This window comes from Hevea brasiliensis, chromosome 8 (assembly GCF_030052815.1).
Source record: "Hevea brasiliensis isolate MT/VB/25A 57/8 chromosome 8, ASM3005281v1, whole genome shotgun sequence".
NCBI lineage: Eukaryota > Viridiplantae > Streptophyta > Magnoliopsida > Malpighiales > Euphorbiaceae > Hevea > Hevea brasiliensis.
In genome coordinates, this window is record NC_079500.1 from 1594325 (window position 1) to 1666413 (window position 72089).

The 72089-nt window shown below is 31.5% G+C and overlaps 2 protein-coding genes, 1 long non-coding RNA gene, 1 other non-coding gene and 1 pseudogene across 4 annotated transcripts; 2 read left to right on the forward strand and 3 right to left on the reverse strand.

The window, feature by feature from the left end:
• Positions 1 to 13780: 13780 nt before the first annotated feature.
• Positions 13781 to 17328, reverse strand: LOC110650469 (beta-glucosidase 24). The gene is made up of 13 exons (XM_021805435.2): positions 17114 to 17328; positions 16802 to 16871; positions 16661 to 16719; positions 16490 to 16565; positions 16284 to 16361; positions 15862 to 15949; positions 15516 to 15771; positions 15311 to 15426; positions 15004 to 15221; positions 14681 to 14715; positions 14480 to 14582; positions 14276 to 14384; positions 13781 to 14189 (listed from the first exon to the last, which is right to left on the reverse strand). Exons 1-13 carry the CDS (start codon positions 17288 to 17290, stop codon positions 13946 to 13948), a joined length of 1629 nt encoding a protein of 542 aa, XP_021661127.2. The 5' UTR covers positions 17291 to 17328; the 3' UTR covers positions 13781 to 13945.
• An 11239-nt stretch (positions 17329 to 28567) lies between these two features.
• LOC131182203 (cyanogenic beta-glucosidase-like) lies at positions 28568 to 31592 on the reverse strand. Its single transcript, XM_058150909.1, has 13 exons — positions 31494 to 31592; positions 31221 to 31290; positions 31087 to 31145; positions 30916 to 30991; positions 30712 to 30789; positions 30492 to 30579; positions 30113 to 30368; positions 29913 to 30028; positions 29599 to 29816; positions 29440 to 29474; positions 29243 to 29345; positions 29019 to 29142; positions 28568 to 28936 (listed from the first exon to the last, which is right to left on the reverse strand). Exons 1-13 carry the CDS (start codon positions 31575 to 31577, stop codon positions 28693 to 28695), a joined length of 1551 nt encoding a protein of 516 aa, XP_058006892.1. The 5' UTR covers positions 31578 to 31592; the 3' UTR covers positions 28568 to 28692.
• A 5434-nt stretch (positions 31593 to 37026) lies between these two features.
• Positions 37027 to 44238, reverse strand: LOC131168963 (beta-glucosidase 24-like; annotated as a pseudogene).
• A 2610-nt stretch (positions 44239 to 46848) lies between these two features.
• LOC110635713 (uncharacterized) lies at positions 46849 to 47651 on the forward strand. The gene is made up of 2 exons (XR_002491200.2): positions 46849 to 47076; positions 47169 to 47651. It is a non-coding gene; the product is annotated as an uncharacterized LOC110635713 (long non-coding RNA).
• An 11718-nt stretch (positions 47652 to 59369) lies between these two features.
• On the forward strand, positions 59370 to 59476 carry LOC131182580 (small nucleolar RNA R71). Its single transcript, XR_009150844.1, has one exon. It is a non-coding gene; the product is annotated as a small nucleolar RNA R71 (small nucleolar RNA).
• The last annotated feature ends 12613 nt before the right edge of the window (positions 59477 to 72089 follow it).

Genomic DNA, 72089 nt, shown 5'->3' on the forward strand with positions numbered 1-72089 from the left:
GCATTAGACTACCAAATTCAACTTACCACAACAAATCCAAGAAGAAGGCTTTGGAGAAGAAGGATGAACATATATATGCATGCATGATAGAGATTCAAGAAAAAAAATATTTTCCTTTAAGAGTTGATTTGAAGCACATAATTCAAATGGGATCCACATATCATGTGACTGACTGAAACTGTTCAGTTCCTAATCCCAAGAAAATAAACAACTCTAGTTATCCAAATTGATTATCACATAATAATGTCGAACGTCTCCTTGAGGGGGACATAATAAGAACGTACATATATCATGCCAGAATCATTGCTAATTGCAAAGAAGAGACAGGATGGTATAATTATAGTATGTGAAACATGACGATCTACTGGGAGAAGATCATTATGTCTAGAATATTAAAAATTGATTATTTTATATAATAGCTCATCTTTTAATCTTTTAAGCTGATAATTTTTAAGCCAGAAGCTTCATTGTGTTAAAAATATAAAATTATTTTTGCATAAAATTTTTTTTGAGACTCTCACCTATTTACTTAAATTTCTGAATTGAATAGTTTCACATGCGAATATATATTAGAGATATAAAACAATTTTTGAATTTTCCACCTATAAGTTTAAGCTTTTCAAATTAAGTGATTTCTTAATACCTTAAATTATTTTTGTCTCAAAAAATTAATGATTTATTTTTTCAATGATGAATTGTTTTCTTGAGTCCAAGTTGAATTAGAATTAGGAGATTAAATAAAATAAAAAGTTTAATAGAATTTAAATGATGAAATTTAATAATTTGAAGTTCCAAAAAGATTACATTTTAGTGGCCTATATAAATGAGTAGTTGGTTGGCCATTATAGTGTAGAGAGCTCACGAAATAGAGAGGTATACCGAATTTCATGAGTTTTGTTTAAGTGATACTAAAGATAAAAAAAATAATTAGTGTTTATATAATTATTTTTTTTAATTAGAGGATTTGTTGATGGGTAGGATTATACAAAAACATGCTAAATTTTGTGTTCTTTAATTTGTGTAAGTGTGATTTATACAATATTTTTTATAAATTTTTTTTCAGAGATTAAAAAGAAAAAAAAAATTCATTAAGCAGAAGAAACTGAAAAAGTTTGAACATCTGACATAGCTAATAACAGCAAAAGCGGTGGAGCATACTCCAACCATATCCTCTCCTTTACGCACCAAATAGAAAGTTCCTTTTCCCAACATGTGAAGCAGATCGAATACATACTCTTTTCTTTTGTTTGATCTGGTCCCCAATGTATGGATCTCTTTACTTTTTACATGACTTTATTGATGAATTATTTTAATTAGTGGAATGCTTTAATTGATAATGCTTTTCAAAAGGTATAAGTGGGGTGGAACTTTATTAATCATTAGGGAAGGAGGGAGGGGGAATTTTCAAAATAAAAAACTTTATAATATCTGAGATTTAAAAATTTTTGTTACTAACTTATTTAATGGCCTTCCCAAAATGATTTTAATATATGCTTTTTAAGAAAAAAAAATAATTAACATTATGTAACCAAATTATTAAAAAGTCTAATTTGATTTGATCCGATGTATATTACTCATCTCATTTGATAAGTATCAGGTTTTAGTTTTCTTATAAAAAATAAAATTATAAAAAAATAATTTTTAATAAAAAATTAAAATTTTAATTAAAAAAATTTAATCTTAGATGCAGTTGCTGAATTTATAAATTTATGGGTATTCATCTTTCATTTGAACTTATTTTTTATGAATTATTTTAAATTAAATTATATAAATCATTAGAGTGATTCTATTTTATGAATTATTTAGATTTTAATTATTTTAAATTTAATATAAAATTTAAATGAATGATAAATCATTCCATGCTAACGACAAATTAGAAATTACCACATCCGCGACAATCATCCACCTGGACCACGTCATTCCCAATTTCTTGACAAAATCTTTTCATCATTCATCAATCATCATATAGCTGATGGTTGTTATCAATAATACGTATGATAGCTAATTGTTATTGGTATATAAAACGATTAATAAGAATATATTATTTATTTTATTATTAAAATAGTTATGTAATTATTAATTTATTATATAATATATATATATAAGAACTAAAAATATAGTTTTTTAAAAATATAATTAATTTTTTTATATATATACATTTTTTTATTTTATAAGAATAAATCAACAAGTTTAATAATTATTCATAATATTTTTATATTATTTTTACAATTTTAAATAATTTACTAATATAAAAAATTTATTTCAAGACAATTTTATAGTATATAAATTTTAAAAAAATAATATATTTTAAATAAAAAATAAAATCAAATCAACTATAAGCTAATATAAAGAGTTTATATAATTAGCCACTTATTTTGACTGGAATCAATTACTAGTAGCTAATTCATAATTAAATTTTAGTTAGCATTATACAAAAAGATTTTTATATAAGTTGCAGATCATTTTAAATTAAAATATTTTTTAAAAAAAATAAAACGTGTTTTGTCGATGTGGGATTTGCCTAGGGTGTTACAATCAGAGCCGCTCCGTGTGCAACCTTGAACGATGGTGGGGCAAACCTCAGCGAGGACGCTGAGTCCCATAAGGGGGGTGGATTGTAACACCCTAGGCAAATCCCACATCGACAAAACACGGGAGAGATGCTGGGTTCATAAGTTGACAGTTCGTAACTCATAGTGACGCGTTGTAAAACCGTGAGGGCTTCGGTGTTACACTGATACCACAAATGTAATGGCCCGGCCCACTAGTGATATTGTCCGCTCTGAGGCCGAAGCCCTCACGGTTTTAAAACGCGTCACTAGGGGTTACGAACCACCAACTTATAAACCCAGCATCTCTCCCGTGTTTTGTTGATGTGGGATTTGCCTAGGGTGTTACACATTATCAAAGGTACATTTCCTAATTATAATACCTTTAAGTATGTATTGATAGACCCTAACTATATTCACCCTTATATATACATTGTATCTCCTGTTAAAAAGAGGATACCAAGAGATGGGTTAGAAGATGACATGCTTGTCACCAACCCTTTAAACCATAAGGTTATGGTAGATTATCAACCGAAAAGGATCGTATCAAAGATAATAGATGGAAATGAGAAGGAGGCTGTATATGAGATGAAAGAAGATGAGTACAGAACTGGTTGAGGAAAAAAAAAAGAGTTAGTCTATTAGGATATACCTTGGTAACTATGCAATGCTCTTGATGTTTGTACTGTAAGCTGCAGATTATAGTACTGACTTAGGACTATTGTGTAGAGCTATGTATTTCCAATAGTAAATCGAGATAAGGATAAGATTGTAGAACTAGGATTAATAAGACAGACTAAAGAAAAAGTAAAGTATTATAACACAAAAAGGCAAAAAGACAAGGAGATAGCGATCCCTTGATTATTTACACTGTGTAAATTTCGAGGACGAAATTTTATTTAGAGGGGAAGAATTAAAGGTCCCTTAGGCAAATCCCACATTGGCAAAGCACGGAGATGGTCTTGGGTTCAAAAAGTAATGATATATAAAATGGGGAACTAATCACTAGAGGCGCCTTTTGGTGGAATGGCCTGGAGAGTTAGAAGAACTTCAGGGTTAAGCGTGCTCGCTTGAGAGAAATCCTAGGATGGTTGACCTCCTGGGAAGTTCTCCATTCCACCTATGGGACAAAATCGTGAGGTTTATGGCCAAAGCAGACAATTCCTCTAGTGGTTGAAGCCCGACTGTTGTAATTGGTATCAGAGCCGCTCGCTTGTCCTTTTGAGCGATGGTGGGGCAAACCTCAGCGAGGACGCTGAGTCCCGAAAGGGAGGGAGAAAGGTCCCTTAGGCAAATCCCACATCGGCAAAGTACGGAGATGGTCTTGGATTCCAAAAGTAATGATATATAAAATGGGGAACTAGTTATTAGAGGCGCCTTTTGGTGGAATGGCCTGGAGAGTTGAAAAAACTCCAGGGTTAAGCGTGCTCGCTTGAGAGAAATCCTAGGATGGGTGACCTCCTGGAAAGTTCTCCATTCCACCTATGGGACAAAACCGTGAGGCTTATGGCCAAAGCGGACAATTCCTCTAGTGGTTGGAGCCCGACCGTTACAGTGCGCACCAAACAGCTTTCAACCCACATACCCAAGCTGCGAGCCATAGAAATGGCTGCTAATAGTAATTCTTCAACCCCAACACCAAACCCTACACCACCCAATGCTCAACCCGAAACACCCATTTCGTCCCCAAACCCCAAATTCCCAATACGAACCCAATTCTCCACCTTGCCAATCCTCTCATTCCACCCCTAATCCCGACAATGCCACCCAAAACACCACACCTCCCTCCCAAAACACACCAAATTTGCCCCTTCAGCTGTATATGAGACACGAAAAAGAAAGAAACTAGTTTTCCACTCCTCTGTTGCACTGAAATAGCCTAGAGTTGTTTCCCCAGGGCCCGTTAGTGCCAGAACCCGCTTTGCTGCCCAAAATCCTATCTCACCGCAGGTTTCTTCTGCTCCAATTAGGGTCCAATCGTCCCTGTATCATTCACCAACAGTGTCTCAAACTGCTTCAGTTATCCCTCAATTTGGAAATCAGGTAAACTCATCTTACCCATGGACTTTTAGGGACTTTGAAATGAGGAAAAATTATAAGGCTCTGGCTAAAATGAAAATTTTAGTCACCAAGTACATTGATGAACACAGTCTTAGGGAGATAGATAGGGCTTTATGAATCTGTTAGTGAATATTTGGAAAATATAGGTTGGAGTGATTTTGCTAGGATTCAAGGACCTGCTTCTAGGGAATTGACAATTGAGTTTTTAAGCTCATTGCAATTGGACTTCCAGCCTATGCAAAGTAACTATAGGGACACCATTTCCTTTAGGTGTTTGGTTCAGGACAGAGAACTTGACACTGTTCAAGTGAATGCCTTATTTGGTTTTTGAAATGATGGAGCAAAAGTGATAGAGTGGCAAATGACTATTTATGACCCCCCTACATTTTGGAAGTCCATTGCACCATATGGGAAATACTACAACCCTAGTTCTGATAAGGCCTCAACTATTCAAGACCCTGCTCTGAGATACTTGCAAAGATTCATGTCTTACACTATACTAGGTAGAGGGCACAATAATGGGGTTGTAGGAAAGAATGATTTATTCTTTTTATGGTGCATAAAAGAGAAGAAAAAAATAAATGGTTCTTATTTTCTTTGCTCTCATATGGAATACATAGTCTCTAAGCATTCAGCTGGCAGTATAGTTATTGGAGGGATGGTGACTGTAATTGCCAAATCATTTGGTTTTAACCCTGACCAGTATGCTGTGGTGTCTATGGTTGGCCAGTTTTTTTTAGATAGAATTATTATGACTCAAATGAAAATTTGTGTAAAGAGGGGTGATGTTTATGTGTTGGTAAATGGGAGACATGAGGGTACAGAGCAACAGCAACCACAGAGTTTAGGACAGCATACTGATGCTGGTCCTTCTAGCTCACACCCACCTACTGCTGGACAATCAAACTTGTTTTTCTTAAAGATTTGGAAGCAAAAATTGACAGAATGAGTGCAGCACAACAGCCTGTTTCTGATGCAAATTGTGATATTGTGGTTGCTTTAAAAGCTTTAGAAGGTAAGGTTGATACTCTTGGTCAGAAGCAAGCCAAGCTTGAGAAAAAGATTAAAAAGAAGTTTTCTTCATTCAGGAAAAAGCAGAAAATTCATGACAAAGAAATGATTGACATTTACAACAAGCTGGCAGCCTCTTTTAACCAGCTGTACAAATGGGGCCAAGACATTTTTAAAGAGATGAAGGCTATGGTAGAAAACCTGGATACTGCTTCTGAGAAATCCAATGAGCAAGCACCTGCAGCAGCAAATGAGCCAGTGCCATCCACCAATGAAGAAGACCAACCAGCTGTCTAGTTTTAGAATTTTGTTTTTGTTAATTTCAGTTAGTTTCTGAAACTTTAGCTTTTAATTGTGCACATTGGTCAGTTTGCTTTATTTTTCAACTGTTAATTTCCTGGTTATTGGAACTTTTATATGTTTTATCTATTTGTAAATGATTTAATTTTTGTTTCTTTTAATTCTGTTTGTTTCATGAATCTTACGTTGGCTTGTTCATTGTTGCTGGCTGCCTTGGTTTCTTTTGCTGTGATACTTGCACTATCTTTGTTATCCAGATTTCTATTGAATTGATCATTTTCTTTAATTTCAGTTTCTATTGGCTATTGTAATAGCATTACTGATATTGCTTTTTAATAGTCATATAACTGAATTATTGACAATACAGCAGCTGCTCTTCTCTTAGCCTTGACAATTCAGCCTCTAAGGTAACTTCTCGACATTCATCTGCCACATGTTGACACTGCTTCCCTTTGCCATGCCTCATGCTAAGGGTTATGCTCTCCTATGAGCTATTTGCATTCCCTCAAATTTTCAAAATTTTTGAAAACCCACCGAAATTTTCATGGAGCATGACATGCCCCATGTTGATACCCCATATCAGTTCCTTAGCAGTTGGCACAGGGCATGCTAATTTACCTTTACTTCAACACACCTCATGCTTTTTTATTAACATGCCTCATGCTCCCAATACTTATAATTCACATGCCTCATGTACATATTCTGATCATTCACCACTAGGCATGTACATTCTACATGATAACTCTATTCCACTCTTTCTTAGTTTATATCTCTTCAAGTTATCATTTATTGATATTTCTGCCACTTCGATTAAGCCAATGAGGACATTGTCTAATTTGAATTTAGGGGAGGGCAAAATTTTTAATCCTTTTTATTTACATTACTTAAATTGCATTTCATTGCATTTTATTTATACTTAGTTACTTAGTTCACATACACTATACATTTACACCATGTAGATATATATACTTGCATATAGATATCATATAGATTATGTATAGTTTTTATTTCTTTTTTTTATTTAATTTTTAGGAATCATGCATACATAAAAAAATATAAATAAATAAATTTTTACCTAATTCTTAGAAGATTGAGAATCATTTTGAAAAGTAATTGAGCTTACCTCTAGATGGGTTTGATGGATTGAAAGTTCCGGATTGGTATGAGGTTATAAGATTTTTATCTAGGTTTATATCTTCTTAGCCAAGGGCCACCCAATTAATTACATTGAGTTTTGAGTGCTTAAAGAAAACTCTAGAGTAAGAAATAACTAATTGTGTCTCACCAATCCTAGAACAAGCCTTCTAGACCTTTCAAGGCGAAGTTTTAGCATTCACTTGAAAAGAGAGATGATTAAGGCATTCTTTGAATTTTAAACCCACATTTTTAGCCTTAACCAACCTCACTTTAAAAATTTCCCTTTGAAACCAATTTGGGCCTTCATTTATACCTCTTATTTCCTTGGCACCCATAATTTTCCTAGCCATAAACCTAAACACTTACCTACCATTCGTGAGAATAATTTGTTTAAGTGATAGGTATGCTAAAAAAAAAAAGGTATATAACAATCAAGTGGGAGAAGTACTAATGTAAAATTGGCTAGCAATCATATCATATTGCGAAAAAAAAAATATTTACCACCCAAGTATACAAAGAAATGAGTTTGGGGGTGGATTAAAAAGGGACAATTGCAATGCAAAATTCAATGTTATTTATGTAGTCCTAAAAGAGTTGCAAAAATTGTATGCTAGCATTGGTGATTTATTATAAAGTTCTTCCTCCCATTTGATTCTAAAAATAAATAAATAAACAAATAAAATAAAAATTCAAAAAATAAAAATAAAAATAAATAATAAAAGAAAAGTATATCTTAATCTTTTTAACAATTTAATTATTCTCATGTTTTGCTTCCCTTTTGCCTTTTCTTTTTTAGCCACATTATTACCCCTTAACCCCATTACAATAATTAAAAGTCCTTTTGATCTCTTGATTGTGTTTTGCTACATTAGTGGAGATTGGAATAGTTAGTTTGCCTATGGGATTGGCACATTATTCATCCATTTAAACTATTTCCATCATCATTTGAGACGCATTAGTTTATGGATTGTTTTAGAGTCTATTTTAGCATGATTTCTCTATGTAATTGATTGGTTTGGGTTTGATGGAATGAATAATTGACCTAAGGCTAAGCGGTGATAACTTTGGTGAGAATTGAATTTCTTATACCTTGAAGGTGGGTATATGGTTTATTAGTGACTAGAGGTAAGTTTGAAAGCTTAAATGAGTGATTTTCATGAATTTAAGAAAAGGTACCCCAATTGCATACAATTGTTTTTAATTTGCTTGAGCACAAGCAAAGATTTGAGTTTGGGGGAATTTGATAAACTCATTTTATATAAGTATTTTAGAGTAGTTTTGCATCCATTTTTCCTTTTTAGCTTAGTAATTTTATGCTTTTAATGCTTATTTTAGTTAATTTGTTAATTTTAGTTTCATTATATTTGATTTTCGGAATTTTAATGTTTTTGATAGGTTTTAATAAGGTTTAAAGGCAAAAAGGTCCATATAGAAGAAATTCAAAGTGATTTGGAAGCCTAAAGTGGTGTGAAAAATGAAGAAAATTCGCTTAAAAAAGAAGTCCAGCCGAGACTTTCAAGGGCTTCAACATGCCCCGTGTTGAGGGTCGTGTGAAGATAAGAATCAGCCAGTAGGAATCCACATGAGGCATATAAATTCACATTGGGTCGTATAAATAGAGATTTTGGAACAAAACACGCCGAAAGTTTAAAGGGCTTCAACATGCCCTGTGTAGCGCGTCGTGTAAACAGAGATTTCGGAACAAAACACATCGAAAGTTTCAGGGACTCCCACATGCTCCTTGTAGCTAGTCACAGAATCTAAAGGCTCCTCCTCTGAATCAACATGAGGCATGTTGAAAATAACTTGAATCAACATGAGGCATGTGGGATGGCACTGGCAGATTTGCTGACATGGAAAAATTTTATCTTTTCACACATTTTACACCTTTTGTCTTTATCCCTTTAGAGGCCATTTTTAGGGTAAACCTTGAGGGAATATATAAGCATCATATTCTCATCTTTACCATAAGGAGAAAGAGAAAGAAAAATCAAAAGAAAAAAGGAAAGAAGGAACCACGCCATTTTTGGAGGAAGAACACCTGCAGAGTGACGTTTTCCAGCTTCCATTTTCAGAGATTTAGATTCTCTTCTTCTGGGTTCTTTTATTTTTAGTTTTATTTTTATGTTTTCTTGCTCTATTTCATATTTTCTACTTGTAAATACAAGCATGAGTGAGTAGATACTTAAGATTTCATAGTTGGGTGTAATGATTTAAGTTTTATTTGTGAATTTCGACTGGTTTTAACCAGATTTTAGTATATATAAGCTTTGATTCTTATCTTGTGTGCCTATTTACATACCCATTGTTGGTACCCTTTGGGTTTTGTTCTTAATCTTATATTGAAGGACCGAGAGGTGAAAATCTATGATATATAATCAAGATAATGAACTTAATCACTTAGTATTAGAAATAAACTAGTGGGTTAAGAAGAATTTCAAGTTGATTAAAATGCTTAAAGGGTTTTGGGTAATTAAACATCGCATGAGAATGAGGTTTAGTTTCCTTTAAAACACTCTTTAGTTTGCTTGAAAGAGAAATTAAAGAAAATCAGAATCAATTTCCTTCAAGCTTGTATTTTCCTTAATCTTGGTTTTGCCTATCCAAATCTCAATAAAATTTACTTCATGAACCTTAACTCTGGAATCAATTTTGCCATTAATTAATTAAATCCTTAATTACCTATTGAAAATTTTAGTAAATTAGTATAGTGCTTAGAATTTTAATTGCTTCATTTATCATAATTTCTTTATTTTTCCAATTTAATTTGCTACATCTCTTACTCTATTTTTGGTATAAATTATCGATAGCCCAAATAATCGTGACTTTTATAGTTTGGTACTCAAACAACAAATCTCTGTGGAACGATATCTTTTCTTTACTACTTAAACGATCCGTATACTTGCGGAGTACGCAATCATAAAATAAACTCTAAATTTTAACCATAAGTTCAAAACATTCAAATTCAAAAACAGCAAAAATTTTAGCATTAAAATATCTCTACATCATGAGATATCAAATAATCTATCCAATCCTTCAAATTCTGAATTTTTTAGAAATAAATCTTTCTCAAATTATATCTCACAAACCACAAGTCTAAAATTTACCAAATTTTAACACAACAGTCCCAACATTCTGAAGATCATCTCTACCAAATTTCATAATTTTTTTAGTATTTTAACTATTTAATTTCCTCAAATTTCCATAGCCCCAAAATTCAGAATTCCAATCTAGACAGCCTATGTATAATAATTTACTTCTCCAAATCCAACGGTTGAAAAATTACCAAATTTAACCATGACTTCTAGATATATAGAACTTAAACATATCCAAAAAGCAATGATGAAAAATCTACTAAACTCTCCTAAACGAGTGAAAAATCTCTTGCCCTGCTCTTGCTCCACTTTCCTTCTTTCTCTCTCTCATCTTTCCCCCCACTTTCTCTCTTCTCTTCCCTTTTTTCCGGCATCCTCCCTCATCGAAAAGACACAAATTCCCTTTTTTCTTCCTTTCACTTCTTCCCAATTCTTCTTCACTTTTTGCTATTTCTTTTGTTGTGCACCGTGAAAGTGTATAAACTGCAAAGAAATAAAGTAAATACACAAACACCAATATTTATGTAGTTCACCCTCTCAACATAGGGCTACATCCACGGGAATACCATCTTTCACTATTTTCAAATAATAAATTATCAATTAGAAGCTCAAACTATACTACCCATAAACCCAATTACACCCAAGAGAACCCATACTATATCAAACTGCTTATAGTAAATATATTAGTTAGTCCCTCTCAGTCTCCTCTAAAAATAACTCAATATATTTACTATTACAACACTACGTCACAAAGGGTATCTTCAATTATATGGGCAAGAGCCCTCTCACCAATGGACAAGAATCCCTTCCTCTTAAATTCTATGTTCTTACTCCATCTTAGGCCGAAGCCTCTCTCCACTGCAATGGGCAAGTGCCCCCTCATCAGTGAGCGGAGCCAAATCCTCAACAATTAGCAAGACCCCTTTTTACAATGAGCAATAGCCTCACTCCATGAGCTGAAAGCCAAATAACCTTTTCCACCATTTTTCTATTTGTAGTGTTAATTCTCTCAATCCTAATCTGATTAGGAGTTCTACTCGATTTAGGATTAATACTAAAGTAAGAGTTCTATTCTATATAAAAAATATTCCTCTATCCTATTAAGGAGTTTTTCTCCCACTCAATTAGGAAAAGGCCTCTCCAAATCCTACTAGGATTTTGAGTCATAATTTTAATAATCTCCACCTTGACTCAAAATCCATCAACCATTGCATACCTCAAATTCTTGGGTGTCATCAAATTATCAAATCTCAATGCTTGAGCTTGAACCTTTCAAATCATCAATCTCATCAATCTTCATCTTGGGTGTAACTTATTTCTTTCTTCAAAAAATTCTCGCGTCCTCAACCATCTTGATTTCGCATCAAGAGCTCCACCTTAATTTTAACTTTTCACCACCTTGAGCTTACATCACCATGTGTGACTTCTACATGTCACAATAGCTCTACCTTCAATCAAACTTACCAAGATCATCCACATGCTCTGATACCAATTGTTGTGCACCGTAGAAGCATATAAACTACAAAGAAACAAAGCAAATACACAAACACCAATATTTATGTGGTTCACCCTCTCAACAAAGGGCTACATCCACAGGAATGCCATCTTCCATTATTTTCAAATAGTAAATCATTAATTACAAACTCAAACTATACTACCCATAAACCCAATTACACCCAAAAGAACCCATACTATATCAAACTGCTCATAGTAAATATATTAGTTAGTCACTTTCAGTCTCCTTTAGACATAACCAAAAATATTTACTATTATAACACTACATCACAAAGGGTGTCTTCAACTATATGGGTAAGAGGCCTCTTACCAATGGACAAGAATCCCTTCCTCTTGAATTCTATGTCCTTACTATACCTTAGGCCGAAGCCTTTCTCCACTACAATGGGCAAGTGCCCCTCATCAATGGACAAAGCGAAATCCTTAGCAATTGGCTAGGCTCTCCTCTACAATGGGCAACAGCCTCACTCCATGAGCTGAAAGCAAAATAACATTTTCCTTCATTTTCCTATTTATAGTGTTAATTCTTTAAATCCTAATCTAATTAGGAGTCCTACTCAATTTAGGATTAACACTAAAATAAGAGTTCTACTCTATATAGAAAATATTCCTCTATCCTATTAAGAAATTTTTCTCCCACTCAAATTAGGAAAAGGCCTCTCCAAATTCCACTAGGATTTTGAGTCATAATTTTAACATCTTTCTTAAGTTTCCCTCTTTCTCTCTCCTCTTCCCTTTTTCCTGCATCCTCCCTCACCGGAGAGACACAAATTTCTAGCCATCTTCTCCCCCTCCCCTCACCACCCCGCCCGCCCGCCTTCTTCTCTTCTTTCTTCCTTTCACTTCTCCCTATTCTTCTTTACTTTTTGCTATTTCTTTTTTTTGTTTTTATAAGCTATAGCAGAAACTTCACATGGCCAAAATGAAAGGAAGATGAGCTGCCACATGTCTTTTTTATGGAGAATTTTCATTTTCGTCCTTAATTTTTTCAAAAGTCAATTTTCCACCGAAAAGCTTCTAAAACTTTACTTTTAAATTCAACTTGATATTAAATTTTCTCCCCAAAATGTTATAAGTTTAATCTCCAATTTATAATAACATCTATTAGTATTATTTCAAAATTTGGGGTGTTACATGGAAAAATCAAAGTGTGATGAGACCAATTGTATATTGGACTCCTCCTCCACTTCAATCTTTCAAGTGGAACACAAATGGAGCCTCTCAAGGGAATCCGGGAAGGAGTGGCATTTCTGGAATCTTGAGAGATCATCAAGGATGCATTATTTGCCTTTTTTTCTTTCTCTATTGGAAAATCAAACTCAAATGAGGCAAACTCAAAGCAATCTACAAAGCACTGCAATTAAACGAAACATCTCCTTCCTTTCTTTGGTTCAACTTGCCGCTTTATATTTGAATCAGACTCTTCAAATGTTATCTACTGGATGACGGGTTCAAGTGAGGGACCTTGGCATCTTCTCAATCTCTTTAAATCATCTCTGAATCAGAAAGCTATTCTTCCAAATGTCTCCTTTATTAATATAAGGAGAGAAGCAAATCAATTTGTTGTCCCATTGGTTTGGGATAAGAGAATTGAGTTAAATATAAGACTTGGATAAACCTCCTTCTCTTAAGCTAGCTTTTCGGTGGAGCTATGCCCGGTTCATTTTATCTATACAATTGTCTGACCATTTGGCAAAGACTGGGTCCTCTAGGACTGATGACTTCATCGCCTTCCTGTGACCTTTCGTGTGGAGGAATTATTGTGATAATTAAGTATGTTTCTCTTTAGTGTTGGTTGATTGTTTTATTGTACTGCTGGGTTGCTTGTTTGTCTTGTGTTTCTTTGTTTTCTTAATGCGTATGATTGCACTAATGGGTAGCTTCTTGTTTGTGCCTTGAACTTTGGTTGGGACTGCTGGGTCTGTTTGTTTTGCTGGTTTGCTTCTTGTTGGGATTATTATCTTTGATTGGCTTTCACAGTCGCTTGCTCTACCAGGTTTTTTCACTTAGGCTTAGTTTATGCATTCATATTATTTATAATTGATGATAAAGATTTTTTTTGTCTGCTGATTTAAAAAAAAAAAAAAAAAAAAAAAAAAAAAGAAGATAGAATTACAATACAACAAGTCATGCTTGGATTCTCGTAGGGGACAAAATATCACCAAATATTTAATATATAGAACACAAGTAACGTCACAGGAGCTAAGGAGTAGCCCAGTGATGATTATTTAATTGCAATACAGGTTGAAATGGCACCCTTACAAGGCACAACACAGGCTACATTATGTAGAATTTCCCAAGTTTCCTTGAATACCCTGAAGTAATCTGGGCAATATTTTCTAAAGTATTTAGTGGATTCAGGAATTTCTCGAAAAAGTCAGCTGAATTTTTGCGGGTTCTTGTCAGGTTGTTCTTGTAGTCTACATAGTACAAACCAAACCTTGAAGTATAACCAATATTCCATTCGAAGTTGTCCAGATATGACCATGCAAAGTAACCTTTGATATTAACATGGTAATCCCTGCCAAAACCAACAATCATTAGGAAAATTAATCAAGGATTAACAAAAATCTCTATATTAATTAGTATATCAGAAATTTGACTTACTTGAGGGATCTTAGAGCGTGCCACATGTGTTCTTTATAATAGTCTATCCTGAATTGATCATTAAGTGCTTCCTCAATAGATTCAGTTTCATTATTAAAATTGTCAACTCCTAAAATCATATATAGAAACTCAAATAAATTAGGCCGAAATATAATTGAATTGACTGGGTAGCATTTTTACATGAAAAAGATATCAACTGCTTACCATTTTCAGTAATATAAATTACTGGATCATTGTATTTATCTTTGGTATAGTTCAAAAGATGTCTGATACCTTTCGGAAAAATGTAAAACCAAGATGAATAAGCCTGCAAATTTCAATTTATATATAATTAGTGATATGTCCATAAATTTCTAATTCTTTTTTTTGTTATATTTTTATCTATCCATTTTCTTACATACTAACCTGGGGACCAATGAGATTACCATTATAATCATAAGCTGTAAAGTAAAAAAAAAAAAAGGTTATCAAATAAACTTCTTTTATATAAAGAAAAACTTATCAATGAACGATTTGTTATATATAATTTCACACTTTATTGGATATCATTGAATTAAATATATTGATTTTTTTAAAAAACTTGTAAAGATAATTCTTCTATTTAAACCTTCTATTTTTTTAATAAGCAGTAATTTTATTGAAATTAAACTAGGAAAAATTTAACATGGGCAAGTCCAACTACACCTAGCCAGGCCAACCCCTTACACCCTTAATATATATAAACTTACGAGTTTCAGTAATGCGATTGTCAGTTTTGTATCTAATATGATCTGGATCAATTGAACCATTTGGCTTTGCGTAATATGAAGTGTAGTATTGTAGCCCAAGAAAATCATATGATCCTTTAAGCAATTGACTTTCTTTGACAGTGAAATTGAGCAATCTATCTGCAACTAAATCTTGCACAGTCCTTGGATATTGACCATAGGTTATAGGATCCATCCACCTAGGAAATATGAATTAAAATTGTCTTTATTAAATAAAGACTTTTGCATAATAAAGGCTCAATTGAAGTAGCTTAGAAGAAAGACTCACAATCCAAACATAAAATCGAGGGCTGTTTTGGATGCATCGATATCTTCTTTTCTATTGGAGAGAGGTTCATACCAGAAGGTAAAAAGTGTGATCCCAATTTGGCCATTTTGAGTTTTCTGCATAGTAAACATAATAAGAAGTTCAAATTTACAAATATTTTTACTTGAGAAATAAAAAATTTAATTCATTTTACATATATATATACCTTGTACTTTCCTCTATACACTTGTACAGCTGCAGAATGAGCAAGAAGTAAATGATGGGCAACTATATAAGGTTCAGTGGCTGAGTTTCCAGCACGACATTGAGGATTCACCCAAGATGAGCATCGACCAGGAGCAAAAACTCCATAATCATAGGAGAATCCACTAAGAGACCATGGTTCATTGAAAGTCATCCAAAATTTCACTCGATCACCAAATCTTTCAAAGAGAAGATCTGCATATTCACGATAATCTTCCCTGTCCATATTTTATATAATTATTTGATAAGATGTCTTTTTACTTATATATTATTATTGATTGAAATTGATATGAAAGTATAAAACTTACACGATATTACGGCTTAAAAAGCCACCATATTTGTCCTCTAAAGCTTGAGGAGTATCCCAATGAAAAATAGTAACAAAAGGCTGAAGGCCTGAATTTTTTACAACAAAAAGAAATTAGAAATTTGATGTAATTTTTAACTTCTTTAAGGAACTAGAAGATGAAGTTCTTTCTTTCCCTTGATAAAAAGAAAATTAAGAAAATAGAAGAAATATAAGATAGTTAATATAATTAATTGTTTTTGTTCAGGTTTTCAAATAAATACAGCTTGGTGTTTTATGCTTTTTAAATGAAAAAAAAAATTAAAAAAAAAAATAGTAGGCACATTGCCTCATTACCATTTTGAACATGTTTTCTAAATTTTAATGAATAAAATTTCTATTCACTATTTTAAATCCTTCAAAGAAATAAGAAATAATTATCACCTTGGTTTATAGTTTCATTGATGACATTGTTGTAGAATTCAATCCCTTTTTCGTTTACTCCTTCACTTCTCCTTCCACCTCAATAATCAAACTCAAAAAATAAATAAATAAGAGGGAAAAGTAGAAAATAATAAATATGTAATTTAGCAAAATTCATATGATGCCAACATATGTTCAAAAGTTTAAAACTTTGATAAACTACTTACTAGGTATAACTCTTGGCCAGGAAATAGAGAATCTGAAAGCATTGAAACCCATACCCTTCACGTTTTTTATATCTTCCTACAACATTGATTTCAAAATTTTCGTTTAATTTATTGTTGACAATGAACAATGATTTTAAGGGAAATGAAAAATAAAAATTTTAATTATTATACTTTGTAGCGGTGATAGAAATCAACTGCAACATCTCCATTGCTGCGATCCTTTATCCTTTCTACAAGATTGCAAAGAAATAATTAGCATTTTGCATATAAATATAGCATCAACAAAGACACACGCACACACACAAAGGTAACCTGGATACTTATGAGTAAATGTGTCCCAGACACTTGGTCCTCTGCCTGATCTGTTTGCTGCACCTTCTATCTGAATACATAAATAAATTGTGAAACAATTATTTATATATATTATTATACATAAATAGTTAGTCAAGAAAAACTCAGAATTAATCAACTTGTTCGTTAGGGTTTTTTTTTTTTTCCCTAGCTTCATCATTTTAGTTAGTACTTAGAGAAGGGAAAACATGAGATTGAATCTTATTTAGAAATGGATGTTGAGAAAGCACATACTGCTACAATCCCAGGTCACCAATGAATAAAGGTTTATACCTGGTAAGCAGAAGTGGCAGTCCCAAAAATGAAGTCATCTGGAAAATAAGTACGGTTAAAATCTGCTGGGACTTCATCATCATGATCTGCCATTAATGCTGGCTTAGCAAGAGCCAGCAAGCTTATAAGGAAGACGATGAGCATCCCTAACAGCTGAAGAGAGTGCTTAGAAGCCATAACCAAAAGACGATATTATGGTTTCAACTGCTTGTGTGGTTTTCACTTCTTGGTAATGCCCCCTTTATATAGAGTTCATGACAAGGCTTGAAATGGGTAACGTGATGCATTTGCATTCTTCATCCTCCACTTGCCCTATTCGTGTCGTCTCATTAATTAAAGCCAAACCAAGATTTCATGGAGAATGCCCCATTTTTTCTTTTAAAAAAGGGGGAATTTGTTTTTTGTTTATTAATATATTTTTTTTACATGCAACGTTCTTACATATGGAGAATCAACCCTAGTTTTATTACAATATTGTCAGCAAAAAATATTAATTAATTCTAATCAGAAAACTTAAGATTCTCGTTCCAATGATACAAAAAAAAATCTCGACAAAAATTCTTTTATTGTATTCATAATAAAATATAACTAGTATATATATAATTTGGTTTTTAGGAGGTGAAGTCGAGGCATTCAAGTTCATAAAAAATAATTAAAAATGCCAATTCACTCTCAGCAATAACCCCTTATTCAGATTATATATATATATATATATATATATATATATATATATATATATATATATATATATATATATATATATATAGATAGATATAATTACTGAAAGTGGATTTCGAAAAGGCTTTTGACACTATTAAGTGGTAACACTTAGATAATGTAATGGAATTATGGACTTTGGTGTCGCTTGGAGAAAATGGATCATGGAATGTATAAGTGGAGCTACAACAAGTGTCATTATCAAAGGATCGCCCGCGGAGGAGTTAAGATTATACGAGGGACTCAGGCAAGGAGACCCTCTTTCTCCTTTTCTTTTCATTCTAGCAGTTGAACCATTGAGTGCCTTTATGTCTAAAGCCTTTAGCCGGAACTTGTTCTAAGAGTTTTAGCATCCACGGAAGGTCCAAAAATCTTCCACATGCAGTATGCCGATGACACTCTAATCTTCTCACAGCCAAATGAGGACTCTATTCTTAACATCATCAAATTATTTAGAGGTTTCTCTTTTCTTTCTGGTCGTAGGTTTAACCTTCACAAGAGTGTGCTTGTTGGAATTAAATGTTTCTTAATTGCTGGTCAAGGAGGTTGCAGCCCATGCAACGTGTAGATATAGCTCCTTATCATTCTCTTATCTTAAGTCTGCCTTTGGGTTCAAGCCCAAAGCGCTTCTCAACTTGGCGGTCGATAATACCAAAAGGTTGAGAAGAAAATGGCTTTCTAGAAGGGAAAAATTCTTTCTCAATTAGGTTGTCAAGTGCTTATAAAATCTTACATCTCTTCATTGCCACTTTATTATCTGTTAATTTTCAAGATACCAAATAATGTGGTGCAAATCCTTTTTTTTATAAGCAAAATTTTTATTGATAATAGGGAAAAATTTAGCATGGATAAATTCATCTATATTCAGAGATTTTGTCACACCTCAGCCCAGCTCAGCCCTTAGGTTGCTTTCTTGCCAGTCGCTTTGTGGATTAAATCCCTTCGCCGCCCTGCGAGTTAGATTCACCCATATCACCACGGTTTTACGCTTCTTACCAATTGAGCAGCTCAATTGGTCGAGGCGAGTAAAACCGTGAGGTGATATGGGTTCGAATCCTAGCTCGCAGGCAAGGATTTAATTCCACAAAGCGGACAAGACTTGTGAGTCGCAGTCCGCCTCTAGAAGGGCACGCTGCAAGAAAGCAACCCCAAGGGCCTTGAGTCAGCCCTAAGCCGGTGTGACAATAAAAGGCGCTTTATTGTCACAGCAGTTCACTCAGCCCCTCTAGTGAGCCTTCTTGCAGTGCTTCTAGAGCATCTCAACAAGATCTGTCGCTTTGGTGGAGTTAATCCCTTGGCCCTGCAGAGCTAGGATTCGAACCCATATCACCCATATCACCAATTGGTAAGAGGCGAGTAAAACCGTGAGGTGATATGGGTTCGAATCCTAGCTCTGCAGGGCCAAGGGATTAACTCCACCAAAGCGGACAGTACTGATTTGAGTTGCAGGCCCGGCCTCTAGAAGGGTACGCTGGCAAGAAGGCTCACTAGAGGGGCTTGAGCTGGGGCCCCCTAAGCCGGGGTGTGACAGATTTATAATTATTTTAAATTTTAATAGTAATTAAAAATGTATATATATACACACACTTAAAATTAACTAATTAAATAAATAATCCCAACTAAATAAATTTTTAAGCTCCTAGATCAATTAATTTTATATATAATATGTATCTAAATAATAATTAATTATATTTATTGTTTATATATTTTGAAGGAATCAATACTACATATTTAAAAAATACCATATAGTTAAAAAAGTTTTTTTAGGATGTTAATATTATAAAAAAATTATTGAATATATGATAAAAATAAAAAATTTAAATATTTCACATTATAGACATCATCTCTTACTTTTGCCAATATAGCTTCAAATGTTGGTAATGAAAAGGTTTTTTTTATTTTGGTATGATGTGTGGCTATCTGATTAGCCCTTTTTTTTACAAGCATAGGAGTTTTAATAAATTAAAATAAATGAAGTATTGGGGAAAAACCATTTAAAGCAGAACCAAATGTCAGTAGAGCATCCTCAATACATTCGCCTATCAAACTAACTGCCTAGCTAATGAAAAACCCTACTAGGAGAGATACAGGGCGAAAAACAAAGGAGATAAGATGCAAAACAAACAACCTATAAAGGAGCGAAGAAATCATGAAAACGACTACAACCAGACCTTGCTAGCTGGTCTGCAAAATGGTTAGCTTCATGCAGAATGTGCCTAAAGCTAACACGTGGTAAAAGTGAGACAAAGTTGAAGATTCCATTGAGCCATTTAGTTAATCTCCATGGTCCCTCTGATGCACCGTTGAGCGAGGAGAGCACATTGTTGGAATCGGTCTCAAATATTTTCTCATGGTAGTGTGAGAGAAAAGGGAGTTGTTAAGTGGAGATAAGCATGGCTTTATGAACAATAAGGAACTCCCTTCATTAGAATCAACGATCTCCACAGGGCAAGAGAACAGAAAAAGTACAATACCATCACAATCACGAAGAATGCCCCCGATGCCACCTCTACCCAATGTACCTAGCGTGTAACCATCTGTGTTCCATTTGACACAATTGGAGGTGGGTGCTAACCAGCTTGTCAAAGGTCTATGAAGCTTCAAGTTAACCCATCTCTTTATACCCTTTGCGCATTAGAGAAATTGGAGGCCTATGTAAGGAACATTAAAGCGGTTTTTTCCTAATTTATTTAGATTGACAGTTGATCAAGATGCAACGATTTCAGATGTGTGGCTAGGGAATGATCACAAATGGGAGTGGAACTTAACTTGGAATAGGAATCTTAAGGGAGAAATCTTCAACAATTTTTGAATCCGAAAGATTTAACTCTGAACACCACTCTATGCCCTTTAATGAATGATAGGGTTATTTCGAAACCTCATCCTAAAGGTATATTCACTGTTAGTTCACTAGGCCAACTGTTGCTAAGAGAATTTGGTAACATCCACAGAGTTAATGGTACATTTGTATGGTTCAATTTGGCTCATCACAAAGTTGAACTCTTCACATGGTTTGCTTGAATGGAGTGTATCCTTGTTCGTGATAGGCTCTTTTTTATTGGTCTTCTTCCTATTTCAGAAAATAAATACCTCTCTGTGGTGCTTTTGGGGAGTCAAGCAACCTTCTACTGCAAAGTCCCTTCCTTTGGAAAATCTGGAGTTTTTTCCCTCAAGTGGTGGAAGGTATGTTGGTGTATGCCTTTTGATATTGGATCACTATTTTGTAATGGAAGCTTTTAGCGAAAGGAGATGCAATCTCAATTTATGATGTGCTTATTCTTTAGAGTGTTATTGTCTATTTGGCTATTATGGAATGAAATCTTTTTTAAAAATTCTCAGGCTTGTTCTTTGACTCTTTGTGGGATTATCTTTCATAAAACGGCAATGCGGATGAAAAGCAAGCACCCTCATACGCAGGTTTGCAACTATGTCATGATTCGGATTGTATCAAACTTAGGGTTTACAAGAAGAATAGTAAGAGTCAGATATCATGGTCCCCACGTTCTTTTTTTTATATAAGCAGGTCCCCACCTTCTCTTCATTGCATTAAATGGAACACTGATGGGGTTAATTCTCTATAATGGCATCCAATTAGTTTGCATTTGCGTTGTTTATCTTCATAGACAGAACTAAAACTTCAAGATTGAAGAGATAGGAATAATACTCCTTCAGAGCTGCAAACATTGGTGGGTGTGGGTCAGTCACCACTAAATCAGAACATTGGTGTGGGTCAGTTCCAAGACCAATAGGACCTCTCCAAACACGCCCACCTAAACTAAAACCAATAAAAGATGCAAAAAACCCCCTCAAAGCTACCAAAGCTATGATAACTGTATGTTTTCTTTGATCTTTTCTTAATAAAATTTTAGCCATTGCTTTAAAAAAAGAAAACAGAAAACCAAGCAGGAAACAATAAACATAATAGCGTATCCGCGCAACAAAAATCATAGCATCGCGCGTGCAGAGTGCCACCAGGAACAATCAAATCATCAACCACCAGAGCACGATCTCTGAATTGACTGCTTCTACACGCATCACAAGGCAGCACCTTCACCTGAAACAATTCACACGATGACAGGATTTTCATAGTGGAAGTGGCTTTTTTCTTCCACCATTTTCACAAATGGCACCACCATCTGGTGTTTTCCCACCTTCAGATGGAGAGTAGATAGGCTGCCTTCTCGGCAATCACATAATGCAGCCATTTCTATTGGATTTCCAGCTAATAATATATCATAGAGTAAACAGTATAAACACTGTGCTATCCCTTTCAAATGCCATTTCTGCAACAGTTCAATCCCAATCAAGGGTCACTTCTTAATGGTGTGGGTAGATGAATATTGATGCTGGACCGTCACCTTGGCATGGGGTTATTGGTCAAAAATGCTTTAATTGACCAGCAATTGGGATGGGCTTCCAGATTTAACCTGCTCACCCAACAATAAGTACCAATGTGGAAGGCCAAGGAATGATGTTCAGCGGACTACATATCGAACCAGTTGTGGTGTTACTCCTGAAAACGATCAACCAGCCCAACAATTTAATTTGGTTGCCCATCCATGCCACGGAAGGAAACCATATCATCATCGAGAACGTGGTCGTTTTGCAGGTGGTAGAGGTTGGCAGTCTTCTAAATGAAGTTCGCTAGCTGTATCGTAGCATTGTGAATGCAACTTAGAATAGGCACCTGTAGCCTTTCGGCATTTGTCTACTTTTTGTGCGCTATTTTGCTTTGGTAATTTGTATGTTATCAGTTCGATCGACTGCTTTGAGGTAAAGGTTAAGGATCAGGTGGTGAAATTTTCTGTGGTGGATGATGGGTAGCTTTTTTTTTTTTCTTTGTCAACAGAGAATGAAATTTTTTTTTTCAGATTTTAGGCTGCAAATAATGATACCAATGAGAAAAACATAAAAATTTCAAGAATCAAGTGAAAACTTTCAGATTGCAAAGCACTAAAAATTGTTAGAGATCTAAGGAGTCCAAAGCGCTTAGGGAAAATTCTTTTTTAATGGGCCTTGTGAAAGAATGCATTCTTGAGTTTGACACCATATCTAACCCAAAATAAAAATATTAAGGTAATGAGTCTATGGGTAATTCCCACTTATATTTCTCTCATTCATCCCATTTTTTTTTGATGTGAAAATTCCACACTTGTATATTCCCAACAAAAATAAATATATAAAAAATCAAATCAAATTAGTTATCAGTTGATGATAAATAGCTCTAAAAATAGAGTTGATACAAACTGCAACTGATGGATACCATATCAACCACCCATCAGCTATCAGCTTTATTTTTTTAAAGTTACCAAACACTTTAATTCACCTATTTAGATGTCTATCTGCTATCAGCTACACTCAACGGGTGAATCAAACAACCCCAAAATATGCTAAATTTATATTAAATTGAATTATTTAATAAATTTTTTTTTTTTTTTAAATAACTAATCTACTCCACCAATAAATCCACTAATAAGATAAAATAATTACAGGCACAAAATTATATTTCTTCCTCAAAGTCACTCACAAATAGTGCATCACACTGCACACACTCAACTCTCACAATTTGGTGGCCTTGCAACTCAACTTCAGTGCACCATTCGTTTTACTCACTTTATGGCCAGGCACTGCTTTGGCTGCAACTCATTTATTGGAGAATCGTCTACCATTTAATTATAATGACAACAAGATGGACTCTGTACACAATCCAAGTCCAAATTGGACAAAATATCCTACTCCAACTTTAAGTTGGATTTACCATCCACTTTGGCCTTTTATTATTATTATTATTATTATTATTATTATTATTATTATTATTATTATTATTATTATTATTATTATTTAATTCTTTCTAGTATAATTTTTATCTTCCTATTTAATTTTAAACTCTTAATTCAATTTGAATAGGCTTTCTTTAATTAAATTGTTATTCCACATAAGATCCCTACACGAAATCATAATTATATTGAAATCTACTCCGAAGGTGACTCAGGATAAATAAAATCAATGAGAATTGTGAACCGAGAGATTTGAATCAAGCTTCAAACACAGCTTTGTAAGTGTATGCCCATTTGACATTGAGGTTTTAGAGCTAGAAAAACATTTTTTAACAATAACATTATTTTAAATGTTAAAAAAATAGTTTGGAAAAAAATATTAAATTATTATTATTATTATTAAGTTTTATGACTAAAACATGTGAAATTTAATTTTAATACTCTCTAACAAATATATTTAATTATTTCTTTATATTTTATCTTCTTTATTTTTGTTTATATCTTTTGTTATGAAAAATGATCTCAAAAAATGAGATTTTTTTTAACGGTCAAGATTTAACTTCACAAAGAGCATTTCAAGTTTATTTTAAAATGCATCAAAACAATGAAAGGGAATGCACCATTAAAATTACTGGAGAAATTAACTAAGCTAGTTCCAAATTATTATTTCATTCATTAGTCTATTTACGGATTGGAATAAGCTATAGTGTAGCACTAGCACTATGATTATGATGGGGAATATTTATAAACATTGGACTTTATGCATAATTATTTGATTCCAATAGTTGGATTATATTTATGTAGAGATTCATTTTTCCATTTAAAAAAAATCTCGAAAATATCTATGATTAAAAAAAAAAAACATGGTGAGACCAGGGATTTGCTTCCTCAAATGAGAGGTCATATTTGCATAATTTAATTCAAGGTTTGTTTGATATTATTGTTTTAACTATTGTTATAAAAACTTTTTATCTTAAATATGTTATTAAGTGTCATTAAAAATTATTTTATATTAAATTTAACATATTTTAATTATAAAAACACTATAAAAAATTATATGCAACAATAAAAATTTTTAATATTATTAAAAGTATCAAATTTGTTTTCATAAGTTTAAGACAGCAATATATGAATTACTGTTATAAAATTGTGGCTATAGGTATTTTATAACCAAATTATAATTATTGTAAAAAAAAAAAAAATATTATTAGCAGCAATAATATTATGTTTCTGCCTCTGCCATATGTTAGTTTTATAAGCAGCAAAATTTTGTTACTAATTATAAGATTTGTTATAGTGAAATTTTAAAATTAATTAAATAGCTTTTTCAATGAATTTTCAATAATATTTTAAAAAATATTTTTTAAAAAGCAGATTTAAATACCAAGACCAAAGATACTCTTACTTGTTATTACTTCATTACCAGAAGCACTCTAGCCAATTTGTTCCCAGGAACTGGTTTGAGAGTTTAACACACCAAATAAAAAATTGGCACTCCAAAGTTCGATCACCTTTCTGTAATGGGGTGTGACTATGCGTAGACAACTGGGGACAAAATGGCCTGCTAAATCAAGGATTCAATTGAGGATAACTTGCAAAATCAACCTTAAAAAAAAAAAATAATAAATCATTTCATATTATTCATAATTTAAGAATAATTAAAAATTAAATTTTATATTTCATTATGATTATATTATCATAAAATGATGAGATTGCTTTAATCTATAGATGATATGATAAACTGAATCTATTTAAAAATTTTCCTAAATTCTTTTCAAGTTACTCATTCAAATAAATAATCCCCCACGACTTAGCAAAAGGAAAATGACCAAAAGGTGACACTACGATTAGAAGAAGGAAATCGTAAATTAATATCTTATTTGGAGCTGAAAATCTCAAAGCTTCAAAATTCGCAATTACAAGAAAACTTTTCTAAGATTGATAATGTCCCAGATTATATATTTCGATAGAAAAACAGAGTAAGTATGGAGTGTAGTGAATTTGCTGGTTCCGGTGGCGGTTGCTGGCAGTAGTGACAACGCGGATCATGAAGGTCGCTAGTGTTGTCATGCCAAGATGTCGTCCGAGTTGGGAACAAAGAGAATTGGCTTCTATTTATTTCAAGAAATAAATTCAAATCAACTACCAACTTTTTCACAAAGTTCAAATATGTCTATTTTAACTTTTTAGTATCAATAAACTAAAAACTTTCTGTTCAGTGTCAAATTAGTTCTAATTTAATAAAATATTAATTTTTTTATTATTTTAAATATTAAAATTTTTTTATTATTTTTAATCAAAATGAAAATTTTTTAAAATAAAAAATTCAAGAAAACTAAGAACACAACTGAACAAATCGAGAAATTCAATCAATTATCAACTTAAGAGACGAAAAAAAAAAATTCAAGAATATAATTCAGAATTCATTAAAAATAACCCATAACCCAGAACACAGCCCATAATTTATTTACTTTCTTACCCAATTTTCTCTCTTACCAAACAAACACAAAGCCAAAATGCAAATAACAAACTCAGATCTAGTCTGAAATACAATAGAATTTCAATCACTGCTACATTAACCCATCCATAATAAGGCAAAATCACCATACTAAAATATACATAGTCGAAACCTGTAGAGAGCTGCACTATAAATAACTCGAGCAACAATAAGTTCTTGAATAGATGCATCGCTGTAAATAATAATAATAATAATAACAATAATAATAATAATAATAATAATAACGGATTGAATCGGTTATTAATAGCAACCGATTTAGTAATTAATTTTTTAATAATTACTAAATTGTTTTTAAAATAACTATTTATTAAAAAAACTAAAATCATAAATCAGTTGTTAATAGCACTTGGATTCAGTCAGTTGCAAAAATTAGATTACAAATCTATTTTTTTTTTTATAGTGAATGTTTTAATCCTTGTCGAAGCTGTGAGAACAAGAAATAGAAGCATCAATTCTTGTGGTGTAGTGCTCCCCCATGATACCCTTTACAAGTTCAGCACTAAAATCAAGCTTTTTATACTTCTTCCACTTGAGCAATTCTAGATCGCCAAAATTGGAGAACCCATTCGTTTTTCAAAATTGATTTTAAGGTATTTTTCGATGACTATGATGAAAAGGAACAAGAATATGAGGCTTTGAAATGGAAAATGGTAAAAAAAAAAAAAAAAAAGCTAATAAAAAAATGGAACAGATATGGTGGAGCCATGGATGCTGATTGAGCTTGTGGGTCTTAGGATTCATTGAGATGGATTGTGGGATTCTTTGATTTTTGGAGTTTGGTTGTGTTATTAATTTTTTTTATTTTAATTAAAAATAATAAATAAATTTTAATATTTAAAATATAAAAATTAATATTTTATCAAAAAAAAAATTGAAAATTATTTTAATATTTTTGACAAAAAGTGGGTTTATTTGAATCTAAACAAAAACTTTTGGGTTTATTTAACCTAAAAGGTCAAAATGGATTTATTTTAACATCATAGAGAAGTTAAAGAGCTGATTTGAATTCATTTCAGCAATTATTTTATCTCATCAAAAACCTTCTTGAACTTTTTTTTATTTAAAAAAATAAATCGGATTTTTCATATCAATTTTTTAAAAATCATAAATTTTATTAAGAGAAAATAATCTTTTCATACCAATAATTGATCAATGGTAGCACGGATTGCCAACTCTAAGTCCTAAGGGTGTACGATCGGATTTTATTTTTTTTATAGTTTGATATTCATTCGATTCAATTTTTAATTTTTGACTTCGGCTTAATTTTATCTCGATTTTAATTTCAATTTTAATTCTTAAAATAATTTTATTCAATTTGTGTCATGAAAAGTCAAACTTAAATTACCATTTAAACTTTAAAATTATCTGCTAATATAATTACATAATATATACACATTTAATCTATTTTTTAATTATATAATTGTACATATGTAATTAAGAATTAGAAGCTTATCAAAAAAATTAAGAATTAGAAAACATATTATATAATATATTATATTTATTATAATTAAATATTATAAAATAATTTAATATATTTATAACTAAATTTATCAAGAAAGCATATATATATTTCTAATTGTATATAAATATATATATAATTATCCTGAAAATATATAATACATCTAAAAAATTATAAAAAAATTATATAAAATCAATTTTTAACTAAGAATCAAAATCAAATTAAAATAGTAAAATAAATTGATTCGGTACGAAATGGATCTCACTGTAACTGAACATTCAGACAAGCTAGCAACAACATCAAAAAATGGAATTGAAATCAGACCTGATCTGTTTGATACCATATTAGAATTTTGAATTTAAGGGTAAAATAAATAATTAGACTAGAGGCTAAAATCTATGAAGTATGAAATATGGACTTGCTTAAACTTCGATAAACAATTGCTACATGTTAAAACTAACCAATTGACATTAGGATTAAATCTTACTTCACCCCATGAGAAATGTATTGGCCTATGTTTGCTCACATCCCAAATATTAGTTCTTATGTAGGTATTCGGTATTCCATTGTTGATTTCTTGTATTTAACTTTTCAATATGATGGTACAAAATTTTAATTATATTAACTTAAATTTTCTACAGATATGATTTGAAATTATAATAATTAATCTTTATCTGTGCATTGTGCAAATGATTATTTAATTTTAATGTTTAAAGATTTTTGCTAAATATGAAAATAATATAATTTATTAACATTAAACAAATATAATTTTTAATTTCTTTCAAACTTTAAGTTTTTTTTTTTTTTTGAAATTTCTTTGTTTAAATATTGTAAAACAATATTAATTGGAATTGTCATATGATATGATATATTCTTAAAAGTCTATATACTCTTAAAGCCAACCAATGCAATTACAAGTCAAGAGCAATACAACACAACTCAAAAGGAAAATACATTTATTTCAAACATAGAATATTAATACAACAAGTCATGCTTGGAACTCTCGTAGGGGACACACAGCATCACAGGAGCTTAGGAGTAGCCCAGTGATGATATTATTTAATTGCAACACAGATTGATATGGCACCTTTACAAGGCACAACACAGGCTACATTACGTAGAATTTCCCAATCTTCCTTGAATACTCTGAAGTAATCTGGGCGATATTTTCTGAAGTATTTAGTGGATTCAGGAATTTCTCGAAAAAGTCAGCTGAATTTTTGCGGATTCTTGTCAGGTTGTTGTGGTAGTCTACATAGTACAAACCAAACCTTGAAGTATAACCAATATTCCATTCGAAGTTGTCCAGATATGACCATGCGAAGTAACCTTTGAGATTAACATGGTAATCCCTGCCAAAACCAACAATCATTAGAAAAATCAATTAAGAACCAACAAAAATTTCTACATTAGTATTTTAAAGATTTGACTTACTTGAGGGACCCTAAAGCATTCCACATATGTTTTCTATAATAATCTATCCTGAATTCATCTTTAAGTGCTGCAGTTATGTTCTCTTCACCAGCTTTGTCAATTTCAGTGTTCAAATTGTCGACTCCTAAAATAGTATACAGAAACCCAAATTAATAAATTAGGCCAAAACATAATTGTAATTGACTATGTAGCATTTTTACGTGAGAAAGACATCAACCGCTTACCATTCTCAGTAATATAAATTACTGGATCATTGTATGTATCTTTGGTATAGTTTAAAAGATGTCGGATACCTTTCGGGAAAATGTAAAACCAAGACGAATAAGCCTGCAATTTTTAATTTATATGTTATTGATATATCCATAAATGTTGAATTCTCTTTGTATCATATTTTTATTAATTCATTTTCTTACATACTAACCTGTGGACCAATGAGATTACCATCATAATCATAAGCTGCAAAGTAAATAAAAAAAAATCATTTAAACTTCTTTTATAAAGAAAAACTTATCAATGAATAACATGTTAAATAATTATTTTCTTTAAACCTTCTATTTATTATTTTTATATATAAACTTACGAGTTTCAGTAATGTGACTATCAGTTTTATATCTAATATGATTTGAATCAACCGGAGCATTTGGCTTTGCATAATATGATGTGTAGTATTGTAACCCAAGAAAATCATATGATCCTCTAAGCAAATGAGTTTCTTCCTCAGTAAAATTGAGCAATCTATCTCCAGCTAAATCTCGCACAATCCTTGGATATCGACCATAGGTCAGAGGATCCATCCACCTAGGAAATGTGAAATAAAATTGTTTTTATTAAAAAAAGACTTTTTTACAAAATAAATGCTTACTTTTTCTAGCTTATTTTGGAAGAAAGACTCACAATCCGAACATGAAGTCAAGCGCTGTTTTGGATGCTTCAATATCTTCTGCTCTATTGGAGAGAGGTTCAAACCAGAAGGTAAAAATTGTGATCCCGATCTGGCCATTTTGAGTTTCCTACACAGTAAATATAATAAGCTCAATTTTGCATATATTTTTACTTGAGAACTAAACAATTTAATTCATTTTACATATATATACCTTGTACTTTCCTCTATATAATTGTACAGCTGTAGAATGAGCAAGAAGTAGATGATGGGCGACTATGTAAGGTTCAGTGGCTGAGTTTCCAGCACGACATTGACGATTCACCCAAGATGAGCATCGACCAGGAGCAATAACTCCATCATCATATGAGAATCCACTAAGAGACCATGGTTCATTGAAAGTCATCCAGAACTTCACTCTGTCACCAAATTTTTCAAAGAGAAGATCTGCATAATCACGATAATCTTCCCTGTACATAGTTTATGAAATTATTTGATAAGATGTTTACTTAGATATTATTATTGATTTAACTTGATATAAAATTAAAAAAAAAGTAATATTTTCAAAATGTGATTTGTAGCTATATCCTTACACAATATTCCGGCTTAAAAAGCCACGATACTTGTCCTCTAGGGCTTGAGGAGTATCCCAATGAAAAATAGTAACAAATGGCTGGAGACCTGATTTTTTTACAAGAAAAGAAATTAGAAATTTGTTGTATTACCATTTTGAAAATGTTTTCTAAATGTTAACGACATAAAATTTCTATTCGTTATTTTAAATCATTTCAAGGAAAAGGAAATAATTATCACCTTGGTTTATAGTTTCATTGATAACACTGTTGTAGAATTTAATCCCTTCCTCGTTCACTCCTTCACGTCTTCTTCCACCTAAATATTGATATTTAAAAGAAAAATATTTAAGAAGACGGAAAATGTGAAAATCATAAACATGTAGTAAAATTCATATGATGGCAACACATGTTGAAAAGTTTCAAATTTTGATAAGGTCCTTACTAGGTATAACTCTTGGCCAGGAAATGGAGAATCTGAAAGCATTAAAACCCATACTCTTCACGTTTTGTATATCTTCCTACAAAATTGATTTCACAAATTTTGTTTAATTTATTGTTGACAAGGAACAAGGATTTGATGGGAAAAGAAAAATAAGAAGTTTGATTATTATACTTTGTAGCGGTGATAGAAATCAACTGCAACATCTCCGGTGCTGTGATCCTTTATCCTTTCTGCAAGATTACATAGAAATAATTAAAATTTTGCACATAAATATATCTCAAAACACACACACACACAAAGGTAACCTGGATACTCATGAGTAAATGTGTCCCAAACACTAGGTCCTTTGCCTGATATGTTTGCTGCACCTTCGATCTGAATACCATAAATAAGACTTTAAACAATTATTCAAATATATAGTTATACCTAGATAGTTAGTGATGAACAATGAGAATTAATCTAATTGTTCATTATTTTCTTCCCTAGCTTCATCCTTTTATTTAGAAAAGTTAAGAAACGGATGTTGGGAAAGCACATACTGCTACAATCCCAGGTCATCAATGAATAAAGTTCTATACCTGGTAAGCAGAAGTGGCTGTCCCAAAAATGAAGTCATCTGGAAAATAAGTGCGGTTAAAATTTTCCGGGACACAATCTGCCATTAAAGCTGGCTTAGCAAGAGCCAAAAAGCTTATGAGGAAGATGAGCATCTCTAACAGCTGAAGAGAGTGCTTAGAAGCCATAACCAAAAGACGATATTATGGTTTCAAGTGCTTGTGTGGTTTTCACTTCTTGGCAATGCCCCCTTTATATAGAGTTCATGCCAAGGCTTGAAATTGGTAACGTGATGCATTTGCATGCATGATCCTCCACTTGCACTATTCTCGTCCTCTCATGGGATTAAAGCCAAAGCAAGATTCCTTGGTGATTGCCCTTCTTTTTCTTTTAATAAAGGGAAAAAAGGGGGGGAAAAAATCTTTCACTTGTAACGTTAAATCTTTCACTTGTAACGTTCTTACATTTAGAGAATCAACCCTAGTTTTATTAAAATGTTAACTAAAAATATTAATTAATTCCGATCTGAAATTTAAGATCCCTAACCCAAAAACTTTTTTTTATATAAGCAAATAAATTTATTAATGAGAAAAAGGGGGGAAAGCACCAAAAAAAGAATACTTGATGAACAGATCGAACCCAATTGCACCCATCCTAGATAACTAACTTGTAATGGTGATGAAAAAAACTCCTCAGAAGAAACTACCAAAACATCAAAATAACTAGAACAAAAGCACAAAGAAAGAAATTCAGATACACAGAACCAGAATGGACCAAAGATGGAAAAGAGAACCCAAAACCAGCTACAACTAACAGGCAAGTACTGAAGCTACATCAAACAGCTAATTCCTAAGATAAAATGTTTTTTTTTTTTTTTGTTTACAATTCACTAGCTCCTATTAAAATTAGTAGCTAATTCATAATTAAATTTTAGTTAGCATTATACAAAAAGATTTTTATATAAGTTGTGGATCATTTTAAATTAAAATATTTTTTTTAAAAAAATAATTTTCATTAATTTTATTTTTTAATTAAAATACAAATTAATTAAGCAAAATTAAATGAATTAATTTCAAATCAAATCATAAAGATCATCGACTAATTCTAAATTTTAGGGATCAATCTATTTTAATAATTTTAAATTTTATATAAATTGAAATAATTATAAATCACTAGCTTTAAATCAATGGAATTGATTGATTCATCAAACAAAAATGTGCCACCTCTAGATGTCATCTCATCGAACTAAAATCTGATTTAGCTGTGCACTGTTCAAAAAGTAATATATACTTCTCTTTCTCTGCCATATCATCTTCATTGACGCACTTTACATCAGCGACTCGTGAATCACATGAAGATGACACTAATTTTTTTTTTTAATTTTTATATTACTATAATTTTATATAAAAAAATTTTAAAATAAATTATTTATATAAAATATAATATGAACTATTTTTATTTAAAATATCTGATTATGTTAGTGGAACATTTAATTTAGCTATTTGATGGAAAGCATACTCCATTCGATAATAATCTATTTCACTATTTAATTTTATAATTTTTTTTTATGAAATTGATTTTAAAAAATATATAAAATATAATAATTATTATTTTAATTTAAAGTAACTGATTTTATTAACCGAGCATTTGATTTGGATATTCTATTTTAATTTCATAACGAATATATGCAATTGAGTAAGCCAGAAAAAATTGATATGAAAAGTCAATTAAAATCTTATCTTGTTTATCAGTCAGGAAGCCTATTTTTCTACATTTTTAAACTTGAAAATGATATTATAATATTACATTTAAATTTTTTTTGTATATTAATTATAATATTACATTAAAATTTTTTTGAACAATCAAAAAAATTATAAAACATATTTCACTCTATCTTTTATTACGTCAGTCTTTTTTTTTTAAAAAGTAAAAAATTTAATTAATTATAAAATAAAGAAAAACTTAGTATTAACCTCATCGACTAAACTAAACCGATAGGTCACCTCATTACACCTAATCTAGATAGCAGCATATTAAGTGAAAAAACCTGAAAAATATAATTGAAAGAAGATTTGACGATGAATTGTTAGAATAGTAATTTTTTTGATAAGCGCAATTTTTATTATTAATGAAATTCAGGAAAAACTTAGTATGTAGCATCCGACAATACCTGGCCATCAAACGTCCCCATTACACCTTTTCTACTATAAAGCATGTCAAGTGAAAGAGCCTAGAGCAAAATACAAAACAGAAAAAAGTCCAAGCAAAACACCAAAGTAAAGGTTCTAGTCATACAAGTTGAGAAAATAATAAAATGACCTAAAATCACAAAATCAAAACAAAACATAGCAAATCCAAAATTTCTTTTAATAAATTTTAACATTTGTATCCATTTGAAACCTATTTGGTTTATCTACTCAGGTTTATGTCCGTTAAAAATAAATATGAGGTTTTCTTCCTAATATTGGGATTATATTTCCCCATTACTGGGGTTCTGTTTTTTTTACTTAACGAACAGAATTTTTTTATGGTATTTTAATGAGCTATTTATGCATGAATTCTTGATTTCTTTTTATTTGAAACTTTAAATCTTATAAGTACAGATAATAATTTTCTATAATAGACTCTGTTAATGCGGTCTATTTCTTCATTGATATTTGATGATTTAATTTTTTCTGTGGACTATAAAGATAACAAATTCTCGAAAAGAAAGTATTCTGAAAGGACTAATTATTACTCGAAAGAATATTTTATTATGCTCAATTCATCTCTAAATAGAAGATCTTTATTGTCTGTATTTATTTTTTTTTTCCAGTTCTTGAACCCTATTTTTTAGTTCTTTCTTCGTGAAATATCTGACATTATTTTAATAAATTTTTTTACCTACTAAAAAAATTATCCATTTTTTATCTTATGAAAAGGTTATATTATATTTTTCTTATAATTTTTATTAATTAAAACAAAAAACTTGCATGTAAAATTATCTTGTCAGTTGTCATTAATTAATTCTTTTTTTCTGTACATAATTTATCATCGAAGTATTATTATCGAGTTCTTTTTCCTTCTTATCTTTCAAGATTCTTGTTTTCTTATTTTATCACATCTCTACCCTAAATTTCATTTTTTAACTTCACTTGCAAAGTTTCTATTCACACTTCCCTTTTTCTCCAAATTTGAAGTATGAAGACTCTCCACTGCAATTATTGATCACTTTGCTCTTTCTGTGGTGGGGTGTGAGCAGACAAAAGAAAAAGAAAAAAAAAAAGTTTTTTTTTTTTTTTTCTTTGATAAGTTAGAATCAGTTTTATTAACGAAAAAATAGGAAAAAAAAAAAAGAGATAATAAGTCTAAGAAACTAACCGAACATCAATAGATCTAATTCAAGACACTCAAATCTAAATTTAAAATGTTAACTAAAAAAATTTGATAAAATAATTTAACTGAAAAAACTAATAAGAGAACACAATATTTCAAGCATTAAACATTATTTTTTATTCAATGGAGGCACAATAATTGATAGACTAAATAGGAGGTGGCTGTCTCTGTTTCTCAGTAAAAATGTAAATAATCTTAAAATAGGTAGATAGATAGACTTGAATTCGAAATCTTTCTACTCACTACATCTTAAAGATAAAAAAAGACCGATCAAACTACTCTTAATTTGTTTTAAACATTAAACATTAATACTTTTTTTCTATAAATTAAACATTAATAATTATCAAACGAATAAAATCTCATCAAGAGTGAAAGTTGCCCAATCGGTTGCACATTGGTGGAGCTAAGCATAAGAGGGATTAAATGTAAAATTATAAATATTATATGTGTGAGCACATTACAAAAAATGTTAGAAAAGTATAAAATTTATTATCATAAGTTTACGGTAGTAATATATGAATTGTTGCTATAAAATTAATGCCGTATATATTTTATAATAAAATTATAATTAATGTACAAAAATTATTATTGACATTAATAATTATTGCTGCAAAAATTTTCAATAATAACAACACATGCAATAATACCTTTTTTATATACTATTAACAGCAATCGTTTATATTGTTGTTATATATTAATTTTATAGGCATCAAAATTAATAATTTTGTAAAATTTTTAATACTAATTTTAATATTTATTATAGTGGTATATGAGAATATATGTTAAATAATATAGTATACGATTCCTATAAAAGTAATTTATTAAAATTAAAAAAGAATAATAGTATAAGATTCATAATTCTGATCATTGCATTCAACATTATATTATTATTAGAAAAGTATATTCAATCGCTTATATTCAATATTATTAGTAAAGTACTGCTGATGTGTATTAATACAATAATCCATTTTCATCCATTGATTATTAAAATTGAATACAAATTTTTAATTTATGTTATTTTCTATCGGTAGATCCAATTATTGTCGCTATAAAATCAAAAAAAAAATAAAAATTAAAATTAAGGGAGAGAAAAAGTTAAAGAAAATATAGTAAAAATATAGAAAAAAAGAGATGAGAAGAAAAAAAAAAACAAAGGATAGAGAAATAAATATTTTTATTTTTGCATCAACCACATAAACATTAATTATCTGGTTCTTTAACTTTCTTTTATTTATTTATATTTTTTATTGAAAGTCGTAAAAGATATCAAGAGCTAATTCATGATATCTATCGTTACATGCTAAGGCGTACATTTATCTATTAAGATTTTTGGGAATCTGATTAGCATTAGGGCGAGAGTTACTGTTGAAAAAAAGAATAAATCATATAAATTAGAGAGTATTAAAAAATAATTTAAAATTAAATTTAATAAATTTTGATTATTAAAATATTAAAGTAACAAAATAATTTTTTAAAATTATTTTTTAAATATCATCTATTTTTTTTTTGACGAATAATTTTAACTCTGAATTACAATGCCAAATATGTACTAAATGTAAATGTAAATGTTTAATATGATTTCAAATTGAATTATTAAAAGTACGTTCAAATTTACTATTGGTTTTTAGTTTTTTCATTTTTTGAAAATAAAAAACTGTTCTTATTTTCTAAACTTTTTTTTTCAAATATTTTTTGATAAATGAAGGGGAAAATGTGTTGAACTTGTGAAAATTAAATAATTAGGCTAAAAAAAATCAAAGTAAAATTTCGCCATAATATGGGAAGAATTGTTTCATGTTAGAGGGAGATATGATGAGGACAGCCAGACATGTGAAGCCATGGAGGAAAGTAGGCAGGCATTGACTAATGAGTATTACTAGAATCATGTGAGGGAGGTAGAGGAACACGTTAATAATGAGCAATTGAAAAATAGAAAACAAGGATCCACGCTTTAATGTTTCTGTATTCCTTATTCTTTAAGGAAAATAAATATCAATTTGAGGAACACGTTTTGTTTTAATGTTTCCATATTCCTTATTCTTTGGTTTTATTCATATTTATTCTAAAGTTCATTACACCACAAGCTAGGTCACTGGAGCTGAGCAATAGCCTAGTTATATTATTTAATTGCAAGAGACAAAGGCCAGATTGATATGGCACCTTTACGAGGCACAACACAAGCTAGATTATGTAGAATTTGCCAACCTTCCTTGAATTCCTTGAAATAATCTGGTAGACCTTGTTTTGTGTAATCAGTGGATTCAGGAATTCCGTGAACCAATAAGCTGAATTTTTAGGGATTCTTGTCAGGTTATTTTTATAGTCTACATAGAATAAACCAAATCTTGAAGTATAACCAATATTCCATTCGAAGTTGTCCAAATATGACCATGCAAAGTAACCTTTGATATTAACATGGTAATCCCTGCCAAAACCAACAATCATTAGGAGAATTAATTAAGGATTATCAGAAACCTCTATATTAGTATCTTCGAGTTTAGACTCACTTGAGAGATCCCAATGCATTCCACATATGCTTTTGATAATAGTTTATCCTAAATTCATCTTGAAGTGCTTCCTCAATGGAATGGGTTTCATTATTGAGATTGTCAACCCCTAAATTAACATATAAAAAAACTCAAAAAATAAGACCAAAATATATATAATTGTAATTGACTAGCTAGCATTCTTAAATGAAAAAGGCATTGATGCTTACCATTCTCAGTAATGTAAATTACTGGATCATTATATGTATCTTTGGTGTAGTTCAAAAGATGTCGAATACCTTTTAGGAAAATGTAAAACCAAGATGAGTAAGCCCGCAAATTTTGATTTCTATGTTAGTGATATGTCCATAAATGTCTAATTCTCTTTTACAAAATTTTTATCATTTCATTTTTTCTTGTATACTAACCTGTGGACCAATGAGATTACCATCATAATCATAAGCTATAAAGTAAAAAAGAAAACATGATATCAATTAAACTTTTTTAAAAAGAAAAACTTATCGACAAATAACATGTTTTTTGGACTTCTTTATATATATGTAGCTTACGACTTTCAGTGACATGACTATCATTTTTATATCTAATATGATCTGGATCAATTAGAGCATTTGGTTTTGCATAATATAAAGTGTAATAGTGTAACCCAATAAAATCATATGATCCTTGAAGCAATTGAGTTTCTTTGTCAGTAAACTTGAGCAATCTATCTCCAACTAAATCTTGAACAATCCTTGGATATCGGCCATTGGTTAAAGGATCCATCCACCTATAAAATATGAAATAAATTGTGTTTATTTATTAATCAAAGACTTATGTACATATAAAGGCTTAATCACTAGCTTATTTTGGAAGCAAGACTCACAATCCAAACATGAAATCAAGGGCTATTTTGGATGCCTCTATATCTTCTATTCTATTGGAGAGAGGTTCAAACCAGAAGGTAAAAAGTGTGATCCCATTCTTGCCATTTTGAGTTGCCTACACAATCAATATAATAATAAGCTCAAATCTATGTGCACTTCTACTTGTGAAAGAAACAATGTAATTAATTATATATATATATAGTCTACATACCTTGTAATGTTCTCTATATACTTGTACAACTGCAGCATGAGCAAGAAGCAGATGATGAGCAACTATGTAAGGTTCAGTGGATGAGTTTCCAGCACGACATTGATGATTCACCTGTAGAGGTTTTGGCTTGAATTGTGAACTGTATTTCTCTCTTTGTATATAAACAGTATACAAGTACGAAGTATATATAAGCTAGTTACAGACAAGAAAGATAATAAAGTATACAATTGAATTTTAAATCTGATATGATATCTAAACCACTTGAGAGAAGTATATAGCAATATCCAAGCGATGCAGAATACCCCCTCAAGCTAATGGCGGTAAAACTTAGAGCCGAAGCTTGTCATGGTGCTTGTCAAACAAACGTTGGCCTAAAGGCTTGGTTAAGATATCTGCTACCTAATCTTCAGAAGAAAGAAATCGAACTTGGATTGTACCATTGGCTACCTGCTCTCGCACAAAGTGATAGTCTAATTCGATGTGTTTGGTGTGAGCATGGAATACCGGGTTGGCACTGAGATAAATAGCTCCAACATTGTAACATTGTCACACCACAGGACAACAGGCTATGGAAGAGGATAACCAAGTTCACAAAGAGACTGAACCCACATAACTTCAACAATGGCATTGGCTAAAGCTTTATATTCGCTTTCCGTAGAGAAGTGAGCTATTGTAGGCTGCTTCTTGGACATCCAAGAAATTAAGTTGCGACCGAGGTAGAGAGCATACCCATTGGTGGACCGACGATCATCTATATCACTACCCCAGTCACTATCCGAAAAACATTGCAAGTCCAAAGGTAAGCCTTTAGCAAAGAATAGGCCATATGATTTAGTGTGCTGAAGATAACGCAGCAATCTCTTAATGGCTTTCCAATGATCATCTGTTGGATTATGCATAAATTGACACAATTTATTGACTGCAAAAGAGATATCTGGTCGGGTTAAGGTCACATATTGTAATCCACCAACTATTTGCCGATAGAGAACACCATCATCAAAAGAGACTCCATTGTATTTAGTAAGTGGGGGAGTGGTGGCCATAGGAGTTTGACAGGGCTTGCAATTCAGCATTGATCCTTGAGAAAGAAGATCCACAATATATTTCTGTTGATTGAGCAATAAGCCAACAGAAGTGTGATGCACCTCTAAGCCGAGGAAATAATGCAATGCTCCAATATCTCTAATCGGAAAAGCCTCCTTGATCTTAGACATGAACCATCAGAATAAGAATTGTCGAACAAGTAACCAAGATGTCATCAACGTTTATAAGGATGAATAAAGAGACACCACCATTGCGATAGATAAAGAGACTGGAATCAGCCTTAGATGCAATAAATCCTAACTGAAGTAAGAAGCTGGACAAATGACAAAACTAGGCTCGTGGTGCCTGTTTTAGCCCATATAATGATTTTCGTAGCTTACAAACATAGGAGGGAGAAGCAGGATCAACAAATCCTTTTGGTTGGTCCATAAAAATTTCATGATCCAAATAGCCATGGAGAAAGGCATTAGATATGTCGAGTTGTCGGATTGCCAACCATGTGCCATTGCTAAAGAGAGCACTGTGCGAATCGTTGACATCTTCACTACTGGACTAAATGTCTCATCGTAATCTAATCCATCCTGTTGAGAGTACCCCTTGGCTACCAAACGAGCCTTATACCTATCTACTGAACCATCAGGTTTTCTTTTGATTCTGTAAATCCACTTGTTCCCAACTATATTTTTATTTGGTGGTCAAGGTACTAACTCCCATGTTTGATTCTGCATTAAAGAATTAATCTCTTGGGACATAGCATCTCTCCATTCAGAATAAGAACTGGCCTGGCTATAAGTCTTTGGTTCAAACTTTAGATAATCAGTGTCCTTAGTAATAAGATTGACAACACGCTTCTGCATAATTTTAGGCCGTAATGTCATAGCATGTGTGTGCATATCAGATTTTGTAGCAGGATTAGAGTGAGAGGAGGTAAGAGGATAACGAGATAAGTCAATGGACAGATTGAGGGATGGATAAGTAGACGCAGTCACAACTTGACTAGTATTAGAATTCGAAACAGAGTGGTTTGGTGAGGCAGGGGTTGGGAGATCTGATGACATAGGTTGTTGATTAGGAGTGAAAATTTGCTGATTTTGGGGAGGAGAAATACGTGATGGAGATGATGTTGAATTCAAAATAGGAGATAAAGGAGGAGATTGATTTAGTAACTGACCTGAATTTGCTCTAGTTGCCAAGTGAGGTGTTGAATGTCCAATCAATACAAGCCATGGCGTATTTGCAGACGAGTTGGATGTAAAGGGCATGGGCGACATGACAGGAAGCCTAAAAGGAAACATAGACTCATTAAACTTGACTTGACGAACCAAATAAATGCGACCTATTGTGGGAAATAGGAACACCATGTCCATTACTAACATGGACTTGATCATCACCCTCGTACTCATGTGCAACACTAAGAGTAGACATATCAGGTGTAATGTGGAAATTGGCTGCAGCGTCAGGAAACCAAGTGACTGGTGCTGGAGTAGGTTGCTGATGTGAATGAACAGAATGATAATTTACTTATGGAGAAGATGTACGAAAACCACTATTAAATGAAGGATTGAATCGCCTGCGACACTTATTAGCGGTGTGATTTTTAAGACCACAAATCTGACATGGAGCACAAGGCCTGAAATTATTATTGATGAAAGAAGAAGCAGGACGTGCAGGTGTTGGCAAGAGAGGCGGATTTAGTGAAGATCGAATAACAGCGTTGACAGTAGGAGGTTCATGTGCACTTTTGATTAAGATTTCAAGGGCTACAAGCTGCCCATACAGTTCATAAAACGAAACAAGTTCAGTCCGAAGATTTAAGGCAGTGATTATAGGATGATAGTCAACTCCTATATTTCGATAAATGATAGCATTGAATTCTGCAGGTTGAAGAGGTCGACCTGCTACTTGTAGTTTGTCAGCTAACTGCTTTGCACGATGAAGATATTCAGAAACAGAGAGATCATTTTTCTTCAGCTCCTGGAGCTCAATGTGGATTTGGAGCTGTCGATTTTGAGAAATTGAGCCAAAAGCTTTGGCAAGAGCTTGCCAGACCTCCAAAGAAGATGACAGCCCAATAATATATGGAAAAATTTCCTCAGTAATGGAGGAAAGCAGCCAACTTAGGAGCATTTGATCTTTTTGAAACTAACTTTCATAATCAGGATTGGGGACAAGTTCAGAGGTAGTGGAACTAACAATAGTTTTAGAAGGAGCAGTGAAAGTGCCATCAACAAATCCTTGTAATTTTTGATAATTAAGTAGAGGTAAAAACTAAGCTTTCCAAGCAAGATAATTCTTGTTGGTTAGCTTGATAGAGAAGGTGTGGTGAGCAGATGAAGGAGAGGATGAGAAGGATGAAGTCAAGGTGGACGAAGTGGCTGAAGAGGAAGAACTCATGATGAGAACAGAAGCTCTGATACCTGTATTTCTCTCTTTGTATATAAACAGTATACAAGTACAAAGTATATATAAGCTAGTTACAGAAAAGAAAGATAAGAAAGTATACAATTGAATTTTAAATCTAATATGATATCCAAACCACTTGAGAGAAGTATATGGCAATATCTAAACTGATACCCGAATATCACCCAAGATGAGCATCGACTAGGAGCAAAAACTCCTTGATCATAGGAGAATCCACTAAGTGACCATGGTTCATTGAAAGTCATCTAGAATTTCACTCGGTCACCAAATCTTTCAAAGAGAAGAGAAGATCTGCATATTCACAAATACCTTCCCTATACATTGTTTATGTAATTATTTGGTAAGATGATTTATTACTTAGATGAGAATATTTATGATTGATTGAAATTGATACAAAGATTAATTTGAAATTTTAATATTTCGAAGATGTGATTTAAAACTACATACTTACACAATACTACGGCTCAAAAAGCCACCATAATTGTCTTCTACGGCTTGAGGAGTATCCCAGTGAAAAATAGTAATAAAAGGAATTAAGCCTGAAATTTTGAAACAAAAGAAATTAGAAGTTAGATGTAATTTTATAACTTCTTTTAAGGGACTAGAAGGTGAAATTCATTCTTTCCCTTCATAAAAAGAAAATCGAGGAACTAAAAGACTATGTAAATTAGTTAATTAGTTGCAGTTGTTCAAGCTTTTGAATAAATGCTTGGTGTTTTAAGAGTCTAAAATGGGGAAAAAAAAAATAGTAGGCACATTGCCCTTCAATATAATTACCATTTTGAACATGTTCTCTAAATATTAATGGCATTAAATTACTATTCACTGTTTTAGATATTTTAACCTTGTATTTAGATGGGAAATTTAAAATGTAAAATTTGAATTTGATAAAATTATAGGTTTTATTCAATTTATTAGAGTCATAAATTTAGATTAGACTCATAAATGTGGAAAAAATCTTTTTTAAATGTGTATTTGAAATGATTTATAAAATGATATTATTTAAAATCCACTCTAAAAGTTCTTAGTAATTAAAATATTGCTATTTGAAATTCATAATTTATTAATAATTTATATAAAATTAAATCAAAATCTCTTATTTCGTGTTTTGTTATCTAAACATAGCATTAAAGAAAAGGAGATAATTATCACCAGAGACAATTATCACCTTGTGCTATTGTTTCATTGATAACAGTGTTGTAGAATTCAATCCCTTCCTCATTTACTCCTCCACGTCTCTTTCCACCTAAATATTCAAATTCAAAAAATAAAAAGAAGGAAAAGGAAGAAAATTATGTAATGTAGCAAAGTTCAAAAAATGTTGAGACGTTTAAAATTTTGATAGAGGTAATTACTAGGCTATGAAATGGAGAATCTAAAAGCATTAAAACCCATATCCTTCATGTTTTTTATATCCTCCTACAGCATGAATTTTTTTTTTTTGTTTAATTTATTATTGACAAAGAAAAGGATTTTGAAAGAAAAGAAGATTAAAAATGTTTATGTTATACTCGAAAGCGATGATAGAAATCAACTGCAACATCTCCAGTGCTGTGATCCTTTATCAGCTCTGCAAGATTACATAGAAATAATTAACATTTTTGCATATAAATATAATCTCAAAACAAAAACACACACAATGATACCAGGATGCTCATGGGTAAATGTGTCCCAGACACTAGGTCCTTTGCCCAATATGTTTGCTGCACCTTCGATCTGAATACCATAAATGAGTTTTTTTTTTTTTCATAAGCAATAAAAATTTTATTAGATAATACAATAAATGAGTTAAACAATTATTTGTAAGAAAAAAGTTGACTAATAAATTCTTTGCCTAATGAATGCATAAGGAGCTTATGTATTAATTAGTGGAGAATCACTAAGAATTAATCTACTCTTTTCACTAGTTGTTTAGCTAGCTCCATCGTATTAGTTAGAGAATTAAAACATGAGATTGAAGGTTATTATGAATTTTTCTTACCTAAATCCGATCCATCAGAGATTCAAGACACAAGATACATGATGGGACCTACTTATTTAAAGCATAATTCCTACGTATTTATGTCTTGAATCCACGATAATCCTAGTCTAGACAAGAATTTCCCTATATTATTTGGAAACAGATAGAAGTTGGGAGAGAACATGCTGCTGCAATGAATGAAGGTTTGTATACCTGGTAGGCAGAAGTGGCTGTCCCAAAAATGAAGTCATCTGGAAAATAAGTACGGTTAAAATCTGCTAGGATATCATCACAATCATCTGCCATTGCTAGCTTAGTAAGAACCAGCAAGCTTATGAGGAAGACGATGAGCACCCCTAACAGCAGAAGAGTGTGCTTAGAAGCCATAACCAAAAGATGATATTATGGTTTCAAGTGCTTGTGTGGTTTTCACTTCTTGGCAATGCCCTCTTTATATAGAGTTCGTTACAAGGCTTGAAATCGGAAACGTGATGCATTTGCATGCATGATCCTCCCACTTGCACTATTCTCGTCGGCTCTTGGCGTTAAAGCCAAAGCAAGATTCCATGGACATTGCCCCTCTTTTTCTCTTAAAAAAGGGGGAAAAAGATGTTTAACATGCAACGTTCTTACATTTAATTAATTCAAAGAAAATTGCATATAGAGAATCTAGATTTATTAGAATGTCAACAGAAAATATTAATTATTTCAAATCTGACCGGCTGCAGTAAATATGTCCATGTTAAATATATATATATATATATATATATTTGGGGGTTAATTCTCTCTCTATATCTTAGTTTGCATATTCTTTATCTAATTATCTTCTCAGACAGAACTAAAACGTCGAGATATTGAAGAGCTAAGAATAATGGTGGCAATAAAAGATCTAAATGTTTAAAGGGTTTAACAAAAATTTTTAGATTTTAGGCTGCAAACAATTATTGATTAGAAAGAAAAAACATAAAAATTTCAATGAAAGTTTTTAGATTTCAAAACACTAGAAATAAAGATGATTAACAATGAAAAATGATTTCAATGGTTTCAAGAAAATTTTTAAAATTCGGAAGGATAAATATATATTTCTTTAGGTATTTATGAAAAATATACGAATAAAAATAAAATTGTACAAAGTTTGTAGGAGTCATGGCTCCTTCATTTCACTTTTTTTTTTTTTAATTTATAAATGAGATAAAGGCTCTAATTTTGAGATATTGTTCAAATTGAGAGGCAAACTACTGTCGAGAGATTCAGTATGAACTTAAATGTATGATAAAATATCCCGTTTTAAATTCTAATAACATTTTGCCCTATAACTTCACTTTTCTGTATTGGAGAATGCATGTTGACATAGCTGTGCGAATAGGAAAAAGTGGCAAAATAAAAATTAGTCTAATTGGAAAGAATGGGAGTTTCCTTCTTTACCGATTAATATTCGACAATACTGATTAGCATTCTAAATTATTTATCCTAAATGCATTAAGTTAATGTAGAAAATGCTGAACTTAATTTTAGTGCTTGAGAACTTGCCTGAAGATACCCTTCATCATAAAAAATAGAGAGAGAAGAAAACTCATGCTGCTTTATTTTTGAAATTTTTCATCACATTGGAACGCTACCCACTGTAACATTAGGTTTCTTTCAATAATAAAATATGCCATTTTATTTTAATAAGCCATATCAAAATTTAAAAAAAAAATGTTGTAAAAATGAGAAGAAACTGAACAAACTAACCTAGAACCTTACGTGTGCTCTTCGTTGGCCACAATAAGAGGAACTGCTTGAACCTTACGTTGTGAAGAAGGCGTTTTCTTCTTACTTTTTCTGACAAAGCGGAGACGGCAAAGTTTATCGAAGAAAAGGAATGGTTGGGTCAATGATTCTCTTTGGTTCAACCTTGGTAGCATTAGATACACTGGAGCACTGAAAAATAGTGATTCCTATTTTACAGAAAAGTAAACTCTTCTTATAATATAGAAAATTAATCTCACCTAATTGTGAAAAATATTACATATGCATGGAATCCACCTAATAAATTTTCACCTTTAATAATTTGTCACCTTGGTAACCCATATTTAACTCCACAAAGCGGTTCACATGGTTACGATGCCATGGGTTGTCATTCAATTTGCCGTATCCGGAGTTTTTTCTTTGATTTAGCTCTTTATTAGGTGAGTTCATTTCATTTAGACACCTGTACTTCAAGGAGAACGAGATTAGATACTGCTCGCATCCTTGTTGCAATCTCCTCCTTAGATTTTGTTCACAAAATTATTGCGGTGGATGTGGGACAAACCAAATTCTATATCATGGTGGTTGAAGATGGATGTTCGGAGGCCTTTCTCACCACCTTCACCTTCAAGCCTCAATCAGCTACTGCCTATTCCTCTTCTCATGTCAATGACAGTTCAGCTAATACCAAGATTCACGTTTCCAACATGCTGGGGGACAACACAATAGTTAACACAGCTGCCTATATTGATTCTTCACAGCAACCTGCACTTGGAATGGAGCAACCAAATGATGTGCATGGTTCTTGTAGTAGCAGTAGGGTGTTGTGTTGGAAAAAGAGAAAGTCCCAATCCTGTTCCTTCAATGCTGGATTTTGGAGCCGTAGAAGATAGCACGCGTGAGCTTGACATGCTTGAACCTTACGTTGGCCACAATATTGAATCAGGAAACGGCTTTGTTTAAGAGTCCCATTAACCTAGAACCTCTTGAGCAGTACACTGCACAGCTGGCACCTATCTCCTTGGACGCGTCATTGGCTTCTCCCTCAGGGGCTTTGATTACCCATATTAGTGTTGAAGATCTAGATGTCCCAAAGCAGTACCAAGCACTCTAGCGAAAACTCTAATCTTCAAGTTTAGGACAGCCCACCAATTCTTGCAATTGTTCCTTTTAAGCCTCGAAGCCCAACCCATATCGCCGCTTTTCATAACCAGGGAAAGAGCATAAAAATCTCTAGGCTCTTAAACAATGCAGGAAGCTAAAATCCCTAATGATCTCTATGAAATTTCTCCCATGCTCTATAGGGAAGGGAAAAGGAAAAAGAAATCGAAAGGCAAACGAGCTGAGGAACCTATAGAAAACAATAGAATTTTTGAACCTGCAGACAGTGACATTGCTCGCATGAATCTGCCTCACTAGAAGCAATTAATGGTGGAAACCCTGGTCCTATTCCTTTTCATGTTGAAAAGGAAGCATGGCAAACAGTATCAGTGGGTAAGCAACTTAGTTTAATGTTTTCACAACCTGATGATGTTGTGGTTAATTTCTTGGTCAAGCAAATCAATTCTGATATTTTGGCTTTGAAGGTTTCAAGGCCCTGAGGTTTTCTTGCATCTGGATTGTTTGGGAAGAACCTCTAATCTCACCAAGAAAGGAAGCTTCTCTCTCTTTTTGTTTTGTATTTGGACCTTTCTTATGGCCAATTCTTCTGGTCAGCTAGTTCCTTTTAATCGCGCGATTTGTTTTGTTTGGGAAGGTTCTATTCATGGCTGCTTTCTTGGAGTTTTCTTGTAAGTTTAGAGCTACAGGGATTCTGTGCTTTGGTCTTCCTCTCCTTTCTTGTGTTCTCTTTGTTGCCTTGAAGCTACAAGTGTGTTTGTTGAACTAGTTTAATTTTGCTTTCAATCTGAAATGTTTTTTGAAAGTAGTGATAAATCCAACGATTCATATATGTTGAATATGGAAAACTCAAGTTAAACTCTTCCATCTCCTGCATATGTAATTAATGAAAAAAAAAAAAAAAGTTCTTCGTGAAATTGAGACATGTATTTAATTATCATTGGACTAAATATGTGAGTCCTACTTTTTTTTTTATATCTTTTATTAAAAAATAGAATATCGAACAACATTAATTCAATTAGTAAAAATTTTTCAAATTGATTGATCAATTTGAAAAATTGTGCATTGAATCCGAATGAAATATTTTTTTTTTTTTGAGGTTGTGTGGTGAAAGCGAAGGCCATAAGCCAATTGTCTTTTCAGCCTGTACTGAGCCAACCACTGACCTCGTTGAAGGGCTAATAAAAATATTATATTTTTGCCTATTGCAGTAATGTTAAGAGAAATTTAAAAAATAAATTGAGGTTAGGGTTTGAATGTTTGATGTGATTATATCTTTTTTTTTTTAATCATAATGAAACTATTTTTCTCATATACGGTTTATAAATGTAAGCCTTATAATTAAATCACTTAAATTTTTTTTATATTTTTCTTTTCTTTTTTATAATGTTATTATATAATTGAATGTGTATGCCTTATATTTTTATGTGCCTGATATAATAAATAGAAATTATTTTTTTATTAATTAAAGTTTAATTTTATTAAAAATATTTCAGAATTATTTTAAAATTTTGAATGCATCAAACCAATGATAAGGAATGTATTTTTAAAATTATTCAACTAATAAACTCAGTCTCGAAAAAAATTATATAATAAAATTAATATATATATAATAATTTTATTATAACCGTTGATTATAGTAGGTATTACGTAAATTCTACTATAATTAATAATTATAATTAAATATATATATATATATATATATATATATATATATATATATATATATATATATATATATATATATATATATATATCTTTGCACAGGGCAAAAATTACAGTCTTGGTATATGTAAACTGGCTCGAAGATATATCATATGCAGGGGAAAAAAAAAAATAGTAAGATGACATATTTGCTTCCTCAAATGAAAGTGGGAGTGAGCATTATTCGATTTAAATCGAATAAATTGAATTGAATTACTTTAATTCGGTAATTTGGTTCGATTTTTAATATAATTGAGTTCGGTTCGGTTTTATATTATAAAAATTTTGATTATTTCAGTTCAATTCAATTTTGAAAAGAAAAACCCAATTAATCCGAATCAAACCGAATAGGTTTATTATTTTTTAATTGATTTATTTTTATAGAGAATTTATGAATTATATGTAATTTTATATATATAAACTGTTTAATTTCATTGACTAATGATTAATTTTATAAATAACTTGAAAATCAAGTCTAAATTAAAAAATTAATTAAAAATCAAACCGATCAGTTTGAACCGAACCAAATCAAATAGAGCGATTCGATTTTTTATCTATTTCGGTTCAGTTCGGCTTCTAAAATATATAATTCGATTTTTATGATTTGATTCAATTCGATTCAATTTGATTCAATTTGAACTGAATACTCACCCTAAATGAGAGGACATATTTTGCATAATCTTTTATCGGTCCAACCCAGGACCCTTAGGCCCAGTTATCTAAAGCTAAATGACTAAATTAAAACGTTCAACATAAAATTTTAGTTATTTAGCTTGGGCCAACCTTAAACCCAGAGAAGATGGCGAAAGAAATGATGATTGCATTTCTACCAACCTTAAATCATTAGTCTCCTAATGATGCAAATATAAGAGCAATTACATTTAAACACAAAGATTATTATTAGTACGAGGGATTAAACAATTACGAACTAAATAATTAATTTCTTTAATCTTACTTGCTGTTTAATTTTTTCTTCTGATGAAGAAGCTTCCTTTCTTTTAAGCCAATGCCAAAATGTTGATTTCACAAGTGGCTGTGATACAAAGGTTTGTGGATTCATATTGCATCAATTCTTGGTCTTACTATACTCTCTCTCAAGTCATCAAAATGAGGAAAAGCATGATCCATCATACTTCCCCTAAGCACATTAGCATTTATAATCTCTTCACCTTGGGCTGCATTTTCATTGTTTCGATCATTTCCAGCATTACCACCAATTCTCATTCTTTCATCAGCCATGTCTGCTTCTAATTCAGTTTCTCTCAATGCTTCTTTTCTTCTTCTGGTTTCTTTCTTGTTGGCTTTACAAAATTTCTCAATTTCAGGATTAAACAATAAGGATGTGTCACTTGTGCTTCTAGCTCTTCTCATAAAAGATTAAAAATACCTGAAAAAGAACAAACAAACACAAAATGAAAAGATAACAAAAATAAAACTATAAACAACTAAAATAATCAAGAATTCAATCTTAAACAAACAACTCCCCGGCAACGGCGCCAAAAAGTTGATGTGTCCCTACCGCAAGTGCACGGGTCGTACAAGTAATACAGAAAGATATCGTTCCCACGAGGAGTTGTGTTAATGATTGAATTTTTGATATAAAAAGTTGACTAAATTGAGCTATTTTTGAAATTAAAGTAATGAATTGATGGGTAATGGAGTATGAAATCTATATGTGCAAAATTAATAATCTATTCAACAATGTACTAATTAAACTAAAATTGCATCAATTTGAAATAAGCAAGTTGAAATATGGCAAAATTTAAAATGGCAAGCAATTAAATTTGATTAGAAATTAACAATGATAAAAGGCGATTCCGGAGTTCGGGATTTCATATTCGAGCTATTTTGGGATTTTTAAATTGGTTATCCAATCTTATGAAACTTACGGGTTTTAAGGAGATTAATTCTTAAATCCTTTGAATACCCTTTCGAGTGAGACAAAGAGTGCCTTAATCAAACTAAACCTACTTTCGTGGAGTTAGAATTAATTAAGACCCATTAAGTTCTTTAATTAATCTGTGAATCCTCTTAATCCTTAGTCTATTTCTAGATCTAAGTTAATTAAGTCCAATTCCTTGATTATCTATCACAAGGCCTTCTCCTTTCGGTGCCTCAACCATGGATTAAGAACATCACTTAATGGGATCCTACACTAAGCATGTCATTAAGCACACAAGAAATGAATAAAACTCATTAAGACCACAAAATATGGATTAACCAATCAAAATCCACAAAATATCTCAAATATTACAACCCTTACTCCAGAATCAAAGGTAAACTACTCACTACCCATAATGCTTACAAGATATATTGAGTTTAAATGGTAATAAAGCTTTAATCTAAGCTAAGAAACAAGAAACTAAACACTAGAAATGTAGGAAAAATGTAAGGAAAGAAAGAAATCTGTAAATCTTGGTTGAAAATGGTGTGGAAGGTGAAAGTGACTCTTCAAATCCGCCTACACCTCCTTCTTTCCTTTTCTGCTCCTTTTCTTCTCTTTGTCCCCACTTCTAAAATGGGAAATGGGACTATTTATAGCATTTTCTGACATGGAGCCCTAAAATGGTGTGTTTGAGGAGGGATTTTCTGAGGGAATCTTCTGCCAGCTCATTAATGAACTCTTTATGGGACTGCATAAGTGGACAAAGATAAGTCATGCGACCCTTATGCGCTTTCACTGGTTTCTGGTTCACTTATGCGAAACTGCACGACTTGGTGCATAGGTTATGCACAATTCCGTGAGAGTGCATAAGGGAGGCGTGAATGTGCATAAGCTATGCAGTCTCCTTATGCACATTTCGGCAGGTATTGGAACAGTGATTTTTCTCCTTATGCAGATCCGCATAGCTTATGCGGCAAGTTATGCACAATTTGATCAATGCATATTTCAGCTTGAAAACTTGTTTTTGACATCTTTGGTCAGAGAAGTCATTCCTCAATGGCAAAATTTCTCTTCAGTCCTTCACAAACACCATTTTTCCTACAAAATAAAGTAAAAATTATAAATTAATGCAAAATTGACAACTATGAAAAACTAACTAAATAACCAATGAAATTAGCTAAAAATGACTAATAATAAAATAAAATGGCTATGAAATTAAACCTAAATGACTATGCAAAATGTATGCATCAAATACCCCCAAACTCAAGCTTTTGCTTGTCCTCAAGCAAACTTTAAAATGTGATGCAAAAATTTTTTTAGGGGTGCCTTATCCAAAGAGCTATGAAAATCACCTATTAAAGTAACTTAAAACACCTTCAGCCATACCAGCAGTCCATATACCCATCCTTCAAAATGCAAAGAATTTAATGCTTATCCAAGCTTTCACCGCTTAGCCATCAAGTCAATTATCATTCAAAATCCCCAAACCAACCAATCAAAAGTGAGGGTCATGCTCAAAAGGAATTCTAGGACAATCAATAGGCAAAGTGTCTCTATATAGAATGATGGAATTAAATGAATGAATGGATAATTTTCCAATCCCATAGGCAAATTCCCTACTCCTATCTCCACTAATGTAGCAAGTACTATCAAGAGATCAAAGGTCTTTTTAGGGATGCAATGGGGCCATGGGGTTCAAAATGAGGCTAAGAAGAAAAATGGGTAAAAAGGATTCAAAGCATGAGAATATTTTCAATTTTGAAACATAAGGTACACTTCTTATTTTATTATGTATTTTTTTCTTTTTCTCTTTTTATTAATTTTTTATATGGGAGAGAGAGAAATACACAATGAGGATTGTCAAGTGCTAGCATATTTTACAAAACACAGAAAATGGAGGGACATTTTGATACTTTAAACTTGTATTTTGCATTTTCTTTTGATGCTTGTCCCTAAAATTTGCCACCCCCAAACTCATTTCTTTTAATACTTTGGGTGGATTTCTTTCATTTTGAATGACAATGGTGAAAAGCACATATACTAGCACTTTTTTACAAGATGACAAGTATTTCTTCTCCCTTTTATTGTATTTTTTTTTCTTTTCTTTTTTTTTTTTATATATGTACCTAATGTTGTAAATAATTATTCTCATGAAAAGGGTTGGAGTGTTTGGTTCATTGGCTAGATAACAATAAGGATTTCAAGAAAAATTAGGGATAAAAAGGCTCAAAGGGGTTTGCAAGGGTAAATTTTAATTGGGAAAAAGGGCCAAAGGTTTAAAATGAGAAGGTTTTAAATCAAAGAATGCCTAATCATCTCTCTCATCAAGTACAAGCTGGTATTTCGCCTTGAAAGGTTTAGAAAATTTGTTCTAGGATTGGTGAGACATCATTTGACTATCTTATATCCAATAATTCCCTCTAAACACTTCCATCTCCAAAGGACTAGTTGGGTGGCTTTTTGGCTAAGAAGATATAGGCAAGGGATAGACACTTTAAAACCTTGCACCTCTTAGGAAACTTTCAATCCACAAACCCAACTAAAGGTAAGTCAAATCACTCTCATAGGCACATTTTCAATACTCAAGGGATTTGGCAAGAGATTTTAATGCATGATGCATGATTCCTAAAAATGGGTAATGCATTAACTAAATGGAGGAAATCTATTCGTCTATTTGTGTGCAATGTGTACAATTCTAAGTGGTGTATAATATGTGTGTAAATGTGTAATGTATATGTATGTATGGATGTATATGTAAAATATCTACAGTACATGTAAATGGAATGGGATGGGATGCTCTTATACTCAAAATCTGAAAAATGAAACAAAAATCAAAATGTGCACCCCCAAACTCAAAATTAGACATTGCCCTCAATGTCTCAAGCAGTGCAATATCAAAACTCAAAGTAAAGAGTAATTACCAGGAATTGTGAAATTGAAGAGCAAAAAGAAGGAGTTACCTGGTATAGAGCAGATGGGAATTCAAGATATAATGGGATGCATAAGAAGCTGCACAGGTTATGCAGAGTAAAGTGCTGTCCAGAACATGTGCATAAGTGGGATGCATAAGCCATGCGGTTCTGCATGAGTGGCAATAAGGGCTGCACAGGCTATGCAGGACATTTGCATAAGGGAATTACAGCCTGTGCAGTTCTGCATAAGTGGCATAAAGGGCTGCACAGGCTATGCAAAATATTTGCATAAGGGAATTCAGAGCCTGTGCAGTATATTCAAAAGCTGCTGCATGATGATTAGCAAGGAAAAATGTGCAACCACCAGTAGAAGCATGCAAAAATATACAATATATGGACAAGTATGCACAAAAGGGCAATAAGTGCAATGAAAATCAAAGAAAACTAATGTAATAGCTATCCAATAAAACTTCAAGAAAAACAGAATTCAAAACAAACTAATTCAAAACAAACAAACATAATTCAAAACAAACTACAATTGTTTGAACATATTTACAAAGAAAAAGTCCTACAAGTTTGAACAAAAGTAAAACAAAAACTAATCTAGTTCTATTGTTTTGCCCTTGTCCATAGATGTTGCTAAGGGGCTAGTTGCATCTGGCTGCTGTCGAAATGATGGTGCTGGAGGAGGTGATGGAGGTGGAGGTGGAGGTGGCATTCCCAGAAAAATCATGAGTTTCTTCATCATCTCCTTCAATTCTTTCTGCTTGTCCCTGGTTTCCATGACAAGGTCAAATAGGTGATCATGACGATCCTTGAGGGTATCAAGACCAGTGTCAAGCTTCCTATCCACAAAGTATATATCATCACTAAGCCTTTCAAGATAGGTGAATAAGGCTTTAGTGTTGAATGCAGGAGGGGCTGTGGATGAGGAGGATTCAGCTGTAGGAGGTGTGGGCTGTGCAGAGGCTGCTGGGGTGTCCTGTACAGATTGAGGAAGTGGGGTAGGTTCAGTAGAGTGCTGTGGGACTGATAGGACAGGTTGGGCTTCTGGTTGTGCAATGGGTTCAGTTTCTGCTGGTGGTTGTGCAATGTCAGAATGTGGCAAACTGAACCCTGTTTTGGATAGGTGTGCAGCATCAAAATATAAGGTGTCTACTAGTGCTGGTATTGGGTGCTCTTCAGGATTAAAACCAAAATGCTTGGCTATGACAGTTATGAGCCCACCCAAGACAATGTCACCTATGGATTTGGTGGCAATATGCAGCACATGCTCACAAAAGAAATAACCAGGAGAAACCTTGACCTTGTGAAAAGCACACCATAACATGAATAATTCAGATTTCCCCACAGCACCAGAACTAGTCCCTCTGCCCAAAATAGTGCTAGCAATCAGTCTATGAATAAACCTAAGTGCAGGGTCAAGTATTTGAGAGGTTTTTGATCTGCCAGTAGAAAAAGTCTGAGGTTGGTTTGTGATAATTCTCCAAAATTGAGCAGCATTCCAAATACCCTTGTTTTCTACCTCTACCCCTGTATATGGCACTGTAAATAGCCCATCAATTGCAAAACCAAGAATGCTATGAAATTGATCCAATGATAGCTCTCTATTTTACCCCAAACATCTAAATTTCATAGTTGGCTTAAAATCTACATCATGCAATTTCAGGGTGACAGAGAATGAGGAAATAAATTCCAAAACTAAAGCTGGGTAAACAATTTCTTGCTTGTGCACAAATTCCATCCAACCCGTACCATCAAGATAGGCAACCAAATTGTCGAATAAACCAAGTGACTGGAGAGAGTCCACAGAAATATACCTAGTGGGTTGCACCTTCCTTTCCTTAAGTCGTTTAAATGTTGCTTTGTGAGTTGCATCAGGAAGGGACCAAGGTAGTTTTGAGACCTGTGAGGTTGCTGACAATTGCTTTTTGCTGGAAGAGGGTGTGGAGGTTGAAGTTTTTGGCTTTTTGGGTGGAGGCTCTGACCTTGGGGTGGTGGGTGGTTCTTTGCGTTTTGAGAGAGGAGGTGCAGAGGCCATGGGTCGGGTGGATTTTGACCTGATTTTTCGTTTATACGTAGCTGTGGAGGGTGGTGGGGGTGTCTCTTATGGAGGGGAATCGGGGTTAGGAGGTCGCATTGACAATGGTGAAACCTGGAGAGGGGAAGTTTGAGGGGAATGGGGAGGCGACTCCATGGTTCCCGATGGTGAGGATGGAGGAGATGAGGGCGGAAATAAAAAATGTAGGGAGAAATTAGGGTTTATGCGATGGAAATGTGAGTGGAGAAGAATAAGAGGGAAAATGTCGGGAGAAATGGAGGTGGAAGGACGGTCGTGAATAGAAGAGTCGGGAAGTGGAGGAGGGAAAATTGGCTGCCAAAAAGAAATTTGATTTGAACAGGGTTTGTGTAAAAACTGCATAAGTGAAAAGTGAGTTATGCATAACCTATGCACTCTCTTATGCATGTTTTGGTGGGTGATAAAAAGGTGTGAAAAACTGATTATGCAGGAGTGCATAGCTTATGCACTAACTTATGCAATTTTCGGCTTGTTTTGGACTTCAGAGAAATAGCTCATGCAAAAGTGCATAAGTCATGCACTGTCCTTATGCACTGTTCGGCAAGTTTTGACCTTCAGGGAGAGTGGTCATGCGGAAGTGCATAAGCTATGCATTCTGCTTATGCACTTTTCAGTGGGTTTTGGGATTCAGAATTTTCGGTTATGTAGTAGTGCATAAGTTATGCACTCTCCTTATGCACCTCTCGGCAGCTTTTGGGATTTTGGGTTGGTGGTCATGTACTTGTGCATAAGCTATGCACTCTGCTTATGCACTCCTCGGTGGGTTTTGGTTTTCAGAGTTTGTGGTTATGCATAAGTGCATAAGTCATGCACTCTGCTTATGCACCTCTCGGCAGCTTTTGGTTTTTGGAGAATTCGGTCATGCAGAAATGCATAAGTCATGCACTCTGCTTATGCAGGTCTCGGCAGAGAGAGAAAATACAGAATTTGAAGTCATGCAAATGTGCATAAGTCATGCACTCACTTATGCAAGTTTTGACAGATATGAAATTTGACAAAATGAGGCTATGCAGAATTGCATAGGCTATGCACTCTCCTTATGCACTTGCAATAAAGATGAAAAATGGCAAGAATTGTGGTTATGCAGGATTGCATAAGCTATGCAGTTGCTTATGCACAATTCAACAAGAGTGAGATTACAATTGAAAATGATTTGTAAGTGTGAAAAATAACCTAGAATGAAGAAATATAATTCCATGAAGCATAAACCATGAGAAATTTTCACCAAAAACACATCAATACATACAAAGTCCATCAAAATTGTATCACACAAGCTTGTAAAAGTAAATCCTGCATAAAAGGCATTTGCAAATCATGCCATTTTGACTCAAATTCTGCAAATCAACATTTAGCACATTAAAAACTCAATAAAACCTGCATAAAGTTGCATCTATTCACAAATGATGAACTCTCTAAGTCATGCCAAGAAAATGCAATTTGTCCACCTTGAATCCACAACCCAAATAAGCTCAAAACTACAAAGATGACTCACTCACCACCATATTAACATTATAAGCACAAATACTTAAAAGTTACACACCCAACCTCACCAAGAACATAAGACAGGTGCTGCAGATCCTTCCTTGCTGCAGAATTTCTTTTTCCTCTCTGCATAAACCAGGTAGCAGCTCCTGCACAGGTTATGCAGCAAAAACCAATCAGTTTTTGGGAGAGTTTGAAGGACAAAATTTTCAAGTTAAGAATCACTCCCCAGCAGTTCACCAACCTTTCTTCATTGAAATACATCTACAAGGGACAAAATTCAACAATGTCAAAAATTGAATTTGGGGAGATTCAAGATAAAAACAAAAGTAATGAAAGTAAAAGTAAATCAGCAAAAGCAAAATAAAAGGACTTGGGATGCCTCCCAAGAGGGCTAATTTATAGTCCTTAGCTGGACTTTTCATGAATTTCACTGAAAAGAGGTGAGGGATTGGAGAGCTTGTAACAGCTTGCTCCTTTATCGGGTCTCGGTTATGTAATGTTTCAATCTATGCCTATTGACCTTAAAATTCCCAGATTTTCACTCCAAATTTCAATTGCTCCATAAGGGAAAACCTTAGAAACTCTATATGGACCAGTCCACCTTGATTTAAGTTTTCCAGGGAACAATTTCAATCTTGAGTTGAACAATAAAACTGAATCACCCTCTTTGAATTCTTTTTTTCTAAGATGCTTATCATGCCAAACTTTGGTTCTTTCTTTGTAAATACGGGCACTTTCATAAGCATCCATCCTCAATTCTTCAAGCTCATTAAGTTGCAATAGTCTCTTTTCACCAGCTTGCTTAAGATCAAAATTCAAGGTCTGAATGGCCCAATATGCTCTATGTTCTAGCTCCACAGGTAAATGACAAGACTTACCATACACCAACCTAAAGGGAGTAGTTCCTATAGGGGTTTTGTAAGCAGTCCTATATGCCCATAAAGCATCATCTAGTTTGATAGACCAATCTTTCTGAGAATTGTTCACTGTTTTCTCCAAGATATGTTTGAGCTCTCTGTAAGAAATTTCAACTTGTCCTAAAGTTTGAGGGTGATATTGTAACAGCCCGATCCTTCTCCAGTTAGTATTGTCCGCTTTGGCCCATGGGCCTCACGGATTTGTCCCTTGGGAGGTTTCATTCCCAAAAGCGCGCTGACCAGGTGAGGAAGGCTCCCACATATATGGCCCAAATCTTTTCTTCCCATTTCCGATGTGGGACACAAAGCTCACTCCAACGCGTAACTGGTTGAACAAGCACGTCCCAACCCCATCCCTGGGTCGTGACAGATATGGGGTAGCTATCTTGTGCACTACACCATTCTTCCTCATTAAGCTCTCAAATTGCTTATTACAAAAATGTGAACCACCATCACTAATTATAGCCCTAGGAGCTCCAAATCTACTCAAGACAAATTTCTTCAAGAATTTTACTACCACTCTGGCATCATTAGTTGGAGTTGCAATAGCTTCCACCCACTTTGACACATAGTCAACTCCAACTAGGATGTATCTATTACCATATGAAGGAGGAAATGGCCCCATAAAATCTATTCCCCAAACATCAAATAATTCTACTTCAAGAATATCATTCAAGGGCATTTGATCTCTTTTTGACAAATTTCCACTCCTTTGACATTTATCACATTTTTCTGCACTTTCTTGTTTTTCACTCTCATCAGTTTCTTTCTCATTTTCTCTCTTCTCACTATTTTCACTCTTCTCATTTTTTTCACTCTTCTCATTATTTACAACTTTCCCACTTCTTAAAGTAATAGCTTGACATTGCTCTCTTGGGTTTTCTGGTTAACTTGGAAGTTTTCCAAAAGACTTGGTACTTGAGGAAGATGCTTGTTGTGCAATCTGATTTTCCAGCATTCTGTTATGTGTCTGCATCTGTTCTAGCCTTGCTTTCATCTCTCTCATCTCCTCATCATGCTTAGATTGGTTAGCAAGAATCTGTTGCAATAAAGCTTCAGTGGTGGAACTTTGTTCTTGCTGTTTTGGTGGAGGATTCATAGTTTTCTGCTGAAAATTAGGCAATGGTTGCCTATTTTGCTGATATGGAATTCCTTGTTGCTGTTGTGGTTGAAAATTCTGATTTGAAACTTGATTTTGCTGATTTCCCCATGAAAAGTTGGGATGATTCCTCCAAGTTGGATTATAAGTTTGAGAGTAAGGATTCCCCATTTGCTTGTTTCCATAATTACCAACATATGTTGCTTGTTCTCCATAGTCTACCCCACAGCTGGTAGTTCCCTCTGCATAAGCCACTTGTTGTGAACTTCCAGATGATGATGATGAACTAACCAACATACTCAAATCTTCCATCTTCTTAGCCAAAACATTTGTAAGTGCATCAAACTTTGCATTAATCATGTTGAATGGATCAAGATCATACATTCCAGCAGCTTGCCTTTTTTGAGTTGGAGCTGGTCCTCTTGGACTACTCCAAAGATGAGTATTCTTTGCAATTTTCTCCAGTAGCTCATAAGCTTCATCTTCATGCTTCATAATAAATTCTCCTCCTGTTTGAGCATCAATAATCCCTCTAATTGCAGGAGTAACATTTGTGTAAAAATTCTGGTTTATCATCCATTTCGGAATGGCATGATGTGGGCATTGTCTCTCTAATTCCTTCCATCTCATCCATGATTCATAAAGAGTTTCATCTTCTCTTGGTCTGAAAGCTGTCATTTGATTCCTCAATTCTTGAGTTTTTCCAGGTGGAAAATATTGTGCAAGAAATGCATCAGTGAGTTGCTCCCAATTTGTAATGGAGTTGTGAGGTAAAGAATCAAGCCAATCCAATGCTCTATCTTTCAAAGATAATGGGAATAGCTTCAATCTTGCTGCATCATCAGATACTCCAGGTTGTTTTTGCATGTCACAAATCATAGCAAACTTCTTCAGATGTGTGTGTGGATTTTCAGAAGGATGTCCCCCAAATTGAGAATTTTGAATCATTTGAAGAACTCCAAAATCCATCTTGTAGCTATTTACATCAATTCTTGGTCTTACTATGCTCTCTCTCAAGTCATCAAAACGAGGAAAAGCATGATCCATCATACTTCCCCTAGGCACATTAGCATTTATAATCTCTTCACCTTGGGCTGCATTTTCATTGTTTCGATCATTTCCAGCAATACCACCAATTCTCATTCTTTCATCAGCCATGTCTGCTTCTAATTCAGTTTCTCTCAATGCTTCTTTTCTTCTTCTGGTTTCTATCTTGTTGGCTTTACAAAATTTCTCAATTTCAGGATTAAACAATAAGGATGTGTCACTTGTGCTTCTAGCTCTTCTCATAAAAGATTAAAAATACCTGAAAAAGAACAAACAAACACAAAATGAAAAGATAATAACAAAGATAAAACTATAAACAACTAAAATAATCAAGAATTCAATCTTAAACAAACAACTCCCCGGCAACGGCGCCAAAAACTTGATGTGTCCCTACCGCAAGTGCACGGGTCGTACAAGTAATACAGAAAGATATCGTTCCCACGAGGAGTTGTGTTAATGATTGAATTTTTGATATAAAAAGTTGACTAAATTGAGCTATTTTTGAAATTAAAGTAATGAATTGATGGCTAATGGAGTATGAAATCTATATGTGCAAAATTAATAATCTATTCAACAATGTACTAATTAAACTAAAATTGCATCAATTTGAAATAAGCAAGTTGAAATATGGCAAAATTTAAAATGGCAAGCAATTAAATTTGATTAGAAATTAACAATTTCATATTCGAGCTATTTTGGGAATTTTAAATTGGTTATCCAATCTTATGAAACTTACGGGTTTTAAGGAGATTAATTCTTAAATCCTTTGAATACCCTTTTGAGTGAGACAAAGAGTGCCTTAATCAAACTAATCCTACTTTCGTGGAGTTAGAATTAATTAAGACCCATTAAGTTCTTTAATTAATCTGTGAATCCTCTTAATCCTTAGTCTATTTCTAGATCTAAGTTAATTAAGTCCAATTCCTTGATTATCTATCACAAGGCCTTCTCCTTTCGGTGCCTCAACCATGGATTAAGAACATCACTTAATGGGATCCTACACTAAGCATGTCATTAAGCACACAAGAAATGAATAAAACTCATTAAGACCACAAAATATGGATTAACCAATCAAAATCCACAAAATATCTCAAATATTACAACCCTTACTCCAGAATCAAAGGTAAACTACTCACTACCCATAATGCTTACAAGATATATTGAGTTTAAATGGTAATAAAGCGTTAATCTAAGCTAAGAAACAAGAAACTAAACACTAGAAATGTAGGAAAAATGTAAGGAAAGAAAGAAATCTGCAAATCTTGGTTGAAAATGGTGTGGAAGGTGAAAGTGACTCTTCAGCTGCTGCCTACACCTCCTTCTTTCCTTTTCTGCTCCTTTTCTTCTCTTTGTCCCCACTTCTAAAATGGGAAATAGGACTATTTATAGCATTTTCTGACATGGAGCCCTAAAATGGTGTGTTTGAGGAGGGATTTTCTGAGGGAATCTTCTGCCAGCTCATTAATGAACTCTTTATGGGACTGCATAAGTGGACTGCATAAGTCATGCAGTCCCTTATGCGATTTTACTGATTCTGGTTCACTTATGCGACGCATGACTTGGTGCATAGGTTATGCACAATTCCGTGAGAGTGCATAAGGGAGGCGTGAATGTGCATAAGCTATGCAGTCTCCTTATGCACATTTCGGCAGGTATTGGAACAGTGATTTTTCTCCTTATGCAGATCCGTATAGCTTATGCGGCAAGTTATGCACAATTTGGTCAATGCATATTTCAGCTTGAAAACTTGTTTTTGACATCTTTGGCTGTAGAAGTCATTCCTCAATGGCAAAATTTCTCTTCAGTCCTTCACAAACACCATTTTTCCTACAAAATAAAGTAAAAATTACAAATTAATGCAAAATTGACAACTATGAAAAACTAACTAAATAACTAATGAAATTAGCTAAAAATGACTAATAATAAAATAAAATGGCTATGAAATTAGACCTAAATGACTATGCAAAATGTATGCATTATCTATAGAGAGTAGAAGGATTCAATTTATATATGACTTAATAGAAAAAAAGAAAATAATGACTAAACGTTACACTGAAACTGTCTAAGTCAACGCCTAACTGAAAAATTGGTGATTGGAGACTAGAGAGATTTTATTGTGCTAAATTTGAAAGTTGAGAGGATTTTATGTTACATTTTTAAATTTAATGACTATAATGTTACGACTATATAAGTTTAAGAACAAAAATCGTAACTCTCACTGCAAGTAAAGGAATCAGGTAATGCCTGTGCTACAGTACTACTAGTAGCCAACTCAGGCACAAGAAAGTAAAACTCATGTACTTCTCTTGCATGATTACTGGTTAAGTGCCCGAAATCACCACTAGACTCTGCAACAGAAAATGAAACACAATCCCCTGCATTGTAAACAATCTTGGGCTTATTGGAGTCATTAGGGGAAAGAACAAGATTTCCAAGAAAAGTGAAGAAATGCTTGAGAGCTAGGGAGAGAGAGTGCTTGACGTTGGGAAGTGTGGAGCAAAGAAAGTGAGAGGTAGAGTGAAGATATTCATAGAAGAAGAGAGGCTGGCTTGAAGAGAAGAAAAGCCAAGTTATGTCCAAGAAAGTTAGAGGAAGAGTAGTTGGTGGAGCTGAATTGCGTAGGGGAGAGACTTTGCAGTGCTCTTGAACTTTGAGAATGGAGGATTTTGCCATGAAAGAGATCGGGAGAGGTGGATTGTGTCTAGCCTAGAGAAAGGATTTCATGTAAGGTAAGTTCATATAAAATTTGATGTAGGTAATGAGTTCATGTACTACAGGTCATATATATATATATATATATATATATATATATGTCTGCCCTTTAAAGGCATTGAAAATGAGGGCAGGACTTTAAAATATTTTCAACTTGGCTTGTACATATATACTGGCAGAAAGAATAATTATTTGGTATTATTATTTGAACCAGCATAATACCCATGCTATGCATGGGTAATTTATAATTTTTATTTTTTAATTTAATTTTTAATTATATTTTAAATAAAATAAATTATTACTATTAAACTAATTTTAAATTAAAAATTATCTTTTATTTAATTTAATTTAAATAAACTTTTACTTATCATAATAATAAATTTTTAATTAATTTATGTTATAATTAATTAAAATACCTATTTAATTCTTTTTATACATTTATTAAGAGTAATTTTCATGATTATTTTAAAGTACTTTATTTAAAAAATAATTTAAATTTCATAAAATTTTTATATTTTATCTCATAATTTTTGTAAATCGATATTTATTTTTTATAAATTATAGAAAATGCATTAAATTAATGAGAAAATAATATTATTTTAAAAATATGTAAATATAATATTTTTTTTATTACTATAATAAAAAAATTATCAAATTGCTAATGATGAATTGAATTATTTAATTTTAGTAATAATAAAAATATATAATATTATTATTAATTAAAAATAACATTCTATTATATTATTTATAAAATTACTACATCTAAATGTAATTTTTTTTTATTAATCTCAATTTTTTTATAAAATAATTATTTGAAAAAAATAGTGATCACTTTACATAAATTTGTAATATAAAATAAATACATTTCATAAAAGTTTTAATTTTAAAATGTCATAATTTTTTATTATTAAAATAAATATTATAAATATAAACTATTTTTCAAAAGGCAGATTTCATGATTATAATATTATAACTTTAATTGTTCTTAATCATCTTTATTTATAGCTAAATTTTCAATGTTATTATTTTTGTAATTTATCTTTAAAATTCTACTTTTATATAAAAATATAATTAAGAGATAATTTATGCACTAAGATATAGATATTTAATTAAAATTTAAAAATAATTTTGATGAAAATTAATTATAATAAAATATAGATAATCAAACTATTAATTATAATTTTATTCGATAAATAATTATAATGAAATAAGATATTCAAAGTTTAAGAAATATTAAATAAGAAAAATTAAAAAATTAATAATTAAATAAATATTAATTAGATATATTTAAATAAATAAATTTTGACAATGATAACTAATTACTTTGAAAGAAATAATAAAATATAAAAAATATTTGAGTACATTTAGATTAAATAAAAATACTTAGTAAAAGAATAGTGCTTGATGTGTATTAAAAATCTCATATGATACTATATATTGACAAATAAATAAAAATCATTTAAATAAAAAATAATTTATAACTAAATATTATTGAATTAAAAAATAGTAACAAAAACATTTAAATTTAATTTTTTAAAAGTAAAATGTTTCTTATTTACTTGGTCATTTTAATTAAATGGCCATAAGTTGACTATAATGATGATGATGATAATTATGATGATGATGATGATGATGATGATGATAATAATAATAATAATAATAATAATAATAATAATAATAATAATAATAATAAGCATTAATTAATTTTATAAAAACAAAATAAAAAGAATATTAAATTATTAAAACAAAAAATAATATAGACTAATTACAAATAGGTTAAATCTCTATATTTTATTTTTATAATTTTTATATAGAGTACATTTTTGTCTTTCAAATTTTTTAACAAAGATTTTATAATAAAAAAATATAACAATGCAATAAAAATATTTGTTAAAGATATAAAATAATTTAAGATTGAATTATATGATAGTTGATTATTATATCATAAATTAATGATTACTTTATTTTAACTAATAGCCATCAATGATCTATCATCATCATCGTCATCATGGAGGGTAACATTTGATAAATAATGTTTTGGCAAAAATGAATTTATAAAAAAATAATATAAATAATTTTTAAATATTATATTTAATGATAAAATATCTTAATTTTTAAAATCAAAATAAAAATAATAATAATTTAAATCATAAATATTAAAATAATAATAAGAGAAATAAAAAAAATAATAATTAATATTTATAAAATAATATAAATAATTTGTAAATATTACATTTAATTACTAAATGTTTTAATTTTTAAAAAATAATAATTTGAATATAAATGCTAAGATAATATTATAAATAATAATGATAATTAAAAGAGAAATAAAAAAATTAAATATTAATTAATATAAAGGAGAATATTTATGATTAATTATGAAATTATAAATTAATAGTCAATGTTTTCTAAAATAATGGTCATCAATTACCTTTTATTATTATTATTATTATTATTATTATTATTATTATTATTATTATTATTATTATTATTATTATTATTACCACTAAACGTAACATGTGATAAATAATATTTTATATAAAAAAATTTATAAAAAAATAATATAAATAATTTTTAAGTATTATATTTAATAATAAAAGGTTTTAATTTTTTAAAAATAAGATTTTAAAGAAAATAATGTTTTAAATTATAAATATTAAAGTAGTATTATAAATAATAATAATAATTAAAAAAAGAATTAAAAATTTAATAATAATTAGTATTTACAGAATAACATAAATAATTTATAAACATTGTATTTAAATATAAAAAGTCTTAATTTTTAAAAATATACATTAAAAAATTTTCAGGAAATATAAAAAAATAGACATTAATAAATTTAATTAAAAATTATCAATTGGTATAAATATGATAGATTAAAAATCTTAATTCCTCTTGAATTTATTTTATAAAAATATGGACCACTTTTTTATTAGAAAGTGAAAATACAACATATATAAAATTAGTATATATTTTTATTAGGTAAAATTAATAAAATAGTTCAATTAATTCTTAATTTTTTCTTTCTCTAATTAAATTAAACCTTTCAAGTATTTACAATAATAATAACAACAATAATAATTATTATTTATTATAGTATTAAATTGTAATAATTAAATAATTTATAACTTATATATGTATAATTGAGAAATTAATAACTTAATCATAATTTAAAAAAATTATATAATTAATTAATAAAAAGTAAAACTTCAAGGGGCAGGCATATATATATATATATATATATATATATATATATATATATATATATAAAATAATAATAAAATAATATAATATAATTAATACTAATATTAGTTATTTATTAATCATACTATAAATAATATCAAAAAAATAACGAAAATTAAATATTAACATAAATTTCTTATTTTTCATTACTATAAAAATAAAATTTTATTTCATTTTTTCATAATTCATTATATATATATGTAATATTCAATATATAATTAAAAATATATTTTTATTAAATATGTGTTAAAGTAAAATAAAATCAAGGTAAATTAAAATTTATTAAATATATAAAAAAGAGAGAGGGAGGACGAAATATTTAACTCCATATGATAATTTTTATAGTATAATTCTAAATTATTTTATTAATTTTAAGATGCATAATTCTTAAATTTTTATAATTAAATGAAATAATAAAAAATTTAAGAATTTTTAAATGAGAAATTTATAAATTTTTTAAATATATCTACTATTTTTAATTAGTTAGCGATATAAATTATGGTAATAATGGTATTTATAAATTTTTGAAATATATCTACTATTCTTAATTAGTTAACTATAAAAATTATGATAATAATGGTAATAGTAAAGATATTTAAAAAAAAAAAAAGTGTTACGTGTCACTTTCCAGTAAATGCATTCTTACTCTTTATATATATATATATATATAAAAGGATTGTATTTAGAAAATTAAATTATATAATAATTGTATATTACAACTTTCAGAAAATATAGTAAAATAGTCATTAATAAATTTAATTAAAAATTACCAATTGATATAAATATGATAGATTTAAAATCTTACCTCATTTTGAATTTGTTTTATAAAAATATGGATCGATTCTTTATCAAAAAATGGAAATGCAACGCATATAAAATTAGTATATATTTTTATTAGGTAAAATTAATAAATTAGTTCAATTAATTTTTAATTTTTCCTGTTCTTTCTCCTCCTTGCCGTCTCCCTTAGTCTCTCCCTCCCCACCATTGTTATCAAGCTTAAAGCTTGATTTCCCAAGCTTTCACTCCCCAAAACCCATAGTCCCCTTCATTAAAAATTTAGCCCACATCATAAGGAAGCTCTAGGTACCCATAGGAAGAAGGAAAGTTGAAGTTTTAGGAAAATTTCCAAGTTGGGTCACAAGAGGTTAGTGCTTTTCTCCCTTCCTTCTTCTTTAATACTTGAAAGTGACTTGAGATAAGTGGAAATTTCAAGAAATTAACAAGAAATTCATGAACTCATGATGTCCCCAAATTTTGGCAGCCATGAAATGTGTTGGGCTTTATTGTGTTCAAATAATGTAAATGAGTTTAGAGATGATGATTGATATGATTATATGTATGAGAAGTGAAAAGGGATTGAATTGATTGAGTTTGAAACTTGGAAATTAGGGTTTGTGTACAAGACTTGGAGATTTTGTGCAAATGCTTGAAATTTGACCTAATTGGGATGAGATTGTTGCTTATAGAAGTGTAATGCATGCAAATTGAAGTAAGGAAGTTGGAGGAGATTGAGTTTTGGAAGTGTCAATTTTCTGCAGGTTGTGTTTGTTGAGGGCAGTGTACATTTTAGGCCATAAATGAAATTGTGTGACCCCAATTGGTATGAGGCCAATTGAAGGTGAAACTAGACCCAAAATAGCCCATTTTCCATGAAGAAACCATGCCCAAATTCTGTCCAAAACTTGACCTAAATACTGCCCAAATTCGGATTTCCCTGCACCAAACCCAGAAAATGACCAAATGAACAGTACATATTCATTTGGTCATAACTCTCTCTATACTAGTCCAAATGACCTAAAATTTCACCCATGGAAAGTTTAGACATAGGGCTACACTTTTCATGAAGACCACTTAACCCAGTTTTTCCTTTAACAAATTCAAATTGTTAGCATAAGTTGGGTCACTGAAACTGCCAACCCAGAAAATGACCAAATGAACAGTACGTGTTCATTTGGTCATAACTCTCTCTATACTGGTCCAAATGACCTAAACTTTTACCCATGGAAAGTTCAGACATAGGGCTACACTTTTTATGAAGACCACTTAACCCAGTTTTGCCTTTAACAAATTCAAATTGTTAGCACAAATTGGGTCACTGAAACTGCCAACCCAGAAAATGACCAAATGAACAGTACGTGTTCATTTGGTCATAACTCTCTCTATACTGGTCCAAATGACCTAAAATTTCATCAATGGAAAGTTTAGACATAGGGCTACACTTTTTATGAGGACCACTTAACCCAGTTTTGCCTTTAACCAAATCAAATTGTTAGCAAAAATTGAGTCACTAAAACTGCCAACCCTGAAATTGTCCAAAATATTGTTCCTTTGGTATGCTTGACCAGTTTTGGCAAAAATGCCATAACTTGGTGTCCAAAGCTACAAATTGAGTGAAACTAGTGCCAAAAGTTTTATAAGACATAGCACAACAATTTTTATGTTTTGACCAAGCTCTAGAAACCATTGTATCCTAGGGAAAATATTAGCCAAAGTTAGGAATTGAAATCTAGAAAATGTTAAGTTGAACCCAGAATGCCATTTGATACCTGTGTGTTCATTTGGCCATAACTCCCACTAGGAAATTCCATTTGAGATGTGCCAATATGATCTAGAAACATGATACTTAGGGCTACAACATTGATTTAGACACCTTTGCCAAATTCTAAGTTTAAAGACCCTAAAAAGAGGGTCAAACATACTGCCCTGAAGTTGGTTATTGCCCTTATAGGACTGAGAGTCCAGGTTAATACACTGACTATAACTCACTATACCAAGCTTGAAAAATTATGAAATTGTACCTGGGAGTCCCTAAGACATAGAGGATCATATCTTGTGAAGGAACCTAAGTCTAAAAATGACCATAAAATGATCAAATGACTGGTCAAAGTTTATTGACCAGGAATTGTAAATTCTGGACAGCTTAGAGACAAAGGGACCAGTTATGGTATTTTAACCATAACTTAAGTTCTATAACTCCAAATTCAGTGATTCAAAAATTGAAATTCAAGTTTAAACATAGAGGAGAAATATTTAATAAGGAAGTGTGACTAAATAGACATCCTAACCTAGTCAAATTCCTAGATAAAGATAACACATCAACATGAACCTAAAGAAAGGTTCATGGGAAAAATGCTATATATGATAATTAAAATACTCATAAGGAAAATTAAATATTAAAAATAATATGAATATGTAAATTGGGACTAATGCCCTATTAATATGAAATTAATGGTACTAATGAACAGTACTAGAAAATAGTAACAGGGAATAGTGCTAAATTTATTAAAAATGTTTAATTGCCCATAGTATACCTAGACTTATTTATTTAGTTTGGATAAATTGGTATACCAATTAGGAACTATAGATAGTAGTACTGCCTACTGAGAAAATCATGAACTGACAATATATGTCTGGTATGATTGTTCTACAGGCTATATGCCTACTTACTGGCCATTGTGCCTACTTTATTTCTGGCTTTACAAGCTCGACATGGTATCGTGCCCGACACCGCCTCGTGCCGATGTGATGTATACAGGGTAGACATATGGCTGTCTAACCCGTATACTCCCGTGTATCCAGCTTTTATAATTTGTTATAGGTTTCTTGGGCATTGATAATAATTAATTAATACTGAATATACAATAAGTAAATAGGAAAGATCCCAATAATTTTAATTGTTTCCAAAGTGTAATAAAAAAAATTTGTAAAAGACCCAGAATTTATGATTTGTAAATATTAATCAATTGTTTAATTATTGTTATTATAAATTATGCACCACTAAGCGTTATGCTTAGCGCGTTGGTTTTCCATCGCGTAGGTACTGAAGATCAGCAGTCGCCACAATAGTATTTGGACAGAGTTCCAACCAGATCTGCCACCGATCAGAGTCACCTCACCAGTCTTTTGTATTTTGGTAGGGCCCATGTGTAGACTAGTATTTTGGTTCATTATGTCTAGTCATGATGTAATTACTAGTTTATGATGTATTTTATTTTGGACTTGAAATGAAAACTTATAATTTATTATCTATGAATTTTAATATGAATGCAATAGATGACACTTCATTTTGAGATCTCATAAATAGTTGCGAATGATATGATAAAAGAGAATATGATATGGAAATATGTGAGATGACTATGAATATGTTAACAGGTGATAGTGGAACCCGCTAGATGCTAATAAAACAGAGGAGGATCTGTTCGGGTCTCCACAAAAATAAGATATAAAAAAAAAAAAATTTTCTACACTTAAATTACCTGATTTAAAGGACATTAAAATTTACAATAGACATGACAAGACAAGATAGGGTGCTCCGGCACCGAATGTGGCACTTCTTGCTCGGCTATACAATAGACGGGTAAGGGGCGTCACAAGTTCAGCACTAAAATCAACCTTTTTATACTTCATCCAATTGAGCAATTCTGGATCGCCAAAATTGGAGAACCCATTTGTTTTTCAAAATTGATTTTAAGGCATTTTTCGATGACTATGATGAAAAGGAACAAGAATATGAGGCTTTGAAATGGAAAATGGTAAAAAAAAAAAAAAAAAAAAAAGCTAATAAAAAAATGGAACAGATATGGTGGAGCCATGGATGCTGATTGAGCTTGTGGGTCTTAGGATTCATTGAGATGGATTGTGGGATTCTTTGATTTTTGGAGTTTGGTTGTGTTATTAATTTTTTTTATTTTAATTAAAAATAATAAATAAATTTTAATATTTAAAATATAAAAATTAATAGTTTATCAAAAAAAATTTGAAAATTATTTTAATATTTTTGACAAAAAGTGGGTTTATTTGAATCTAAACAAAAACTTTTGGGTTTATTTAACCTAAAAGGTCAAAATGGATTTATTTTAACATTATAGAAAAGTTAAAGAGCTGATTTGAATTCATTTCAGCAATTATTTTATCTCATCAAAAACCTTCTTGAACTTTTTTTTATTTAAAAAAATAAATCGGATTTTTCATATCAATTTTTTAAAAATCATAAATTTTATTAAGAGAAAATAATCTTTTCATACCAATAATTGATCAATGGTAGCACGGATTGCCAACTCTTAAGTCCTAAGGGTGTACGATCGGATTTTATTTTTTAATAGTTTGATATTAATTCGATTCAATTTTTAATTTTTTGACTTCGGTTTAATTTTATCTCGATTTTAATTTCAATTTTAATTCTTAAAATAATTTTATTCAATTTGTGTCATGAAAAGTCAAACTTAAATTACCATTTAATCTTTAAAATTATCTGTTAATATAATTACATAATATATACACATTTTATCTATTTTTTAATTATATAATTGTACATATATAATTAAGGATTAGAAGCCTATCAAAAAATTAAGAATTAGAAAACATATTATATAATATATTATATTTATTATAATTAAATATTATAAAATAATTTAATATATTTATAACTAAATTTATCAAGAAAGCATATATATATATATATATATATATATATATATATATATATATATATATATATATATATATCCTGAAAACATCTAAAAAATTATAAAAAAAATTAAATAAAATCAATTTTTAATTAAGAATCAAAATCAAATTAAAATAGTAAAATAAATTGATTCGGTACGAAATGGATCTCACTATAACTGAACATTCAGACAAGCTAGCAACAACATCAAAAAATGGAATTGAAATCAGACCTGATCTGTTTGATACCATATTAGAATTTTGAATTTAAGGGTGAAATAAATATTTAGACTAGAGGCTAAAATCTATGAAGTATGAAATATGGACTTGCTTAAACTTCGATAAACAATTGCTACATGTTAAAACTAACCAATTGACATTAGGATTAAATCTTACTTCACCCCATGAGAAATGTATTGGCCTATGTTTGCTCACATCCCAAATATTAGTTCTTATGTAGGTATTCGGTATTCCATTGTTGATTTCTTTTATTTAACTTTTCAGTATGATGGCACAAAATTTTAATTATATTAACTTAAAATTTCTACAGATATGATTTGAAATTATAATAATTAATCTTTATCTGTGCATTGTGCAAATGATTATTTGATTTTAATGTTTAAAGATTTTTGCTAAATATGAAAATAATATAATTTATTAACATTAAACAAATATAATTTTTAATTTCTTTCAAACTTTAAGTTTTTTTTTTTTTTTGAAATTTCTTTGTTTAAATATTGTAAAACAATATTAATTGGAATTGTCATATGATATGATATATTCTTAAAAGTCTATATACTCTTAAAGCCAACCAATGCAATTACAAGTCAAGAGCAATACAACACAACTCAAAAGG

Coding starts and splice junctions, on each gene's coding strand:
- LOC110650469 (XM_021805435.2), bottom strand. CDS start 17,290: ATGGCTTCTAAGCACTCTCTTCAGCTGTTAGGGATGCTCATCGTCTTC. Junction 15,222..15,310: donor CTCGATTTTATGTTTGGATT/GTGAGTCTTTCT, acceptor CATATTTCCTAG/GTGGATGGATCCTATAACCT. Junction 14,385..14,479: donor AATTTATATTACTGAAAATG/GTAAGCAGTTGA, acceptor ATATGATTTTAG/GAGTTGACAATTTTAATAAT.
- LOC131182203 (XM_058150909.1), bottom strand. CDS start 31,577: ATGGCAGATTGTGTCCCGGAAAATTTTAACCGCACTTATTTTCCAGAT. Junction 30,790..30,915: donor CTGGCCAAGAGTTATACCTA/GTAAGGACCTTA, acceptor ATCAATATTTAG/GTGGAAGAAGACGTGAAGGA. Junction 30,029..30,112: donor TATATAGAGGAAAGTACAAG/GTATATATATGT, acceptor TTTACTGTGTAG/GAAACTCAAAATGGCCAGAT.